Here is a 61,655-nt window from a genome sequence, read left to right as displayed (position 1 = left end):
ACTATGGCACCCCACAGTTTTACAGTGTTCAAACACATTTCTCCAAACACTTTATAGTGTCCTTAAAGCTGCAAAATGCCTCTGTGATAAATGTGCACACTTGTGGGTGTGAATTGCATTTGATGCAATGTTGTAGTGGATGTGTACAGTCAATATCAGCCAAAATGGTACTACTGGTTTCAACTCAGCATGATAACATCATGAATTATTTGCCCTCTATAGGTACAAATCCTGTCTCCAGAATCTCCTCATAGGATAGCATTTTTGTTGTTAAATGTTAAAAAGCCTTGACCTCTCATATTCAACTTTCTGTTGTATAAATGCCTCTGCTGAGTTGTTGACACAGCTTGGAATCTATGCAGTGTTAGGAAAAATGTCGTGTTTGTGGAAGGTTGCCTTTAATTGTTTAATTATCAACCTTAAATTGTTTTCCTGCCATCAGACTCAGTAGCCAGAGGCAGGAACATGTTAGTAAACCAGCCTGATACATTTTCTATTTTGTTCACACCATGCTTCCAAATTCCCCTCCAAGCACAGGATCAAATTCCCCTAGTGTGCCTACATCTGCACTTCAATGAGAAGGTCCTCACTGAAATCTGCTAGCTGCTACAAACAGAACTGCAATCTCTGAGCAATGCAAGAACCCAGTTGCCAGTGACTAGCATGCATGTGGCACTGAGCCTTTATGTGCCTGACTCCTTCTAAGCTGGAAGTATAAATATTTGGAACATCTCACTGAGTGTCAACCAATGCTGCATAAGGGAAACTAATGGCACCCTCTATTCATAAGAAGCTATTAGATTCCATTCGCTCATCTGCGACACCCAGATGGACTGAGCAAATGATTGTACCATGATGACAGAAGTTTAAACTTCAGTCACAGCAAAATGAACTTCCTCTGTAGTATTCTGATGTTGATGGTTATTGGATATGCTGCAATGACATTGCTATATTAGCCATCAAGTTGAGTCAACACGTGTACTACATGAGTTACAGGAGACATCTATTTCATTCCAAAACTGCAGGATCATTGCACAGAGTCTTGATGTGAACGAAAACCCACCAGCTTTGAGGACATCACTTGACTATCATCATAGGCTTTGTTGTTTTTCATCTATTTGATTTCTTGTCCCAAATCTCCCATCAATGGAGGACCACTCATTGATTCTACCACTAGGTATGGGGATGACATGAAAAGTATTAGCTATCACTGTGACTTCAATGTTGAGGAGTTCGTCTAGAATCCCTATAATGTGGAAACAGGCCCTTCAGCTCAACAGGTCCACACCAACCCTCCAAAGAGTAACCCACCCAGACCCATTCCCCCTATATTTATTCCAGACTAATGTACCTAACCTACCCATCCCTGAACACTATGGGCAATTTAGCAGAGCCAATTCACCTGACCTGCACATCTTTGGACTGTGGGAGAAAACTGGAGCGCCCAGAGGAAACCCACACAGGGAGAATGTGAAAACTCCACACTGACAGTCACCCAAAGCTGGAATTGAATTCAGGTTCCTGGCACTGTGAGGTAGCAGTGCTAGCCACTGAGCCACCGTGCCACTGCAATGTTGTTATCCATTCCAACCTTGACAGGTAGTATTGTCATTCTCAAGAAAACACAATCCTGTGAGTGAAGGGGATTTTCATCATTTGACCTTGCTTTGTAGATCACCCTGGTGTTTCAAAAGGACTTCTCAAATCATGATGGGCACCATAGTGTTGGATTTCTTAGGTTTTCTTATTCCACCACTTGTACTTTATGAATCAGATTTGCCTTTGGACATCAGCCCTCATCTGTTCCAATACTACTTTCTTGACTCGCGGCCTTGGGTTGTTCTACAGGCACTAAAGGTTACTTGTTTTCATTCCAGAGAGTTGCATATTTCTGCATCATTTTCACTGAAGCAGACCAAGTGACAATGATGCTCAAACACAATGACCTGTCTATTATATCTCGGCTTTATATAATACCACCATATTGAATCTGTATGTGATATAAGCAGTGGCTATAAGCAGTTTTCCATTTAAATTTCACAATCCTCTCAAAATCTCGATATCTAACTTGACATTTTGTGACATTTTAAAATTGTCTGCAGTCACTAGTTTACACATATCACTTTTATAACTCTTGTCCTTTCCTCTGAGAGATGGCAGATTTTGGCACATTCCAGTAAGTTAACAAGATCAGATATGAAAAATGTACTTGAACATTCTGGTTGAGTGTTAACTTTCCACTGATAATACATTCAATCTAATCTGAAAACACAAGATTGTATTCATATCCTTCATCAGTTTTAGATCTTTCTACTTGCACAAAATGTTACAAATGACAAACAAGGATTTTTTTAACTTGCAAGATAAGCATGTTTTCTCATTAAACTCATAGCAGTGCCTTATCACATACTTCCCAGAAATTACTGCAAGCACTCACACAGCTCTTTGTCACCAACCACAGAAATTCCTGTAAGAATGGTAATTTTCTGAGCTGTCATGAGCTTCCTGTTTTTGCTTTGTCAATGATGACAATTGTTATAACCTGCGTCAAACAATCACATGCATAGACATAGTAAAGGTACAAATTCCAGTCAGTCTTGTAGAATCCTACTCACTCAAGAAGGGATTTGCATCAAAATTCGGAAAATTACCCTACAGGTTAGTCAAACAATAGCCTGATGGAGTCATGCTGAGAATTATACCTTTCAGTCAATATCCCAGACTCCCCCTTTACTCTTCTTATTTTCTGCTTTCAGATGTGTAAGTACAGTCTCTTGCTGCGTAAGGAAGGATGAGAAGGATGTGCCAGGATTCAGAGAGGAAAGTGCTATTTAGTAGAATTACCTTCACAGGGTTTTCTGCAGATCTCAGAGTCCAAGGCGATAGCCTTCATCCTCCCATTGTAACACCATCAGTTGCCTTGCTCAATTGTCCAAAAATGGTCAGTCGGCTCAATGCCATCCCTGCCACTGGTATAGTTGTGATGACAGCAAAGGAAGATGGGTAGATGGCAGGAAGATTGCCAGCTTGATTTAACAAGCACCTTCCATCAAAGAGGAAGTGTAATATCCGCTTTGTGATTTGCTTCCACTTTGAATGGGATTGATTTCCCTTCAATTAACATGTGACCTATTCCAGATCAGGAGGGTTTCCTTTTATACACAAATTACTCAAATCTAACTTTTTCAATCTTCTTTATTTGTGCTGTAGGGCATTCAACACGTTGAGCCAAGTATACCTCTCTCGTGTAAACCATTCTATCCCCCTTCACAGTCTCTTACACATGACTATACATTTCATTGTTACAACATGACACACATCACAATCCCATTACTCAACAAAATGTAGCTCAAATTCTTTTAACTTTGACTTTGTGTTGCTTATGACTCTGCCATGATGCACAGTAACATAACCAAGCATTTGTCCATGAAAGGCAGCTGAGTTGGTGCTTCCCTTCAACAACAGTATATAAATGATTATGTTTAGATTTTCTTTTCACTTTACCAGAATATCTGATTGTTATTCACCAAATTGTGCAAGTTTAAAATAAAAAGGGAAGAGGGCTCTTGTGTAGTGTCCTTACCTGGAGCTAGAAGGCTGAGATTCAAGTTCCATCTACTCCAGACTTCAACATTTCTGAACAGTTGGAAAATATTTTTGATTTGGAAAATATATACAGGTAAACAAAGGTCTGTAATAATATAAAAATGAAAACCCTTGAATAAATCAGCAGTTCTAGCATGTTTTATTTTTTACTTTTAGTTTTATTTATGATTATCAACATCCAAAGTAATTGGTTATTTTGCAATGGTATCCAAATTTAAAGTCTATTTGTTCTTCCATTTTCCAGAATTATCAAGCAAAAATGAAGTAAAGAAAAACAATCTTCTACTGTTACATGTTTCAAATTTTGGTTTTATTAACAGTGCAGAAATAAAATGTTTGATACATTCTACTTGTCCTTGCCAAAAACATTAGCCAACAGTTCTTAAACTTTAATTCAATTATCGCCACACTTTAAATTAAAAAGTGTGTATGGAGTCTTATAGGGCCATGAATGATGTGAAATTTGGTGAGAATCTGGGAGAATTGTGTGAGAGGTCAAGGAAGGGTCTTTTTGAAACTCAGGAGCAATTAGTTGCATTTACCAATAAAATTCTGGATGTAAAGATGAGATCTTCACTACAGAGCAGCAAGATGCCTATTAACACATAACTATATTAATTATTATAATTAATTATTAAAATCATCAATGCTGAGTCTTGCCTCATTTATATGCATCTTCATATTGTACCACAGAATGAGTGGATGCTCAGAATTCCTGCCATAAACATCAGAGAGGGTTCCTGGTGGTTCCAGTTTATTCCTCCAGACTGCCATCTTGGACAGTACCAATGTTTCAATGCACACTGCACACTATGTCCACAAACAGTGGTGTCCAACATATTGTTAACCTTTCAGCGCCATCGTGGTACATCTTTACTCCACTTGCAGAATGTTTCTGGCATGTAATGCTGCCCATAGGGGCACACTGTCAACTGTAATTGCAAAGCAACTGCAAGGGCACCCAGCCTCAAAGACTGGACCAGACTGCTCATGTGCTGTCTCAGTGCTCACTTACTTTGTGCCTACCTGCGTGTTCACATTATCCCTGTTTTGTCTTACCATGTCTTGCTGCGTTATGCCTCTTAGCATATTGATGATAGGCCAGATCTTAACTATAAGTCTGTCTTGACTTGCTGATCAGTGCAGAGGATACAGAGCCAGGCTTCTGGTCATGCTTGACAGTTGTGATCAGAGTGAGGTGGGCATCTTGCTGTAGAGCACTGAGCTACATGAAGCTCACACTTACAGCATTAACAAGCTGCATGTGTGGGAAACATATGCAGGATTCTATCAAAAGGCCAAGTGTGAACGTCCAGAGACAGTAGTCCACAGTCGAGTCAAGTCAGACTGCTGTTAACCAGAGCGTCATGTTATAGTCAAGGGCAGCTACTGCACACAGTCCAGGGGCATGTGAACTGTCAATCAGGTGCTTGGATGGCTCTGGGGTTTCGTCTTACAATAGGCTGAGTAGTGGGACTGGGTCAATACTATAGGTTCAGTGCGGGAGTCAGATAACTTGCAATATGTCAGTGAGGGAGCTGCAAGGAAAGTATTAAGGGGTCTGCTCAGTCATGCAGCGGGGCTGTCCACTGAAGATAGTAAAATTGGAAGTAGTGAGTCCTGGGACTTGCTGGTTGAGTGTTGTGGTAGGGGGAAATGGGGCATTGTAGCAATAAGAAGGTGTTGTTTGGACACCGGGGATAGGAGGCAGAAACCTGGGTTGTGAAGAGGCCAAGGCCTCTGATGGGGAGAAATTTGAAGCACTGGGGGCTGGAGCAGTCGTGAATAGGATGGCAGGAGATGCTGTGGAAGATGTGGGAGGAGGAGTCACTACTACTGTGACCTGTACTGGCAAACAGTAGGACAATAGGCACTTCCAGATTATAGTGGCAGGGCTCAAGGGGTAAGATGAAATGTTGTGGTTGTACAACAATGTGCTGGGTTTCTACAATGTGGAGATTTGGTAGAGATGGACTGTCTAGGGAGAGCAATCTAGAACATGACATGAAGGCTCCGTGAGATTGTGGGGAGGAGAGGGTGGAGATAGGAAGGGCTTTTACCCGAAACGTCAATTTTCCTGCTCCTCGGATGCTGCCTGACCTGCTGTGCTTTTCCAGCACCACTCTAATCTAGATTCTGGTTTCCAGCATCTGCAGTCCTCACTTTTGCCTATAGGAATTTAATGACCAGGTCGAACCTTACCCTGAACAGTGTCCAGCATGATCTATGTTTCCGGTCATGACTTGCTGATTGCTGAAAGAGCTCTGCCATTAGAACATGCCCAGGGTGGATGCAATCCATGTCTGTGTTTGATAAGCAAAAGTGTGAGTTCCATTTCTGTGTGATAGGATGTCATTCAATAGGCAAATACACCAATCATGCAACTGCAAAGTGCATGTTCATATCATTTGTAATCATATCGTGGTGAGTATGAAACGCATGCACACAGGTGGAATGCAAATACTGGTCACAGTCACTAATCTTTGCAAATTGCAGATGGACTTCTCAATGTAGCGGAAGTAACCACAGCTGACATTAAAAGAGGCAGCCATGGGGCCACAATGAACACAGTTGATGTAAGGGTCCAAAGGGGCACTGGACTGAATCTTTCTGCACTTGAACTGTGAGTACAAAGAACAAAGAGTAAAGAACAAAAGGCAAAGAACAGTACAGCACAGGAATAGGTACTTCAGTCTGCCAAGCCTGCACTGACACATGAATATCTTTCTAAACTAAAAGTGTTTTACCTCCACATGGTCCATATCCCTTTATTCCCTGCCTATCAGACCATAGTGGAGAAGATGATAGACCTGCTGGAGGTGTAGTTTCACTCCTTGGACCTGTCTAATGGGCCTTCAATATATTCCAGATAGAATGTGCTGCATCATCCTCGCATACTATGCCCTGCACAACTGGTGCAAGCAACAAAGAGATTTGATAGATGCTGAGGAACTAGGAGAGTGGAAGCGGTGTTTCAAAGATTGAGGGTGTTAAGCAGAAGGCACATCATCTTTTGCATGACTCAGTGCAGCTGCGTCAAATGGTACAAGTCAGATAGGAATTATTGACAAACAGTAACAGTAAATGAAAGCTCAGTGATGACTCACTGACGGTAAAATTGGTGTTGTTCCACATGCAAGTAATCTGTTTGCATTCTAAAAGAGAAATGCAGTTCCTCTTCATTTCCATTCTGTTTGCTTTTGGTGTTACAAGTAAAAGATTGTCATTTGAAGATTTGCCTGTATATGATGGCCCCTCACTGAATAATGATCAGAGACTAGTGTCCAATGGACATTGGAGAAACAATAACAGTGATAGGGTGGTAAGATGCGATTTCTCTAAGGACAGGTGGGATGTGTGGCCTAGTGTTTAAGCAGTGATTGTCAGAGAATGGTATTGCTTATAGAACATAGAACATAGAAGAATACAGCGCAGTACAGGCCCTTTGGCCCTCGATGTTGCGCCGATCCAAGCCCACCTAACCTATACTAACCCACTATCCTCCATATACCTATCCAATGCCCGCTTAAATGCCCATAAAGAGGGAGAGTCCACCACTGATACTGGCAGGGCATTCCATGAACTTACGACTAGCTGAGTGAAGAACCTACCCCTAACTTCAGTCCTATATCTACCCCCCCTTAATTTAAAGCTATGCCCCCTTGTAATACCCGACTCCATACGCGGGAAAAGGTTCACACTGTCAACCCTATCTAACCCCCTAATCATCTTGTACACCTCAATCAAGTCACCCCTAAACCTTCTTTTCTCTAATGAAAGGAAGTGTCATCCATGTTAACTATGTGCCATGAGAGTACTGATTTCTGGCTGTTGTGCCACTGTATTGCTTGGAGAAAGGAGTTTTGAAGTGCCAGTGCATGTCTGAGTACACAGGATGCTGGTCTATTCGAGGATATCACAGCAGGGATGGCTTCTTCTGGGTCTGGTGAGAGTTAGAATCCAGCTAACATCGAACAACAGGGGGTGTGACAGGGTTGGTAGTTAATGAGGCAAGTTCAGGGCAATAGCACAAGAAAACCTATTAGGACTCGCAGTGAGAAACCCTTTGAGAAAATTGATGAAAATGGTACTTTGACAAAATATGGGAAAATTCAGCCTTTTTATTTAACTGCTGCTCACTTGATCAATGTAAATAAAGGAGAATAAACTGAATAAAATCCTCTTTAACAATAAGTGTCTCTGAATGCATTTGTTGTGTTTGGGTGACTAGTGACAATGCAATGATAACAGTTAACCCATTGATAATTAAAATGATTAAAAAAATTTTTGCTTGAGATAATTGATCAATTTAGGCAAAAAGGGTAAATAATTTTTACACTTGAATTCTGTGTTTTGTACGGAGAGTTGAAATCAATTTACTATCAATTAAGATGTTTTTGTTAGCAAATGTATCCATTTTTAATTGTTACCCACTGCTTAAAATGATCAAATATGTAATAATGTCACAGAATCACCAAATTACTGTGGTGCAGAAGGAGGCCATTCACTCTACCATGTCTGCCCTATCTCCCTGCTCATCTTAACTTAGTGCAAATCTCCTGCCTTTTCCCTGAACCCTGCACATCATTTCTATTTAAATAATCATCCAATGCCCTCTGAATGCCTTTTCCACATTACAGACTATGCATTCCAGACTCTAATTACTCACTGGGTGAAAAAAATATTTTCCATCTAACGTCTGCTTCTTTTGCAAAACACTTTGAAACTGTGTTCCTTGGTTCTTGATTCATTTATGAATGGGGTATTTCTCCCTGTCTACTTTCTCCAGAACTCTCACAACGAACAAACCCTTAAAATTAATATTTTATGTTACAGAAAAAAATCACTTTACCCAACAAATAAGTGTGTTTATGGTTGTGGATTTTTATTCATAAGCACGAATCTATATTTTGTAACAGTAATGACAACAAAAACAATCAGTATTTGTCGTAATTATCCCACCAGAATTGACAGCAATTTTTTACATGAACTATTTGCACAATTGCTTTTTGTTATTTACATACTTAATTATGGCATAACTGATGAAATCAATGTGAAAGTGGTTCATAAAAATCAACAATACAGATTTTAATGTTGAGCTGAACCAAATGAGTTGCTGCTTTGCTGTAAGATCTCAAATAATATTGTATGTAAGCGTATACTTTACTAAAATGTTATTTTTCTTCAAGCTTATGTGAGACCTGATAGTATTAAAATGACCTCATAAAATTATTTACAATAATGACACTGCTTAAATAATTGGCTCTTATTGCCAGTTGTGATTTGATTCTATTCTGACAGATAGAAAGTATACAGCCTTAAAAAAAACTTACTTAACATGCAATAACAGAATTTAATGCCAAACAGGGATCTAGCAAGAGACTGTTGGTCTTACTCTAGGCAAACTAAATTTTTAAAAACTAAGTTTGGTAAGATTTTACATTCTTATTAAAAGACTAGATAGAAGCAGAAATGATCCTCACTGATCAAATATGATAGATTGTGTTGAAATATAATGAGTGAGGATGTGAAGTCAAAATAGAATACATAGCACCCAACTTTGGACAGCTTGATGCCACAAATAGCAAAAGAGCTCCAGGAGTTGCTCAGGGTGGTGTCCTAAACCCAACCATCTTCAGGTGCTTCATCAATGACCTTCCCTCCATCATAAAGACAGAAGTGGATATGTTCATTGATGAATTCACGATGTTCAGCACCATTTGTGATTCCTCAGATACTGCAACAGTCTATGTTCAAATGTAACATGATATTGACAACATCCATGCTGCCGTTGACAAGTGGCAAGTAACAGTTGTGCCACACAAATGTCAGGCAATGACCATCACCAATAAGAGACTATCTAACCACCACCCTTTGACATTTAATGGTGTTACCATCACTGAATCCCACTTTATCAACATCCTGGGGGTTACAACTGACCAGAAACTCAATTTGACTTGCCACATAAACACAATGGCTACAAAGCAGGTCAGAGGTTAAGAATACAGCAACAATTAACTCACTTCGTAATTCCCTAAAGCCTGTCAATCATCTACAAGGCACACAAGTCAGGAGTGTAATGGAATACTCCCAACCAGCCTAAATGAGTGCAACTCCAACAACACTCAAAAAACGTAACACCATCCAGGACAAAGCAGCCCGGGTGCTCCGGTTTCCTCCCACAATCCAAAGATGTGTAGGTCAGGTGAATTGGCCATGCTAAATTGCCCGTAGTGTTAGGTAAGGGGTAAATGTAGGGGTATGGGTGGGTTGCGCTTTGGCGGGTCGGTGTGGACTTGTTGGGCCGAAGGGCCTGTTTCCACACTGTAATGTAATCTAATCTAATAACGTGTAATCTAATCTTGATTGGCACAACATGCACAAGCATCCATTCCATCAACCACCAATGCTTGGTAGCAGCAGTGTATACCATCTAAAAGATTTTCCTGCCCCTCGGATGCTGCCTGACCTGCTGTGCTTTTCCAACACCACTCTGATCTAATCTTTGGTTTCCAGCATCAGCAGTCCTCACTTTTGCCATCTAAAAGACGCACTGCCAACATTCACCAGAGAACGTCAGAAAGCACCTTCAAAACCCATGACCAGTTCCATCTAAAAGGATAACAGTTATAGATACACGGGAACATCACTACCTTCAAGTACCCCTCCAAGCCACTCACCATCCTGACTTAGAAATATATCCTTCACTGAGGCTGGGATAAAATTCTGGAATTCCCTCCCTAATGGCATTGTGGGTCAACTCACAGCAGTTCGAGAAGACAGCTCGCCACCACCTTCTCAAAGGCAACATGGGACAGGCAATAAATGCTGGCCCAGCCAGAGATGCCCATATCCCACAAGTGAATAATAAAAGGTAGCTAATTATTTAATCTGTATTTATTCTATCTGTTGGATTAATGTTAACCAGCTCATTTGAAGAACTCTGTACTTCTCCTCAAGTACTGCATGTACTCTTTACAGCCCTGAGAATGGGCAGATGGGGACTTTGTCTAATGCCCCCTCTATGTTCGACACCTCTAATTCAACATTCTCTTGTCCTGAAATGTCATTATTTGTTACATACATTATATGGTGATTTAACCAATAAACTAACTCAGAGGTAAAAGTGATCTTATTGAACTAAGTTGATAGATAACTGGTTGCTGGGAAAGGTCATTTAGGAAATCATTTGTTATTATAATAGAATGGTCAGAATGGTATTCTGGAAACATGAGATTAGCTGGCCTTGTTTCAAGCATCTTGTGCTCTTAGTCCAAAACCAAACTCTGAGTGACATTAGTGTTACAAAACTTAGATTGTGCTTTCTGATCTGGAGTGTGACACATCAAAATGATTGTTATGACCGGCTGTGTTCTTTAGGCTAATTAAAATTCAGCTATCATAATCCTCTGACCAAAGAGACAAGAAAACAAAACATGTGATACGGAAGTTTAAGGCTTTACTGGGGCTTTCCAAAGGGGAGTGTGATATGTTAAACTGATCACCATGAGATCCTACATTGATCAGACAAAATAAAATTTAGTTATCATAATTCCCCAACTAAGGGAATTCATTGTGTCAATTTCTTAACACCGCATCAATTATTACTGTACTTGGAGCAGTACAAGATGCACTAATGGGTTAGGGGAGCAACAATCAGACAAGTTTGAAATTATTGAAATGCAAGAAGGTGAGAAAGGAGTGCTTCATTTGCCAATGAACACAAATGGACCTTTGGGTCAACTAGTTACTATAAATAGAATAAGGTTTACAACAGGCAAAGAAATGTATTATGAATCCATTAAATATAGATATAACCTAATGTTGCAAGTAGTGATTTCTATGTTCTTGAAATTTAATGAAATCTGACAATTACACCTTTCAAATTTTTATATTTTTAAGCATTTCAACATTTTATTTCAATCCAATGTAGAAGTCAGGAGAGGAGAGATTTGGTAAGTAATTTTGAAAATGTCATTATACTTTGAAAATAAGGAATTAAATTAAAATGTAAATTATAAACTGTTTATTCATTTCTTTTAATTTCTTTCTTAAAGAATGGATAGACTAAATTAACTACACAGGAAAACTATAGTTTACAAACATGAAAGTTACTCAAAGAGTTCTAGCGAAATTGAATTCAATGGAAAGCAGGAGGAAAATGCTCCATCATTATACCTAGCACAAAAAAAGATGGTTGTGGTTGTTGGAGGCCAATTATCTCAGCCCCAGGGCATCTCTGCAGGTGTTCCTCAGTGTAGTGCACTAGGCCCAACCATCTTCAGCTGCTTTATAAATGACTTTCCCAACATCATTATGTCTGAAGTGGAAATGTTCACTGATAACTGCACAATTTTCAGTAGTATTCATCACTCCTCAAACAGTGAACCCTTGTCCATATGTAGCATGATCTGGATAGTATCCACTCTCGGGCAGATAAGTGGCAAGTAACATTCACGTCACGCAAGCACCAGACACCTCTGACAAGAGAGAATCTAACCTTCTCCTCTTGATATTCATTGCATTCCTACCTTTGAATCCTCTGCTCCGAACATCCTCTGGCAACCGAACTGAACCAACTATATAAATACTGTCATTATAAGAGCAGGTTGGGATGTGGGAATTCTGTGACAAGTAATTCAACTGCTGTAACCCCAATGGCTGCCCACCTCCACCTAAAAGGTTCAAATCAGGAGAGTAATGGAATTGCCTGGGTGAGTAGAGGTCAAAAAATACTCAAGAAGCTCACAACAATCCAGGACAAAACAGTCTGCCTGACTGGAACCCCATTCACTGCAAAGCACGATGGCATCAATGTGTACCATCTACAACTCACCAAGCCTTCTTCGATGGCTTTGTTCAAACCCATAACCTCTTCCACCATGAAGGAAAAGGGAAGCAGATGCATGGAGCCACCATTAACTGCAAGTTTCACTCTAAGCCACATAGCACCCGGACGTGGAATGCTATCACCATTGCTGTTCTATCACTGGGTCAAAATCCTAGAATACCCTTCCTAACAGCATTGTGGCCATACCTACATTCCTTGAACTGCAGTACCTTACAAAGGCAGCTCACCACCATGCTCCTAAAGGGCAATAAGGATTGGGTAATTAATGCTGCTCCAACCAAAAACTAGTCTTTAGTGCAGATTCCAGGATTCTAGTAAGATCAATGTGAGGGGAGGTAATTTGTAATAGGGCCAATGCATTTAGATCACTGGACTCTTTCTACGTCAGAGCTGGGAACTTCCATACGTGGCAGTCTTTGGGGGCTGCTTAGACTACTCCCCAAGAGATTCTATGTAGATCGCCCCTGATCTGTTTTGAATTGAAATGTACTAATATTTATTTTAAAGGATTCATTATGTATCATGGCTTGGAGAGGGTGGACACTAGGAAATTGTTTCCGTTAGGTGAGGAGACTAGGACCCGTGGACACAGCCTTAGAATTAGAGGGGGTAAATTCAGAACAGAAATGCGGAGACATTTCTTCAGCCAGAGAGTGGTGGGCCTGTGGAATTCATTGCCACAGAGTGCAGTGGAGGCTGGGACGCTAAATGTCTTCAAGGCAAAAATTGATAAATTCTTGATGTCACAAGGAATTAAGGGCTATGGGGAGAATGCGGGTAAGTGGAGTTGAAATGCCCATCAGCCATGATTGAATGGCGGAGTGGACTCGATTGGCCGAATGGCCTTACTTCCGCTCCTATGTCTTATGGTCTTATCTCTAACCTAAATCCCTCTTGATGACATCCACTGCCATCTTTCTGGAGTTAATATATCTCATCTTACTGGCTTACCACCCCCCATTTTACAAAAAAAAAACTTTTGATAGGCCTGAGCCAATCCTATCTGAGAATCCCCAGACTGGCCCCTCATTCATGCATTATTTATTTGTAAGGTTTGGGTTGAGACGTTTCACAAGCAATGATGTTCAAGCTCATCCACAAGACCTTGCACGTACTTTTGAACCTGTGTAGGACAAAATCTGGTCTATAAGAGTCCTGTCAAAAATCCAGGTTCTACTGCAGGTACATTCATCCCATTTACTTTTATGCATTTTTGCCAGAAAATAACTTTATACTTCCTAAAGGAACTGGAAATGATGCAATGGGGAGATAGAGTCATGAAGGAACTAAATATGTCCAAATGTATTAATTAAACATCTATGTATTCCACTTCATGTATTTACCGACATGTATTTGTCGTATTGGAAGTTGTAGATAATTGTTTTTTCAACAACAGGACTGGCATTTTTGTGTATACGGATTTGAAAATTGGGTAAACAGAAGTTTAGAAGCAAAGTTAAGCTCTATTTCCCTCTCTGAATCTAATCTTCTCAGAACAAATCAAAGTTTTGAATGGAGGACATGCCTCTGTAACATGTATAATAATCAAACAAATTCAAATATCATACACTTAAAATTCTCAGTGTTTCATCTTGTTTAGTCTTCATTATTCTTTACACATCTATTGACAGAAATGATAAGTAACAAAACAATAATTTACAAAGTTACAGCTTATATAAATGTTACTTTAGCTCCCCAAGTGGTGAAGCACTCTGGAATATAGTTCACTTATTAGTCCATAATAGCATGTAAAAATGTTTCAGATATTGCTTTATTTAAAGTAAAAGGGAGAACCATGTACTAATAGGGAAGACGAACAGATTGAGTTGACAATGTTGCATTGTAAGATTCGCTCCATGCTTCTCCGGAGTTTATACCTATCTGCAGCATTGGCCTCTGTCAATTTCTTGATACCAACTGAAATAAAGTTCCAGAAGGGTTAATAAATAACAGCAACAGGAAACAGTTTATTGTAGTGACATAGCCACTGTGATTATGGATAGATCAATAATGAGAAGCAGAAAACATCACTCAGGATGTGTACCGTTTTGGATCTCAAAACATCTCCAGTGGCATGTCTCCTAATTATGATAAAATAGATTATTTTTAAAAGATAGTATCAGTTATATATTTAAAATGCTGAGTGATCACAGGATTTCAAAGCTGTTGCACTTGTAAGGACCCATGAATATAACATTATGTGACTGAGACTAATGAGACAACTGTTAAGTTCACATTCCTTACCCACTCTCACACTTCAGTCACTCACTTTCCTGATGTTTAGAGTCATGGTTCTCAAAGTTTTAATGTTAGAGACTGCATTAATTTCTGCATAATCTGTTGAGATTAGATAGGGATAAACCAGAACATCTTAGGATCTCATGGAGTGCAGATGTACATCCACAAGTCTCCTCAGTTGCCCAATAGTTGTCTAATGAACTAATGCAACTTATAACTGATTACCCTCATGTTAAAAAGAAAAGCCATTTTTTCAATCTCAATAGTAGTCATTCCTCCACAACTATAAATCAATTAAGCCAATACCAGTAAAACAAAAGATTGTTGGCAATAACCTTTGATCCACAAATGCTTTTTAATTCCTTTCCTTCCTATCTATTTTCTCCATGCACCTCTATCTTCTCTATTTTCATTCACTATTCTTACTTTTAACCCTTGTCCCATCTTTCCTCCTTCTTTGCTTTGTCCTGCTCTTCTCTGTCTCTTTCAATCCCCTCCTCCTACTTGTATTTATCTTTCACTTCCCTTCTTTCCCTCTCCTCTATTGTCTTCATTTCTCCCTGCTTTCCTCTTCCATTTATCTCCTCCTGCATTTCTCCCTACTATCCATTCAAGTTTTCCTTTTTCTCGTTGCTCCTCCTCTCATTTTTTGCCATCCCTCTCTTGTTCTTGCTCCTTTCCCTCATCTGTTTTCCTCACTTCTTCCCCTCTCCCAGCCATGAAAATTATACTTGGTTGCCAGTTTGATGGGTCCTCTGTTAATTCTGTAAGGAACAATTTATTATCATTTTTCTTCAAAATGAAAAGGCCAAATAACACCTAAGGAATAATTTACTTCCTTAATATTTTATATCATTAGATTTAATACCTCTCTCATATTGACCCAAATCTAGGTAAATGGAGAAGAGTTCTCTAAGGAAAGTGAAGTGATTTCTTTTACAGCCTTTTTTAAAATGAGATAGATTAGCACTAAATTGCAAGAATATGCTATTCTTATTACAGTAGAAGAACAATCATGTGAGATGAGAAGATGAATAGAAAACAATATAGATTTTTCTTCACATGTAGAGAAGGTAAAACAAGTTGAATAATATGCAAGGGAGTCTTTTAATATGCACCTTATCCACAATGCATTTTGCTGTTAAAAAAACACACACCTTTGTATTATTTATTTGTTGGAAGTTTTTATCAGTCTCACCAGCTTCAATGGCATCATTCTGAAGAGACCTCTGCATTAATGGTTCTGGTCCTGCTGAAGTACAGCATAAACATAATCACTGCAGAATCCAATTACAATAGGAACAAAATGTTCTGAATGATGTATTCTGTAATTACGCACCAGTTTCAGTACTTAGAGTTCGCATAGAAACCAGAGTAATGCTCTCTTTTTCTCCATTAGCCTGAGAGCTGAGGGAAAATGCAGTTATATAGATTTTGAAAAACCAATATTATCTGTATCAATTATTACTTCTCAATTTTTAAGGAATTGTGAAATATAATTGAATTGAATTGTCTAAATGTAACTTACTTACCTTTCTGATGGTGCAGCATTTCTCGCCTTCCTTGAATCTAAAGAATTTTTTAAAAAGGTGAATCTATTAAAGAGTCACTAGCAAGATATAGAGTCATGGAGTCATACAGCACAGAAACAGACCCTTCAATCCAACCAATCCACACTGAACATAATCCCAAACTAAACTAGCCCCACCTGTCTGCTTGGTCCATCTCCCTCCACCTGGTCCATCTCCCTCAACTTGGTCCATCTCCCTCCAAATCTTTCTTGTTCACATATGAGCAAAATACTTTGCTGAATAGTTTCTTTTTATCCTTTTTCAGTATCTGCTCATATGTTTTTTTGAAAGATGTAGTAAGTGTAGTAACTGATTGTTTCTAATCATTATATAAATAGTACATTACTCTATGAAACATGTTTTGAAATGGAAATGCTAGAAGATACAGTCATATTTTTTTCATGACACATTTAAGTTTTAAAAAGAGTTTTATCGCTATGTTTGTTAACTTGCAGTAACTTTTGGCTAAAAAGTGTTGTAAATGGGTTGGATACCTATTGATGCATCCTGAACATCACAGCATTTAAACCGCAGGCTGATGACACTGACGAGGATCACCACAACTATTACAAGGATCAGGATCAGGATGATCACCGCTGAAAGCACATCCAAAACATCCAAAAGGTGAAAATGTTACATCTCACAAGGATGAATTTTAAAATGACAACAAAGAAGATAAGGCTAATTTAGTAGGCAAGTAGGTAAGGTTAGAATAAGCATTAAATTAATGGAGTTCCTAACGATGTTTAACACACAACTGACTTTTGAGGAAAGTTATAGACAATGAAATAAAAGAGGTAGTAGTACATGGTTACACAATGGACTGACAGATAAAACACAATGAATGGTTAATGGGCATTTTTTCTTCTGGCTGGAGAAGGATTAGGAGTTGAGTTCTCCTGGGGTCAGTTTTGGGACCCTTGCTTTTCCCATTGTATAGATGATCTATATCTGGACAATTTCAATAACAGGAACAATTTCAAAGTTTGCAGGTGATACAAAACATGGGAGAGTTGTAAACTTTGAGGAGGAGAATGTAGAATATGGAAAGTAAATTAACAAGTTGGTGTGGTGAGAGAATGGGTTGCAGATGAAGTTCAATGCAGGGAAGAGTAAAGTGATGCACTTTGGTACAGTGCATTTGGAGATACAATTATGAGAAAGGGTACTATTCTAAAGATTGTGGAGGAGCAGAAATACTTAGATGTGTACATGCATAAATCATTTGAAGTGGTGGGACCGGTTGAGAGAGCTGTTAATAACATTTATAGTATTCTAGGATTCATTAATAGGGCCATAGAGTATGAGAGCAAGGATTTTTATGCTGAACCTATATAGGACACAAGTTAGACCTCAGCTGTGTGCTATGTATTATGTACTGTTGTGGGTGCCACATGTTAGTAAACATACAAACGCATTACAGAGTGCATATGAAGTTTAGAAAAATGGTTCCACGGATGTGAAATTTCAGTTATGAGGAAAGATTGGAAAAGTTGGGATTATATATTTTGGATAGAAGAAGACTGAGGGGAGATTTATTGGAAGTTTTCAAAATTATGTGGGGTCTGGACAGAGCAGGTAGAGATAAACTATTCCAACTTGTAAAAGGACCCCTCAAAAGGAGAAGGGAGGGGACAGTTTTAAAACATTTTGCAGAAAAAAGAAATAAGAAGTGAAAAAGAACTTTTTCAGACTACAAGAAGTTAGGATAGAATTCATTGCATGGACGTCTGGGGAAGCAGATTCAATTGAGGCATTAAGAGGGCATTATATGATTATTTAAATAGAAGCATTGTGCAAGGATATGGGAAAAGCTAGAGATTGGTGCTAAGGCAAAATGCTCAGAGAACTGATGCATACACAATGGGCTGAATGACTTCCTTTTTCACAATGAGACTTCTGTGTTTCAGTAATTAATCTGCAACAACGTCCTTCATATTAGATTTTCAGTACATTTAAATGTTTGTTTGAAAAATCTGGACTTTTATGTACACATCTCTGGAGACAGTGTTTCATCCAGCGAGAATCAGGACAGACAGACTTTTAAAAATAGTAGGTTGGAGGAAGAACGCCTCATCTTCTGGCTAGGAACCCTCCAACCACAAGGGATGAACTCGGATTTCACCAGTTTCCTCATTTCCCCTCCCCCCAGCCTGTCTCAGTCAAATCCATCAAATTCAGCACCGCCTTCCTAACCTGCAATCTTCTTCCCGACCTCTCCGCCCCCACCCCAGTCTGACCTATCACCCTCACCTTGACCTCTTTCCACCTATCACATTTCCGACGCCCCTCCCCCAAGTCCCTCCTCCCTATCTTTTATCTTAGCCTGCTGGACCAACTTTCCTCATTCCTGAAGAAGGGCTAATGCCCGAAACGTCGATTCTCCTGTTCCCTAGATGCTGCCTGACCTGCTGCGCTTTTCCAGCAACACATTTCCATCTCTGATCTCCAGCATCTGCAGACCTCACTTTCTCCTTTTAAAAATAGTAGCCAGATTCAGTTGCAAAGATTCCATCTCTATTTTGACAGATAAAATTTTTGACAGTAGGGAAAAGGCATGATTAGATTAGATTAGTTACAGTGTGGAAACAGGCCCTTCAGCCCAACAAGTCCACACCGACCCTCTGAAGAGCAACCCATCCAGACCCATTCCTCTACTTTTACCACTTCACCTAACACTATGGGCAATTTAGCATGGCCAATTCACCTGACCAGCACATCTTTGGACTGTGGGAGGAAACCAGAGCGCCTGGAGGAAACCCATGCAGACGGGGAGAATGTGCAAACTCCACACAGAGGTGGGAATTGAACCCAGGTCTTTGGCGCTGTGAGGCAGCAGTGCTAACCACTATGCCACCATGCCACCCACAGAACCATAGATTCACACAGAAAAGAAACCTGAATTCTGTAGGGCCGTTTGTACTTAGTGCTGAATTCAAAAAGACCCCATTTTACTGTTGCAAGGGCTTTAATCCACAATGTGGGAGTCACAAATTCATGGAGTAGACATAAACATACCTGAAGGATAGATAAGATCTATTTAGATTTTAAAAGGCCCACCCTTTAAATATTAAACAAAACTGCAGCTATCACTGAGACATAAGAAGTAAATCTTATGTGGAACTGCTAGGTGTAGGTAAGAAAAAAATAGCATCTGGTCATGTTGATTCAACAGATTTCTTTCGAGAGTGTGGTGCTGGAAAACACCACCGCTCTGGCAGCATCCAAGGAGCAGGAGATTCGATATTTCAGGCAAAAGTCCTTCATTGCCCTGAAATGTTGACTCTCCTGCTCCTTGGATACTGTCTCACCTGCTGTGCTTTTCTAGCACCACACTCTGGACTCTAATCTCCGGCATCTGCAGTCCTCACTTTACCTCAATAGATTTCTTTGTTGACATTTACCTAAGGGCGATTATTATGTCATGAGTGATACTTGGCTGGGTTTCAAAAGCTACAATTATCTCAGCAGGAATTTCACATCTGATTTCACATCTGATTTGCTTGCTGAAAAGGCAGTTCAAGCATTAACTGTCCTTGAACTGGCCTGAATAGAATGTTGGTGGTTTTTTAAGTGGAGACTAGACTAGAGGGCCTAATAGCTGAAAATGTGTTGCTGGAAAAACGCAGCAGGTCAGGCAGCATCCAAGGAACAGGAGAATCGATGTTTCAGGCATAAGCCCTTCTTCAGGAATGAGGAAAGTGTGTCCAGCAGGCTAAGATAAAAGGTAGGGAGGAGGGACTTGGGGGAGGGGCATTGGAATTGCGATAGGTGGAGGGAGGTCAAGGTGAGGGTGATAGGCCGGAGTGGGGTGGGGGCGGAGAGGTCAAGAAGAAGATTGCAGGTTAGGAAGGCGGTGCTGAGTTTGAGGGATTTGACTGAGACAAGGTGGGGGGAGGGGAAATGAGGAAACTGGAGAAATCTGAGTTCATCCCTTGTGGTTGGAGGGTTCCCAGGCAGAAGATGAGGCGCTCTTCCTCCAACCGTCGTGTTGCCATGGTCCTTGTAGAGGGAGGAAGAAAGCTTCTTCAAGGGCCTAATAGGCCCTTCAAGGGCCTTCAAGGCCCAACACTAGAGGGCCTAATAGTTTACTTAAAAAAAACTGGAGTGAAGTCCCAGAGAATGGAGGTTGGCATTCTAACCAGTTCAACTTCACAGTTATCTGCTTTTGGGACTGCTTCCTGGGCTGATACATCCAGTTCATCAACCCTGCTCTCCCTAACCAAAGATTGCACATAGTGGCACATTATTTACTGAAACAGCTTCAGCGAGTCAGGAGATTCCTGACTTGGGCTAATTACTTCAGTACTGATAATTTGCTCCTTTGTGTCAGGAATTGAGCCCAGCAAGATTTACCCCAAGATCTCTAATGCATAAAAAAAAGGTATGATCAAAATTGGGAACCATTGGTATTCTTTGTAAGTCTCCATTTCCATTTTGCCCACCTCCATGTTTTTGCTTTTACCCTACCTTTGACGGCCACCCATGAGAATTGAGCACAAACATAAAAGACAGTGTTAGGTTGACCAAACGAACTGTGTATTCAACAGCATAAAATTACCAAAGGCTAGTACAGACAAAGGACTGGATCCATTTGCAGAAGTAGTTAAAGTTGGCTGTAATGAAGACGCAGGATCTATCAAAAGGAATCAGTACAAAAAAATCAGTAACATATTGATTATTGAATGTGCAATTAAAATAAAAACCATAGGACTAAGATACTTTGATTTGAGCTAAGTTTATCAAATTTTGGGATGTTACTACAAACATACAATTGCATTGAATTATGATGCTTAGAAACATTTGTAAACTATTTTAATAGAAATGAGGATTTCACTGTCACAGTTAAGTATGAAAACCTGTTACTCAAAATACTGTATTAAATCCACTTGACTATATTTAAACACTAGAAATACTGATAAAAAGAATGAAACTGGACACTGTCTGGCATTGACCAACAGACCAGAAATAACTACAACACACATATACCTATCAACACTGAAAAGTTTCCCTTATTAATGTCAAGGGACTTGTTCCAAAATTAGGAGAGGTATCCTACAGAATAATCAAGCAACAGCCTGACACAATCTTCTCATGGAATCATACCTTGCAGACAATGTTTCAGACAGCACCATCACCATCTCATCCCTAGGTGGATTATTTTTCACTGACAGGACAGACCCACGAGAGGTGGTGGGACAATATATACAGTGGGGGTTGCCCCGATAATCCTCCATTATTAGCATGCTGGGGTTACCATTGCTAATTACTATAAGCTGAAATGGACGAGCCATATGATTATGTGATTACAAAAGCAAATCAGAGTCTGGAAATTATGTCACAATTAAACTCCTAACTCCTGCAAGGCTATCTACCATCTACAAGGTATAAGTCAAGAGTGTGATTGAATACACTCCAAATGCTTGGATGCAACTGCACTGATGAAGTTTCACACCATCCAAGACAAAGCTGTCTGCTTGATTTGCACCTCAGTTAACGTCTTCAGCATTCATTCTGTCACTGATGCACAGTGCCAGCAGCAGACCATACTGACCTTGAGCTATATTGCTATTCCTTCACTATTGCTGTGTCAAAATCCTACACTCCTTCCCTATCAGTATTATGTATGTAGTAGTTCAAGGAGGTGCCTCACCATAACATTCTCAAGGGCAACTAGCAATGGACAATAAATGCTGGCCCAGCCAACGATGCTTACAATAAATTAACTTTTTAAAAAATAGTCACACTTGCAAATTGCATTGACAACAACTGATTGGATTCTGAGGCAGATTTTTTTCACAATGGAATCTGTATAGGTTTCTCTGCATGTAAATCTACCCACCTCTGATTCCTTAAGATATATTAATAATGCCTTTTGAGCGTTGTGTGAATGAGTAAACACAGAAAGTGAGGGAGATTGCATTACCAGTGTTGTGTCCAATCAACTGCATTATCAACAAAGTATTCAGCCAGGCACTATAAATCTGATACCAGTTCCCTCAATACAATACATAGGTTTACCATCAATTCTGAGAGCTGTGCCTTTGTGACACAATATAATTAGCATTAGGATGAGAATTTTCTGAAGCACAGGAACCATAACCAATTTGATATTCTGACTGCAATTTAATAAGTTGATGAGGAAATTCAATAGGAAAGTTGTTGGCCCAGGCTGGGAGGAGAGAAGTCACGTTTACGTTTCCAGAGATAAAAGTGAGGTGACCTGGAGGTGCTTTAGTATGTAAACCTCAAGACCGTTTTTCCTTTCAGGAGACCTGTTCTTTAATTTTGTTTAGTAAACTGAGATGATCTCCTTGTCCTCTATTTGTCAAATCTATACATCTGATCTTACCAGACGTTTGAGCTTTTATGTTAATATTTGGACAAGGTCAAGGTAGGGGAATTAAAGATAAAACTATGAGACACTAATCATCCACATATATGCCAGCTGTCTAGATTAGATTCCCTACAGTATGGAGGCAGGCCCTTTGGCCCACCAAGTCCATACTGATCTTCCAAAGGGTAACTCACCCAGACCCATGCAACTAACACTATAAGCAACTTAGAATGGCCAATTTACCTGACCAGCACATTGCTGGATTGTGGAGAGGAAAATGGAGCATACCCATGCAGACCATGCAAACTTCACACAGGCAGTTGCCTGAGGTGGGAATTGAACCCCGGTCCCTGGCACAGTGAGGCAGCAGTGCTAGCCACTGTGCCTTCCTTTTTAAAATGACCTGTTTCATGTCATTAGAGCCCCCTACGATGGAAAGGTGGGGCATTTAATTTATTTACTTAAATTAAACTTTTACATTGCAATTGCCAGCCCAGTTTAAACCTCATTGGTATTTTGCCAGGGTTGGTAACCCGAGAAATAAAAACAAGATAGAATCAGTTATTCCACACAGATATGTGCTATTTACAGAAGTTCTGCTAGGCCAGGAGGAGCAGTAGAACTTGGACTTCTCATGAAAGCCCTCCACGTTCCCTTTGCTGATCATGATCACGTCTTTCTCAAATCGACTGAGGGAAATCTGATCCCTCATTGCCTGCCCTCAGACTCATTTAGCAAGCAACCTTCCCCTTGCTAAGATGGCCTCCTCTTCTGACCATTGGTCCCTGAACATTGACATCTCCCCTCCCATAACAGCCTCTCTCCTGGTTCACAAAGCACCAATCTGCAACTTCCTAAATTGACAAAGACCTTCCTGGCAATGGTAACTTGAAAGGTGAATGATAGAAAGCAAAAGGAAAGAGTACTATTTCGGCTGTGCCTTTAAGGTTCACAGAAATTGATGTGCCCTGCTTGATGAGGTTGCCCATGTGTTCCCCTCCTCCTATTAAATATCAGCATCATTGCGTCACTCTGGTTTATGTTAGGCATTTTAGAACTGGAACAATGATATTCCTTATACAATAACTCCTTACCCTTGACAATGCTTATTGTAGCCATTTTAGGTATAGGCTTTGGCTGACAAGACATTAGGCAGATCATTTATTATCTTTATTCACAGAACTATGGTAGATGTTTATTAAATAAATAGACATGTTGGAAAAATATATTTTCATAAAGTGTTTGTTAAACTTAGTTCCTGAGACTGAAAGGATGTTGCTGCAACCCACACTTAAGTTGAGTCAGTGTAGTTGAGATTTTTCAGTAAGGATAAAAGGTTTCATCATTTCCATGGTCATTTCTAAACATATTTCACCATCTGCCATGGTGGAATTTGAATCCTGATCCCCAGACCATTAGTCTGGCTTTACTGGGTTACATATTACTTTAATTGGCCACTTGCCAAATATAGAGTTAATTTAATACGAGAATAAAACCAGTGACAGTCTTTACCTGTTAATTCAGCCTTGCTGATTGACATCATAGAGAATGTAGCCAGTCTAGTAGTTGCCACAGAGATAAATGTTGACTGAGTAGCAGTGGTTGTGTTAACTATAAGGGAAAATCAAGAAAATACAGGTGCGATGTAATTAATAATTGTAAATATTAACAAATAAGAATGGCGACAAAGGACTTGAACAAGGATCCATATTACCACAAATCCCCTGAATTCTATTAATTGAATCTTTTAGGCGATGTTCTAAATTGGAGCTCCAGAACAGATAACACCTTCTTCTTTAACTTTCCAGCTCCTCCTTCTTTCCACAAAAAGCGCCAGTGCTAGATTTTGTCTGTATCTTCTCCCTTTGTCATCTAATTTTACCAACTCTGTCCTCTTTAATAGTCTCCATTTATTTTTTTCACCGTAATAAATTCCACCCTTAGCCCCCAAATCCCAATTTGATTACATTCTGTTCTAATGTATGTTTCGTCAACACAAATTTGCTGCAACACGATTGGCGAATTGAGGACACTGTTTCTAAAGCATAAACTTTTAAAATGTGTTTTGGCTGTAACACGATTACATCACCTACACTCTAAGTGCTCTTTCTAAAGCGCGATTTTTCTTTTACGCAGGGTTGCACAAGAACACAACCATCGTATTGTAGAAAACTGCTGAGCGTCTTTCGCTTTAAGAACAAAGCGCAACAAAGTACAATACAGGAGCAGGCTTTTTGGCTCTTCAAGCCTGCGCTGACACATTTTGCCCTTCCATAATAAAACTGTCTTCACTTACAGGATCTGTATCTCTCTGTTCCCTTCCTATTCATGTATTTATCCAGGTGCTTCCTGAATGCTGCTATTGTGTCTGCTTCCACCACCTTCTCTGGCAGCATGTTCCCACTCACCACCCTTTATGTGTAAAACTTGCCTCACACATCTCTTTTAAACATTCCCCCCTCCGCCTTGAACCTGTGTTCCCTAGTAATTGACCCCTCCACTCTGGGAAAAAATCTCATACTTTCCCCTCTGTCTATGCCATTCATAATCTTATAAACTTTTGTCAGGTCACCCATCAACCTCCTGTGTTCCAGTGAAAACAAACCCAGTCTAGCCAACCTTTCTTCATAACTAAAATTCCTGATAGCAGACAACATCCTTGTAAACCTTTTCTGTATCCTATCCAAAGCATCCACATCCTTCTGGTAATGTGGTGACTAGAACTGTATACAATATTCCAAGCGTCATCTAACTAAAGTTCTGTAAAGCAGCAGCATAACTTGCCTATCCTTATATTCAATGCCCCTTCCAATAAAGGCAAGCATGCCATAGGCCTTTTTTACTATCTTATCCACCTGTGCTGCACCTTCAGTCATTCTGTAGACCTGCACACACAGATCCCTCTGCATATCAATACACCTAAGGATTCTGCTATTGATTATATAATTCCCACTTGTACTTGAACACTAAAACGCATCACCTCATTAGCCCAGATTAAACTTGATCTGCCATTTTTCTTCCCATACCTCCAACCTTCTTTTACTATTTTCCATGTTCCTTCTGGCTAACAGGCTTGCTCCCTTTCAGGGGCATCAATGCCCCACTCTATTTCATTATTAGATGTTTCATTTTGAGTAGTGCCATTATTTCTTTTCATGTCTTGCGCAAAGCAAACTTCTATGGGTGAAGTACTGGGAAGATCCCTTACAGTGGAGGATTAAGAAGCTCAGATTCAGGTGAACTTATGTTGTGAACTAGCATGTATCACTGGAAGAAGTTGAAGATGTAGGATGGAGAGAAAAGTTGAGACTAATTTTGTAATTGAGAAATTTAATATCAATTTATTGTGAATCAAGTATTGAATTCTAATTTGTACCAATGTTGTTAGCACATTTTCAGCAATAATTTCTGCCGCATGCAGCAAAACCCCATTAACCCTTTCCTGTTCATTAACCAGATACTACCTTTCAAACCCATCTCTTCATGTTTTCTCACTATATCAAGAACTGGGACCATTTTATGAATTTTCTGTCCTAATTTATAACAATGTTTATTTGATGAGATAGTTACTTAATAAAAATATGCACAAATACATATACAAATTATGTTGATTGTTTTGTTAGTGACACCTGTCCCTTAATTCAGTAATGATGTCCCCTCAGAGGTGTAAATTTCAATCATCGATCATTGATGTTTGTATAGTTATAAGAGATGTTTGAGTTAGATCTGCTGTAGGGAGCTTGCAACGAGTTGCATAATGTTGGCGCTATGAACTTGGAATGAATAAGCCAGTTCTCGAACTGTATATCTTTGGGCACAAAAATCAGGATGCCCCATGAGATAGTGGAATCCAGAGTACAGAATTTGCTTATTCTTCTTTCCTCCTGGTCTTACTATTAAGACAGTGTGCCTTAAAGTGTGATGCAGCTTGATGGGCATGTTGTTGTCATTCTGACCAATAGGTAAAAATTCCTTCCAATAATTATTATCAATACTACCCTGTTTCAAGGAGAGTTTGAGTACCTTGGAAAAGTTTTCTTTGCCCTCCCCTGGAATATTGACCATTTGAGAGTTGAGAAAACAGGATCTGATGAAATTTTGACCATTCAGACATAGTGTCCAGTTTTCTGAAGTTGCAAGAGTTTCACCTCACTGCTCGTGGAGCTGGCTTCAAAGAGGGCACCCAAATGTGTGTTTGATGTTCCTTACAATAAATCTGGAGGATATGGAAGAGCTTTGCTAATGAACCTTCTGTGGTTCTCTTACACATCACTGATGCACAGTCTAAATTGGCCACCATAGTAGTAAGGAGATGACAACTGCTTTCTATACTAAGACTTTGTTGTTTTTTTTATTGTAGTAGTTTGAAGAAAGCTAAACTGGGGCAACTAATTCAAGTGTTGGATCTTCTCACTTTTCAGAAAAGTGGCAACTGAGGTCTGGGAAATGCTTAACATATTCCAGAGTTTCTCCTTCAACATATGTGAGAGGTAAAATATTAGGCTGACTATGTGTGGGTTGATATATGAGTTTTGTTTTAGCAACATTCAGGGTCAGGCTGGGTTTTGTGTGCAGAATTGGAGAGAGTGAGAGTGACTTTCAAGTCTGGTGCAGAGTGCAAAACACCACGATCATCTGCAAACTGTTGATCGCAAATATCTGTTCTATAGTGCATTCCCTAAGACTGAAAAAATCCTGCCTGAGGCATATTGTGACTTTAGACATTCCATAAGAAGGTGCAACAGCTCACCTCTTGAAGCATCAACTGTCCTCTTGTGTCACTGTTAAGAACAGTCACATGGAGAAATCTTTAATCTATGTCAAACCCTGTCAAGCCTAAAATGACCAGTATAGATGGATTGTTTACACCACATTGAAGTACCAACATTTTAATGGAGTGACAGGTTTTACCTGTTGTTTCATTCTTCTGAGAGGTTACTGTTTCAAATGTTGTGTTTTTGCTTCCTGTAGATGGTACAATGGTGAAAGTGTCTGTCACTGAAGGAATACTTGACACTATAAAATGAGAAGTATTGCTGATTATGATACAAATATTCACAACAGTTCAAAGCAATTGTTTACAACACCGTGTCAGAATCCCAAAACACTATGGTGTTTTTAACTCTTAATTCCAAAATATTTTTTCAATAGGAAAAAGAGGAATGCAATAGAAAAAATACCCACAGGTATAAATTCAGTGGCTGGCTACCAAAAGAACTTCTGTGTGGAATCAATAGTATTTAACACATAAAGGTGTCAAAGAAAGTTCACACAGAAAGCAACTTGAGATAACGAAGGTAATGATCATCACTCCACCACTTTTCACCCCTTGGCAGTGACCCATCTCTTGCAGGTACTTTTTGTGGTTTCCTCTTCCAGGAATATGCAAAAAAGGGGCTGAGTCAATGACTGAGTGTATCGCTGGACTTCTAATCTGGAACCCTAAGTAAGGTTCTAGGGACCTGGGTTCAAATCCCATCATGGCAGAGACTGGAGTTTGAATTCAATAATAAAAATTGTGGAGTTAAAAGTATAATGATAACCACAAATCCATTGACAATTTTTGGAAAAACCCACTTGCTTCCCTAATGCCCTTGAGGGAAGGAAACTGCCATCCTTACCTTACTGGCCTACATGTGACTCCAGACACACACCAATGTGATTGACTCTTAACTACCCTCTGGGCAATTACAGATGGGTAATAAATGCTGGCCTGTCCAGTGACAACCTCATTCTATGAATATTTTTTTTTTAAAAGCCTTAAAAGAAATTGACCACTAGTTAACAGTATTATTAAGCTGCTGTGGACTAGTGCATGCCTATTATGCTCTGGAAATCCCTGCACACAGTTAAAGAAATGAAGGACATATGTCTGTCTCTGACCGCCCACAAGCAATTATTTTTTAAAAAAGGAATCAGGAGAAAAGCATTTTAATCAACCTACAAAGCTTAGGATCTCAAAAATCAACTGTTCAACTGTCAACGTCAACTTCACAGGAGTAACCAAATATTCCTACAATATAGAACAATTCAAATACAACCAAATAACCTGGCTTTTATTCTTTTTTGGAGTAACCTCCTATTTCTAATCCAAGTGCAATTGGCCTGAACCTTACTAAAATTGTCATTTTCATTGAGCTCCATGGAGGAGTAAGTTTTCTCACAGGATTGTCCCTAAACCACCTCATTAACTATATCCCATGAATCCATGCACCCCAGTCACCTGATGCTATATCAAATCTCCTAGTCATCGTAGGTAAAATAGTCATTGCTGCCAGGATATCCTGAGATCCCAGTGCCATGACCATTTTTGAAAGGCCCTTGCACAACCAATCGAAAATTGGCAGTGCAGAGCCAGTCTGTACAATTTGCGACATTTACCCCAAACATGATAGACAAAGGGAAATTGTCACACTATAAATTCTGCACGTCCCCTGCGCTGTTAACTCACTTACTTGGGACAGCTTTATCCAACCTGCATGAGCATCAATAGCTGTGCCACCTACTTTCATCGTAATCCCTTCCTTTGTGTCATTCCTGCTAATGAGAGAAAGTGAGGACTGCAGATGCTGGAGAGTCAGAGTCAAAACGTGAGGCACTGGAAAAGCACAGCAGGTCAGGCAGCATCTGAGGAGCAGGGGAGTTTGACATTTCAGGCATAAGATCTTCATCAGAACTGTGGAAGGGGAAGAGGGCTGAGAGATAAACAAGATGGTGGGGGTGAGGCGGGAGGGAGGTAGCTAGAAAAGCAATAGGTGGATACAGGTGGGTGCTGATGGTGATAGGTCAGAACAGAGGTTAGAGAAAAGAGGTGGGAAGGAAGATGGACAGGTAGGACAGTTCAAGAGGGTGATGCCGAGTTGGCGGATTGGATGTGGGAGGAGGGGAGATGAGGAAACTGGTGAAATCAATGTTGATGCCATGTGGTTGAAGGGCCCCAAGGTGGAAGATGAGGCATTCTTCATCCAGTTGTCCAGTGCCTTAGATCTGGTAGTGGAGAAGGCCCAGGATTTTCATATCCTTGGTGGAGTGGGAGGAGGTGTTGAACATGCAGCCAGTGATTCATTTATGAACAAATTTTAAAAAAGTAAAAATAATAAGAATGATAATCTCAGTAATAGCCTTTCACTGTTCACTAGCAAGAATCTCATCTGGACGGCCAGGATTTAGTTTGAAAATATGACTTTTCAGTGTTAATGTAGAGAAGGGCCCCACTGGACATCTCATCCAATTTTTTTACACATAGCCCATTTCATTCATGCTCTGGGAAAATTCTGGTGTGTGTGTGTGTTGTGGTAGTATTTCTTCTCATACCTAGTAAAAAATAAGTTCACTCCTTTTGTTAATCCAAAAAAGCCTTGTTAAATTGGCTCCTTTTTAAAGTTTAGGTCTTGGAGAAGGTATGCAGAAGTGAAGGAATCCTTTCTAACTTAATCTTTTTGTAACCAATAAAGGGAATAAGTGAATTAAGGAAAGGAACAAGTTTTTCCTTGTCACCTGGGAGCTTAACTGTATGTGATATCCCTCTTGGAACCATACGAATGAGCAACCTTGCCAGCATCTAGTTGCAACATACTTATTAGCAAACAATAAAGTAATAGTTTTTACTGTTTCAATTTATGAGACAAAGATGCCTGCATTCTCAGTTGAGAAATGGAAATTATTTCAATTGATATGCATTCTTATTATCCAGTTGTACCCTGCATTATGATTAAAGGGGTCATTCTATGATCCTATTTTTCCAGCAGGGAGTATGCTTGCAGTGAGTGGCAGTCAGTGACAGGCCTGAAAATTAAACTTGAACCTCTGACAACTGGGGAACTGCAAAATTACGGTTTTGTTGCGAGTCCCTTGTCATTTGCCTTGACAAAATCCTTCATGTTCTGTCAAATCTTTTATTTTTTACACCAGCCATCATCTGACTGCCTAAGGTAATAAAAATCTGTACTTTGAAACATTTGTTACATGAACTTATTTTTTGTGTAATTATGATGTCTATTGTACTGTTTAATGCACTGGGAGGCTCCTTAAAATTAATTATTATTGATCAGGAAAGGAATTTACACTCAGAGGAGCATACCTTTTGTCTCCAAAACATGGCTGCAGTATGGTTGCCTCTGGCTTTCTGGCTGCCAGACAGTAAGCCAAGGCACACCTGCAAAAAAAGCACAGAATCTGCTCACTCTCCTAATTACTAGCTGTACCTACATGCTGACTTCCTGTAATACATATAGAAGAACCCCAGAACCCTCTGTACTGCAGCAGTTTGTTGCCTCTCTGCTTCAAATAAGGTTCTGCTTTATTATTCTTGCTGCTGAAGTGCACATTGCTAGAATGCATACAACCCTTTCTTTGGAGTCTTACTGGCCTTAAAGTTAATGACTTGTATTATTCCAAATTCATAAACCTTTGTGTTGAAAGCTGAAACATTAAAACACTTACCTGGGATTCTCGTAGTTTGCTGGCTACCTGCATCTTGTGAACTTGTGTTGCCCCATGTCACTGATGGTTCCGATGTATTTGTTTTAACAGTTGTAGTCTCTCCTCTGGTTGTTATTCCTAGGGCATAACATTCATAGAATAGTTTTCTATTTTCTGTTAATAAAAGATTAATGACCAGAGTCAATGGTAACACACTCAGTTCTTAAAGCTGAGGATGATCAGAGATAGGTACCATTAGCCTATGAAGTTTTTTTTTGCTTATCAACATTACACTGGATGATTGTTAATGTCAGGTGTTGATGCAATGAAAATTGTGGGTACCTGGAGAGGAGGTGCACGAGAAAATGGGCAAGGGCACTGATCGGGCATAAGGCACAGGTAATTTATTTTCCTTAAAGTTTTACTGGTAAATTCTCTGATCAAATGTTCCACCAGAATGTGGGGTAGTTGTCTAATTTGCATTGAAGGCAGGGTCTTAATTAGCTCTGTGTACACATATCATCATCCTTTTGTTCCAATCATTTCCCATTAGGTTTCACTATATCCCTGGGACACATTGTGGCCTTCATTATTGAGCAAGAAAAGGGATAGGCACTTCATCAGAAGTAGCAAACTAATAAACTGTCCATCCTAAAGCGTCACCTCTTCTTTCTCCTTTAGATGGTTATAGAACTGGAATATTTTACAAACTTTTTTTAATCAAAATACTTAACAAAGTTGTTTCAATGTATTCATGGTGCAATCTTTATTGTTCACTGAAAATTGAATTAAATTGAATTGAATTTATTGTCATGTGTACTGAGGCACAGTGACCGTGGCAGTCTTTTTATGGTAATTGATCATACTTTCATAAAGGAAGTGCTCAAGTATAAATGAGACCAATTATAGGGATGTGCTAGTTTACATCCAGAAGCCTAAGGCAAGTAGGAAAGCAATAAATGGAGGTAAGGCTATAATTTTCCAAAATTCAGTAGATGTTGCACCATTACTAAACCCAAAAAATGTGACTTATTTAAAATAGAAGATAGATATAAGTTAGGAAAATATTTAATAATTAACTTTGCTCAGAATATTTTGTAAGTTATTAGAGTTAATAAAATAGAATCATTAAAAACAATTTTTAAAAATTGATAGAATTAAGCACGGTTAAACAGTGTGATTTTTCTAAATGACAGGCATGCTGAATCAACCTTTAAGAATTCCTTGTAATGACAATTAAGGATAGTTTCAAATTAAAAGGCTGATATTTAGGCAATACTCCCTTTAAGTCCATGTAGAAAAAAAACTTCAGAAATGAATTTGAATATCTGTGCAAATATCATCCTTTAATTTCAAATCTATCCTAAAATGTTCTTACAAAGAATTCTACTCAGATGAGTAGATTGATGAATATCAAAAGGCAAATTAAAATGATAAGAGGAAATCTATAGGACTAAAAATCCAGAAAGTTGTAGACTGTGGTATTTCACAATGGTTTCTGTTAGGTTTGCTGTATATAAATAGTTGGATATAATGTTGGCTCTGAGGGAACAATATTGGAATGATTTAGTGTCACTCAATTAGTACAGAGGTAAGAAAAATTTGATTACTATTTTGGATAAAAATACTGCAGGAAGACATAGGTGAAGCTTGAATGGATGAAGAAGTGGCAGATAGGGTGCAAAGTATGGACAACGTAGAAACAAGAGTATACAGTATGTGGCAACTATACCTTACCTCATATGGTTTTAAATTTATGAGAAGAACATGATAAAAATGATATGTAAGAATATGCAGAAACAGATACAAGCACACAATAAGTCCATGATCCACGTGTAATTTATTCTTGTATCAATCACGTTGAATCATGCAACCAGGCTTTTATTTTTTTATTTATTATTAATGAATGTTAGCTTGTTGTGGTGAAATTCTCTGAGCTAGATTTGTCTTATGGTGGTGGAGGAAGTAATTGGTAACCTGGATGTAGAATGCAATTATGGGCATGAGGATGCAAAAATATTGGTCAAACCACCAATTTTTGTTGACTGTCTCTAGTAATTTTCTAGGGTGTGTAAGCTGTGAAGGACATTTTTTTTCTGTGATTGGAAAACTGTAACCTACACTCAATCATTGAGACATATTAAGGATACTATCTTAAACAATTGCTTGCATTTAGTCAAGCATTGCCTTGAAGAAAGGGTCCAGAGAAAATACAGGCTTCAAACACAATAGCAACATCATTGAAAATCACTTGGATGGGATAAAGACAATTGTTACCTTATGTGGCATGGTCGGAGCAAGGAAAGGGGAATAAAGAAACAACTTTGTGAACAGTTCGGTTACCTACTTCAGAAGACATGCCAGGACAACTGTTGATGGGCTGACCACTTGAGACATACCATAGTTTGTAAGATGTCTCAGAAATCAGTGTTGTTGTGAGTAAGTAGTATTACTTAGAAATTTAGTAACAGGTAACTCGTTAAGTGGAATGAAGTCTGAGTTGTTGTGTGCCATTAATATTTGGATCAGAAAATTTAGACCCAATGAGGAGATTTTACAGGTACAACACAAATTATCAAAGGTGGCAGCACACTTTGGTATATAAGATCATTCAAAGGATATGGGAAACACCAGCTTTGTATCTGGAGGCATATAATCCAAAGGTGGAGACAAATATTCAGCCTGGCTCAGATTTTAATTAAACCGCAGCTACACTGTGTTGTATGTAATTTTGAGCAGTATTATTTGAAGTATCAAAAAGAGAGAAAATGTTGTTTATGTTCACTCAGATATTATTAGGAATACTTATACTAAGATATTTCATGTTAAATTGTTTCTACTTGTATGTGATATACAATAAGGGGACAAATACTTAAGTGTATTAAAGAATTAAGGGTGATGCAGAAAAAATATCACTTATTAGAATTTGGAACTCTTTGTCACAAAGCTTTCTAATCATGTTGTGATTGTTAACACTCATTTTGTTTTATAATCTAAACTGGAAGTAACCACAAAACAAAATAATTGTAAGTCTGTATCTTAGGGGAATGAGGGATCAAGTCAATGCAATTTTGTTAATGCCAAAGTATTTGACTGTCTAGTGTAAACAGTGTTAAAAACAAACATAAAAACAAATGATTTAGGAGCAGGAGTGGCTCATTCAGGCCCTCATGCCTGCTCCAACATTTGATAAGATCATGGCTGATATAAGTATGGCCACAATTTTGACCTAACCCCAATAACCTTTGACTCCTTATAACAAATATCTGTTGAGGTTGTTGGATTTATTTCGGTAGATGTCACAGAAGTTGTGGAATTATTTTTGGTATTACTTGAAAGAGGAATTGAAGAAAAATGTAATGAGATATTTTTAATAAAATTTAATAAAAGCTGCCCGGGATTCTGTTAATAATTTATCACAAACATTCTGTTAATTTCATAATTTAAAATTGCTTGCATTTACAGTCAGTTTTAACAGAGTTTCCAAAAAATGCCATAAACTAACAGTGTTTTTGATGCAAAAATATATTTGAAGTATTTAGATAATAATGAGATAAAATAATTTCAGTGTACTTCAAGCGATTGTGTTGAAAGCTTCATAAAACAGAAAGGGTCAGTAGAGGATGTTTAGAAAAAGCTTTGTTCTGCAAATAGACTCTGGCTGGCTCAGCCAACAGGAACCAAACCCTGTTTCCTTGGGCATAGAGGAAGTTGTATCACCAGCCAGTAGATTGAATCTTATTCAAAGCTTTGATGAAATTATATTCATCTTCCAAAAGATGTTTTGGAAGATGAATATAATTTCATCAAAGCTTTGCATCTTTACAGAAACTCTGGTGAACAAACATTAGTAGGCAATGTGCCAACAGGTTTTGGTTCTGGCCAATAACAGCTTTGGCATGATCATTTTTATTTTGAAATATGAAAGATGTTGGGCAATTTGAATATAAGGGCATAGAGACAAGGCCACAACGAACAAAATCTTGACTCTTCAACAATTAGTTGCAAAGCATTTTTGCATTTTGGTTTCTAACTTGTTTATTTGCAGCAATGCAGCAACCCCAAAGGAATCGGACCCATGTATTTAGTTTGCATGCATTACTTTAACTTTAAAGTATTGACCAAAGTAACTGCTATATTTCTTCATTCATTGTTCTGCTTTACACACAGCATTGTATTTGCATTGGCATGAAGACTCAATCCCAATAATTCCACATAAAGATGTTTGAAGGAATTAAGGAAGTTAAAAATTCACCTATGTCACCCAAATGACAATGCAAAAAAATCAGTCCTTGCCATGGTCACTGGGTGTCTGTCCGGGTCTCTAGTTTGGATCGGTATTGGTCCTTGGCTGTCTTAATGGTTCTGCGAAGGTCATACTTGGATTCCTTAAATTTGAGTAGTTCTCCTGATCTGAAGGCCTCACACCTGGTTTTTAACAGGTTCTTTATGTCCTGATTCATCCAGGATTTCCTGTTGGGAAACACCCGGATTGACCTCCTCAGTATGCAGTCCCCCACACACTTGCTGATAAAGTCTGTGACGGTGGTGGCATACCCGTCCAAGGTACCTGCAGACTGTTTGAACATGGCTCAATAAGCCGATTCCAGACAGCACCGGAGTTGATCCTCTGCCTCCTCCGACCAGCACTGGACCTGTATCCATGAGTTTCACCAGTTTTCTCATTTCCCCTCCCTCCACCTTCTCCCAGATCCAACCTTCCAGCTCAGCAATGCCCCCATGACCTATCCTACCTGTCCATCTTCCTTCCCACCTGTCCATCTTCCTTCCCACCTATCCACTCCACCCTCCCCCCCCGACCTATCAAAAATACCCCCACCTTCATCTACCTATTGCACTGTCAGCTACCTTCTCTCTAAGCGAAAGTGAGGACTGCAGATGCTGGAGATTAGAGTTGAGATTAGAGTGGTGCTGGGCATGCACAGCAGGTCAGACAGCACCTGAGGAACAGGAAAGGGAACCCATTCAATACAGTAGGGTGCAGGGATGTGATACTTATTGTTCCCCGGTAATGATGCATGAGGCATTAAATAAATGTTATAGAAATATATAATTGGATCCTATGCTTAATGTAGGATAGTCATGAAAGTTTGCTCCTTGATTGAAATAAATGCATTTGCAGATTAGGAAAATACTTAGCCTAAAAGGGGCGACTGTACATTGTTAAAATCCCCAACTTCACCCACACCATCATCCTGCATTCACCCCTCCCCGCCTCCTCCACTCACAAGCAAAGAAGAAATATTACAACACAGATATAGCAAGCCAACCAAATTAGCATCACTATCATTGGATTCGTAACACAGTGAAATTAAGACATTCAATAACTCTAAACATTTCACATTTCTTCCTAACCAGACTTTACAAATAAAAGAACATCAAGTTTATAACTTAAAAAATCAATTTATTATTAACAATGTAACTTTATCAGAACAAAGATAAAACAAGTGATTGAAGCAATATTTGCAATCTTTGATCATAACTTTCAATCACACATAGACAGACACAGTTAAAGAATATGTTAAAGAGAAAATAAAGGAATTATAGCTTGCCACTCAATGAAACAGTTTCAAATGATGAATGCCAGGTCTTCATGAAACCTTTGGACAATGAGATGTTCACAGGCACATAGAACTGGATAACTTGCTTGATTCTAAAGTCACAGATTAGTGCAAACAATTTCAGCAGATTCCTAGGAATATTTACTTTTTTTAGCCAATGGGCTGAGACGTGGCAGATGGAGTTTAATTTAGATAAATGCGAGCTGCTGCATTTTGGGAAAGCAAATCTTAGCAGGACTTATACACTTAATGGTAAGGTCCTAGGGAGTGTTGCTGAACAAAGAGACCTTGGAGTGAAGGTTCATAGCTCCTTGAAAGTGGAGTCGCAGGTAGATAGGATAGTGAAGAAGGTATTTGGAATGCTTTCCTTTATGGGTCAGAGTATTGAATACAGGAGTTGAGAGGTCATGTTATGGCTGTACAGGACATTAGTTAGGCCACTTTTGAAATATTGCATGCAATTCTAGTCTCCTTCCTATCAGAAAGATATTGTGAAACTTGAATGGGTTCAGAAAAGATTTACAAGGATGTTGCCAGGGTTGGAGGGTTTGAGCTATAGGGAGAGGTTGAATAGGCTGGGGCTGTTTTCCCTGGAATGTCGGAGGATGAGGGATGACCTTATAGAGGTTTATAAAATCATGAGGGGCATGGATAGGATAAATAGACATAGTCTTTTCTCTGAGGTGGGGGAGTCTAGAACTAGAGGGCATAGGTTTAGGGTGAGAGGGGAAAGATATAAAAGAGACCTAAGGGACAACTTTTTCACTCGAAAGGTGGTACGTGTATAGAATGAGCTGCTAGAGGAAGTGGTGGAGGCGAGTACAATTGCACCATTTAAAAGGCATCTGGATGGGTATATGAATAGGAAGTGTTTGTATGGTCCAGGTGCTGGCTGATGGGATTAGATTGAGTTGGGTATCTGGTTGGCATGGATGAGTTGGGTCTGCTTCCATGCCATACATCTCTATGACTCTATGACTCTATGACTAGGATCCTTTACTTAGATCACTCAAAAAATTGATAACTGGAGAATAAACTAGAGGGAAAAGCAGAACAGCAAGTTTAGAAATGTTTTCTCCACATACAGTTATAGAATCATTGGGTCATATAGCACGGAAACATGTTCTTCAGACCAACTCATACATGCTAACCTGGCTTCCTAAACTAAACTATTCTCATTTGCCTACATTTGGCTGAAATCCCTCTAATCCTTTCCTGTCCACGTATCTATCCAAATGTATTTTAAATGTTATAATTGCACTCAACCCTTTCACTCCTCTAGCAGTTGTTCCATATATGCACCACCCTCTGTGTGAAATAGATGTCCCTAAAGTCCCTTTTAAACCTTTCCCCTCTCGGCTTAAACCTATGTCCTTTGTTTTAGACTCCTCTATACTGAGGAGAAAATTTGGCTATTCACTTTATATATGCCCCTTAGGATTTTATAACCTTCTTAAAGGTCACTCCCCTCAGTCTCCCATGCTCCAGGGAAAGAAAGTCCCAGCCTATCCAACCTTTCCTTGTCAATCTTTTATTCACCCTTTCCAGTTTAATAACATCCTTCTAATAGCAGGGCAACCACTATGTAGTACTCCAAATGTGGCCTTACCAACATCTTATACAACTTTAACATGAACGTCCCAACTCATGTGTTCAATGCTCTGACTGATGAAGGCAAGCGTGCCAAATTCCTTTTCCACCAGCCTATCTATCACCGATTCCACTTTCAAGGAGCTATCTACCGTCACCCCTAGGTCTGTCTGTTCAGGAACACTCCCCTGGGACCTACAATTAACTGTGTAAGTCTGACCTTGGACATCTACAGAGAGATAAAGAGTTAATATTTTGAGTCTTGTGTGACTCTCCTTCACATCTGTTTCTCTCTCCACAGATGCTGCCAGATTTCAGTTCCTCCAGTAATTTTTCTGTTTGTTTGACATTTCCAGCATCCAAACTATTTTGTTTTTATTCTTAACACCAGCTCTGTCAAGCCCCTTCAGAATCATATATTTGTTGATAAGATTACCTTCATCTTTCTAAACTCTAATGAGTAGAGGCCTTAACTAGTTTAGCCATTCTTGATAAGTGAATCCTTTCATCCCAGGGATCAGCCGAGTGAATCCCTTTGGATAGTTTCAAATACCAATGTATGATTTCTTTAAAACAGTGACCAAAACTGTACAGAGTCTCACCTCTGTGGCCTCACCTACACCTTGTAGACATGTAACAAGACTGTCTATTTTTAAACACTTTTAAACAGAGCTTTGATGGGTGGCACGGTGGCACAGTGGTTAGCACTGCTGTCTCACAGCGCCAGAGACCCGGGTTCAATTCCCGCCTCAGGCGACTGACTGTGTGGAGTTTGCACGTTCTCCCCATGTCTGCGTGGGTTTCCTCCGGGTGCTCCGTTTCCTCCCACAGTCCAAAGATGTGCAGGTAAGGTGAATTGGCCATGCTAAATTGCCCGTAGTGTTAGGTAAGGGGTAAATGTAGGGGTATGGGTGGGTTGCGCTTCGGCGGGTCGGTGTGGACTTGTTGGGCCGAAGGGCCTGTTTCCACATTGTAATGTAATCTAATCTAATTGAAAAAAAACTCCAGCCTGAAAGCAATAAAGGATAAACTTCTTTTTTATATGCTGCACCTGCAAGCTAACATTACATGCTTCATGTATAAGAACACCCAAATCCCTCCTCTGTGCTATGCTTTGTTGGAGGTTCTTTGAATTTAAATAATAGTTCTGTCTTTAATCCTTTTTACAAAAGTGCATAACATCACTGTCTCCTACATTAAGCTCCAAATGTCAAGTTTTTGCCAGTCACTCAACTGGCATGTATCCCCTTGCAGATTCCTTATGTCCTTATTACAACATGCCCTCCCATCTATTTTTGTATCATCAGCAAATTTCGACACATTACATTCTGCTCCCTCCTCCAAGTTACTAATGTAAATGGTAAATAATTGAGGCCCTTAGGCTAATTATTATGGCACTCATTAGTTATAGATTTCCATCCTAAAAAAGACCCATTAATCCCAAATCTCTATCTAATGTTTGTGTAATCAATTACAATTCATGCTAATACATTACCATCAACACTGTGTGGTCCTATCTTGACCAATAATTTTCTTTTTGGCACCTTATACAAAGACGTATGAAAATCCAAATCTGCTACATCTGCTGGTTCTTCTTTATCAATACTGCTTGTTATATCCACAAAGAACAATCGGAAAATTGTTTTCAATTTTGAAATAACTCGACAGAGGCTGGTGTCCTATCACCTAGTCACACTTTATTTGTATATGGAAAATTCTGATAGCTGCCTCAGAGCCAACCTTTGGAGTAAACAGTGCCTCTGACATTCCTGTTTATATCTATCAGCCAGGAATCCCTGAAGGACAAACTGCACCTGAATTGGAATAGAACCAAAATACTGGCAGGGAAATTTGCTAGAGCTGCTCGGGAGGACTTCAACTAGTAATTTGGTGGGGAGGGTTGGGGTTCACAAGGCAATAGTGAGGAAAGGGTTCAATATGAGACTGGTACAATTGAGAAAAGAAATGAGTCAAACAGTCAGGACAGGCAGGGACAAAGCAGAGAACAAGGTAGGACTGATAAATTAAACTGCATTTATTTCAATGCAAGAGGCCTAACAGGGAAGGCAATAAACTCAGGGCATAGTTAGGAACATGGGACTGGGGTATCATAGCAATTACAGAAATGTGACTCAGAGATGGACAGGACAGGGAGCTTAATGTTTCAGGATACAAATGTGACAGGAAGGACAGAAAGGGAGGTAAGAGAGGAGGGGAAGTGGCATTTTGATAAGGGATAGCATTACAGCTGTGCTGAGGAAGGATATTCCTAGAAATACATCAGGGAGGTTATTTGGTTGGAATTGAGAATTAAGAAAGGGATCATCACCTTATTGCGATTGTGTTATAGACTCCTAACAGTCAGCGGGAGATTGAGAAACAAATTTGTAAGGAAATTTCAGTTATCTGTAAGAATAATAGGGTGGTTATGGTTGGGGATTTTAACTTTCCATACATAGACTGGAACTGCCATAGTGTTAAGGATTTAAATGGAGAGGAATATCTTAAGTGTATACAAGAAAATTTTCTGATTTAGTATGTGGATGTCCCGATGAAAGAAGGTGGAAAACTTGACCTTCTCTTGGGAAATAAGGCAGGGCTGGTGACTGAGGTGTCAGTGGGGGAGCACTTCGGGGCCAGTGACCTTAATTCTGTTAGTTTTAAAATAGTGATGGAAAAGAATAGACCAGATCTAAAAGTTGAAGTTCTAAATTTGAGGAAGACTAATTTTGATGGTATTAGGCAAGAACATTCAAAAGTGATTGGGGGCAGATGTTTGCAGGTAAAAGGATGGCTGGAAAATGGAAAGCCTTCAGAAATGAGATAACAAGAGTCCAGAGACAGTACATTATTGAAAGGGTGAAAGAAAGGCTAGTAGGTATACGGATTGTTGGACAATTAAAGAATTTGAGGGTTTAATTAAGAAAAAGAAGGAAGCATATGTCAGGTATAGACAGGATAGATCGAGTGAATACTTCTAAGAGTATAAAGACAGTAGGAGTATACTTAGGAGGGAAATCAGCAGGACAAACAGGGGACATGAGATGGTTTTGGCAAATAGAGTTAAGGAGAATCCAAAGGGTATTTAAAAATACATTAAGGACAAAAGGGTAACTAGGGAGCGAATAGAACCCCTCAAAGATCAGCAAGGTGGCCTTTGTGTGGAGCTGCAGGAAATGGGGAGATACTAAATGAGTAATTTGGATCAGTGTTTACTGTGGAAAAGGACATGAGAGTTATAGAATGTCAGGAAATAGATGGTGACATTTTGAAAAATGTTCATATTACAGAGGAGGAATTGCTGGATGTCTTGAAACACATAAAGTGGATAAAATCCCAGCACCCAATGAGGTGTACCCTAGAATTCTGTGGGAAGCTAGGGAAGTGATTGCTGGGTCCCTTGCTGAGATATTTGTATCATCGATAGTCACAGGTGAGGAGCCCGAAGACTAACAGAGATTGGCTAATGTGGTTCCACTGTTTAAGAAGGGTGGTAAGGACAAGCCAGGAAACTATAGACCTGTGAGCCTGACGTTGGTGGTGGGCAAATTTTTGGAGGGAATCCTGAGGGACAGGATGTACATGTATTTGGAAAGGCAAGGACTGATTAGGGATAGTCAGTATGGTTTTGTGCGTGGGAAATCATGTCTCACAAACTTGATTGAGTTTTTTGAGGAAGTAACAAAGAGGGGGGATTGATGAAGGCAGAATGGTAGGCATGATCTATGTGGACTTCAGTAAGGCATTTGACAAGGTTCCCCATAGGAGACTCATTAGTAAGGTTAGATGTCATGGAATATAGGGAGAACTAGCCGTTTTAATACAGAACTGGCTCAAAGGTAGAAGACAGAGGATGGTGGTGGCGGGTTGCTTTTCAGTCTGGAGACCTGTGACCAGTGGAGTGCCACAAGGATCGGTACTGGGTCCACTACTTTTCACCATTTATATAAATGATTTAGATGTGAGCATAAGAGGTACAGTTAGTAAGTTTGCAGATAACACCAAAATTGGAGGTGTAATCGACAGCGAAGAAGGTTACCTCAGATTACAACAAGACCTTGATCGAATGGGCCAATGGGCTGAGGAGTGGCAGGTTGAGTTTAATTTAGATAAATGGGAGGTGTTGCATTTTGGGAAAGCAAATCTTAGCAGGATTTATATACTTAAAGGTAAGGTCCTAGGGAGTGTTACTAAACAAAGAGACCTTGGAGTGCAGGTTCATAGCTCCTTGACAGTGGAGTCACAGGTAGATAGGATAGTGAAGAAGGCATTTGGTATGCTTTCCTTTATTGATACAGGAGTTGGAAGGTCATATTGCAGTTGTACAGGACATTGATTGGGCCACTTTTGGAATATTGTGTGCAGTTCTGGTCTCTTTCCTATCGAAAGATGTTGTGAAACTTGAAAGAGTTCAGAAAAGATTTACAAGGATGTGGCCAGGTTTGGAGGATGTGTGCAATAGGGAGAGGTTGAGTAGTCTGGGGCTGTTTTCCCTGGTGCATCGGAGGCTGAGGGGTGTCCTCAGTGAGGTTTATAAAATCATGAGGCGTATGGATAGGATAAATAGACAAAGTATTTTCCCTGGTATAAGGGAATCCAAAACTAGAGGGCATAGGTTTAGGGTGAAAGGGGAAAGATATAAAAGGGACCTAAGGGGCAACTTTTTCACGCAGAGGGTGGTACGTGTATGGAATGAGCCACCACAGGAAGTGGTGGAGGCTAGTACAATTTCAACATTTAAAAGGCATCTGGATAGGTATATGAATAGGAAGGGTTTGGAGGGATATGGGCCGGTTGCTGGCAGGTGGGACTGGATTGGGTTAGGGTATCTGGTTGGCATGGATGAGTTGGACCGAAGGGTCTGTTTCCCTGCTGTACATCTCTATGACTCTCTGATTCTGTGGACCAGATTAACAAGCCTATTCCGGGAGCTCATATTCCATGGAGTCCACTTGGCTTATCTCATTACATCACTACATCTTTCGCCCAATCATGTGGACTCTATCTGGTTGTGTTAAGCTTTTCTCAATGTTCTGCTATTTCGAGATTTTTTTTCCAGTGATGGGTGTTAGGCTAACTGGCCAGGACTTACTTGCTTGTGGGTGATCAGTTTACACTAAACGGCCAGGCATTTTATGCGCCTATAGAGGATGTTTATTTCTGACATGGAACCAGGTATCTTCTGCCTCCTAGCCTGTTTTGTAGCACACAAGGTCTTTTGGAGACAGGCAGCTTCTCTCTTTTAGGCTGTTTTATAAGCAGGTACCCTCAATGTTTTAGTTTGCTTTTTACCACAGAAGGAATGGTAAGGTGGTGGGGAACATTGAAGAGTAAATCTTTCAGTCAAAGAGGGTGTGGAAATGTGTTACACAAAGTTACGTCAGCATCAGAGCTGCAGCATGTGCCAATAGCTGATTCAGGAAACAGTTTATGCGCTGGAAGGAAATGGTGATGCGTTAAAGCTGAAGGAGATGAATGCTTAGTGAGTGCGGATGAGCTTTAGCCAGTAAGTGGATACTGCCACAATTTGTTAGATATTGGTCCAGGGGTTCAGCCAGAGTCAGTCAGACACTTGGAGTTAGCTGAGTCTAGGAATCTATATCTTTGCAATCCAGTAATTGGGCCACGTGGTCAAGTGTAAGCAGTCTAATGATTTACAGGGAGGTCAGTCAGCATCACTAATAGTCTGGGAGCCTATCAGGGCAATGCATGACATCTTGGAGAAAGTGGGTAGATCAAGTCTGGGGATGAGCTTCGCTGTACTGGCTCACTGAGAGAAAGGTGATGATGAAAGGTGGATTGTAGATATTAGAGTGGGATATCTTAGTGAATGGGACGGGGCTGGGACCTTTCGAAGGAAAATTCATGTAGGTCATGGTTACTCAGGCTTCTACGCATGGAGGTTGTGGGGCCAACAAGAACCTCCTGCATCATGGTTTCTGTGGGTAAAACATTCACGTTAAGTGATGTACAGAAGATCAACTGAAACTGTGGGAAGGCTGAAAGTTCATCAGGGCCACAAAAACAACATAAAATAGAATTTGAAGAATAGGGGAATGCATGGGTCATAGGTAGTGTCTGCAATTTACATTCACAAACATAAGTTGGAACCTCACAACATTGGACTGAAAGTCAACTGTGCAATAGGTTTACAAAATGATGGGACCACACATAAAGTAAAAGGAGCAAGTTACTGTTTCCATCCACAGGGTGAAGTTTGGAATATTTGTTTTGTGGCCCTGCAAGAGGCAATTGTAGTTATCATGTCTTCATTGATTAAACAATATTATCTATCTGCCTTCAAATCGCCATTCCTTTTGAGGTCAATAATTGTCAAAGATTAGATTAGATTCCCTACAGTATGAAAACATGCCCTTCAGCCCAACAAGTCCATACAGTAACCTACCCAGACCCATTCCCCTACATTTACCCCTGATTAATGCACCTAACAGTATGGGGCAATTTAGCATAGCCAATTCACCTGACCTGCACATCTTTAGATTGTGGGAGGAAACCAGAGTGCCCAGAGGAAACCCACGCAGACGCAGGGAGAGCGTGCAAACTCCACACAGTCAGTTATCCGAGGCTGGAATTAAACCCGGGTCCTTGGTACTGTGAGGCAGCAGTGCTAACCACTGAGTCACCATGCCACCCTTGCAGCTTATGATTATGGCTTCAAGCAGTCATGAGCGTAAAATTATTCCCATTGACTGCTTCCTTGTTGTGTAAGTTCAATAAGTTCTATTGTAAGAAGGAGCTTAAAAGTTAAATCTGACATTCCCATTTGATAGATGGGATTTGTCCCATTGACAATCTATAGCAAGAACTGGAAGATAACTTGTAGCAGCTTCCATAGCCCTACGCAGAAAAGTCACCAAGTCTATTGTGATGTGAAAGGTACGGTTGCAAGTGAGGTGCATTTCAAGGTGTCTTCCTAGCAGAAGTCTGGAGGCATTGGTTGACAACTGTGCATTTGGAAAAGTCACACATCTTGGAGTTCCTTGTCACAGATTGATAGTTTATATGCCTTAATATGTGAGACGATAATAGTCAACATGATTATGATGTGAGGGGTCAGGCATCCCTTCAATAACACTGTGCGATTCCTCTGACTTTCCTTACAGATTATTTGCTAATGGATCTGAAATGTCTGAAGTCCATCCTGCTATGGTGGTCTTGCAACTACTGACAATTAATATGAGTAGAATGTAGTGTCCTTTAGAAAGCCCAGCAAGACCAGCAATATCCAAAGAGAGAAGCAGCAGGACAGAATCCATTCAGAATGCACGCAGGAATGCTAAGAACTAGGGCTTATTGGCTTCACTCCAGATATGGACAAATGTTAAAATTGCAATACTGCAGATTAAGGAGATATGGAGGCTCTGGGGAAGGGGATGGTACCTGGTAACTAGACAGAATCTAGTACTGACCATGTCTACTGCCATTACTGTCACTTGCTGTTCTCTAGATATGAAATGCAACTGGAAAACACTGGGGACAATAAAATTGCATGATAAAAATACTGTTTCTTCCAGAGGTCCTCAGTCCATACAGAGATGGCTGTTGGGAGCAAATTATTCAGGACAGTAGGGTACATCAGGACCCATGGCTCTAGATGGTCTGTACTGTTCACATCAAGGACAGAACCACCGCACTCACATCGGGGTCAGCTAACTGTGCTGAGCTCAGGTTGGGCCCCTGTGCTCCAGTCAGGGGTGAGAGCAGCACTCAGGCTTGTTATTTCTGACTAGCAGACAGATGGTAACCTCTCTGAGACCAGATCATGGCAACTGTAGGAAAGGCACAGATTGTTGCAGTACTATGGGACAGTGCTGCTCCTGCTTCTTGTAGTACCATAGTTGAACAAGCCATAAACCATCTGATGATAAAGTTTTGATGCCTGGTCCACTCCAACATGGCTTTATAGTATATCACAGATGTCATTGCAATATGCTGTGCCCTTTCCAATTTGTACAGACAATGGAGGATGTCTTGGATGCAAATTAAATTGAGGAACAAGAAAAATCGGTTCAATTCCAGCCTCGGGTGACTGTCTGTGTGAAGTTTGCATATTCTCCCCGTGTCTGCGTGGGTTTTCTCCGGGTGCACTGATTTTCTCCCACAGTCCAAAGGTGTGCAGGTTAGGTGAATTGGCCATGCTAAATTGCCCATAGTGTTAGGTGCATTAGTCAGAGTGAAATGGGTCTGGGTGGGTTATTCTTCGGAGGGTTGGTGTGGACTGGTTGGGCCGAAGGGCCTGTTTCCACACTGTAGAGAATCTAATCTAATTTTAAAAAATCCTCTGAGGCTGAGGCTGAAGATGAAGCTCAGCATCAGGACATTAACCAAGAGGGCTGTCCATGAGAGAAGGACACAGCAATGATTCAGAGAGGTTGAGTGGCCAGATTGTATTTATTGTCTGCTACTTCCTGGATGACTTTTTTGGGTTCAGATTTTGATTATTTTCATATCAGAGTGCTTATCTGAACAGCCAGCCCCTACTTAGTATAAAGGACATGGCTAACTTGTAAGTTTGCTGTTCTTCATTTTTCCTGCTGCATATTAAATGTTATGTGATCCATGTTCATATGGAAATTATTTCTTCAGTCTAGCCAAAGACAAACTAACAATGCAGAAACTGCTTTATATCTTCATTAGGGAAAAGACAACAGTGAAACAGACAGTGGAGTTACATCTCAGTACACTAATGTGATTTAGCTCTGAAAGATATGTGCTGGCCTGACCTTGGAACATTCCCTGGATTTTGTCTTTAATCTCCATGTCCTTCAGATTAACAAGTAACACCTTGACTGTAGTCCTTAAATTCAATGCTCAAGGATTCTTGCGGCTATCTGCAGTCAATGAGTCTGTTGCTTTGAGAGATGAACAATGCGAGGTGATTGCAATTTATTACATCTTTGGAACTTACTAAGATGTTCCTCATCATTCACAGGAGTGTAACCTAACCAGGTCCTAAAATGAAAATAATAGTACAGCAAAAATTGTAACAATGCAAGTGAAAACATATTGACAAAAATAATGGTGCATATACATTGATGTAGCACTGATGCCACCTACGTTTCCTCAGTTTGTTTTCGTTTTCCTCTTCTTCCCAGCACATCTGAGTGCATTTATGAATTCTGCAGCCAGGGTACTTTGTGATTGACCCTGTTGACTTGGAAGACGTGGGTATTTGTCCTTTAATGTCTTTGGGTCTTTCTCAGAAGATTATGTGGCTTGGCAGGAAGGGCTGAGGGAGGGGGTGGTGGTGATGTGAAGTGAACTGAAAGTGACACTTGGTTGGTTGGTTGGTGGACATATTCAATAACTCTGGTGCCTATAAGTATTGAATCATTTCTTTGTTCAAGCTATTTTTGTTAATCTGGCTCATTGCAATCTACAAAGTTGACTGTTATTCTGTGGGAGAAACCTCCATCTAGTGGAACTTTAAGAGCCATTGCATTTCTGATATATTTCTAAGTTACTTACTTCTGTAAGCAAGTTTCTGGATCATATTTCACCATGATTTGTCATAAACCTATTCCTTGTCTTCTTCCCTTTATGAAGAGACCCCTTTGTGAGTACCATGGGGATGATATAGTATTATAGGACCACACTGTACCCCTTGTCTATAATACAGCTAATGTAAAGCAGCATGACAGGGAACACATTATTATGTACTCTATCACAAACATACAACTGGAATCCTTAGCATGTCTCATTGGTAAGCATTTATTCTTCCCAGTTCTCCACTTTAAAAGTCATCACAAGGCTGTGGTTTCCCCGAAAGAATGCTAATATTAGGCGCTGTAAAACTTAATGGTTGTTAGTGGCAGGCAAATGTGAATAAAATCTAACCTCTGAATATACATGTCAACTTATTAAAAATTGTGCTATGCTGTTTTGTTTCATTGTTCATTGCAAAATTTAGCATACTATCCTCTATGTAGGACTTGTATAGGATTAAGAATTAGTGCATTGTAAATATAAAAACCAATTACGAAGCAGATTCAAGTGTTGCTTTTTAACTGAAATACAATAACCAGTCTTTTTCTTCATTGTTGAAAATTTCCGACAAAAATACTTTAATAGTACGGTTCTAATGCTTCAAAGGTATGTAAAATAAATGTTGAAGTAAATATATACTGAAGTTGCTTAGGACAAACAGTATCTCAGGACATGATCCATGGGCACCAACCATGCTCATCCTTTGACCATTACATTGATACTTAATTTCTCCTCCCTTTCAGACACCTAGTCACATTTTAATTGACCAAGTGGCTCAGGATACCTAGCAAAAGGTGATAACATAATATTACTGCCATATGCACTAATCAGCCATTAATGAGTTTTGAGAAGATTTGTAGCTCAGGTTGAGGTTCTGGAAGGTTCCAGCTCAGCGAGCAAACTACATCCAGAACTATTCAGCCATCTTTGGCTACAATGCTGCAAAATATTTAAGGATCTTGCACATTGTACTGGACAGGAAACTCCATCATAACTTCATATTAATAATGCATTCCTTCATATGAGTAATATATATTACACCAGAATATTATGTGGCTACTTTTTATTTACATCGTCAAGGAATATTTTGAATGTTTTGAAAAGAAGCACAGTACATTGTATCCGTTTCCTCAAAACTAGGTATTCGTTCCTTTATGTTTCTAATTATTAATCGCTGATACACTTTTCCATCTACTGTACCTATACTAGAGACTTGCACACCCTTTACATGTATTTCTATGTGTTCTGTCATTATAGGAGAGTACTATGAAAATATAATGCTAGAGATCCACAACAAAGAAGAAGTAGGACACTTGAGTTCAGTAGCCAAATCTCCAGTTCTCTTTTAATCCGAAGAAAGCAGAGCTAAGGTCACCATAGATCAGTTGTGATCTTATTGAATTACTGAGTGGGCTCAATGGGCTCAATGATCTATCCCTGCTCCTACTTCTTTTGGAATAAAACATACTTTGATGTCAGATATTTCCCCTTTCCCATTATCAGTTTGAATCTGGACAGACATCCAGTATTGAGATATCAACAAACATAGATGAATAGCTAATTACATTTATGTATATTCTCCTCAGACAGCATCTTCTAAACCCACAACAACAACCCTCTAGAAGGACAAGGACAGGAAATACTTGGGAACACCACAACCTACAAGTTCCCCTGCAAGCTTTTTACCAACCTAATTTGGCGTCACTCGGTCAAAATCTCAGAACACCCTTCCTAATGGCATTGTGAGTTGATTTACACCAAATGGATTGCTGCGATTCAAGAAGACGGCTCACCATTCCCTTCTCAAGTGCAACCTGAGTGGGCAATGAATGCTAGCCCAGCCAGTGATGCCCATATCCCATGACTGAATTGAAAACAAAAGCAAGTGAACAACTAAATGGCATTGATGTTTTTTTCACCATTATCAAAATAACTCATTGGAAGACAATCATGGGTTTAAGGTAAAAGCTGCTATACTGCAAAGGTTTTTAATTTTTTAAAAAATCATTAGTAAAAGTTTTTCAAATCATAATGATGAAATATGGCATTCCACAAAAGAAAATTACTGTTTCAGGACCATAAGCATGTTCAATACTTATTAACTTAAAGGTATACCTCAAACAAAAATGTATAAGTTTTGTAAGGGTGTTAAAGCAAGACAAATAATGTGAAAGTGGGAGTTCTTGCCAACTCAGTAATTTCCATTTGAGGTTAGTCTGGAGCTGAGGTAAGTGAAGGTTTGGTGAAATGATTAAAATCAGGGATGATAGAGAGGTTAGCATTAGTTAAGATTTGATATTTCAGAGACCTGAGCTGTTGGAGGAGGTTACAGCAACAAAGGAAAGCCAAGCATGTGGAAATTATTCAAATGTCAAAATCAAAGTGCTGCCTAATCAGGAACCAATGTGAGTCGGCAAGCATTGAGGTGGTAGATTGAACTTGTCTTGGTATAAGGGAAACTGGGAAAGGCAATAAAAAGCTTATTGTCAGTCTTGGCTACACTTAGAGTCATAGAGTCATAGAGATGTACAGCATGGAAACAGACTTTTCAGTCCAACCTGTCCATGCCAACCAGATATCCCAACCCAATCTCGTCCCACCTACCAGCACCCGGCCCATATCCCTCCAAATCCCTCCTGTTCATGCACCCATCCAAATGCCTCTTAAATGTTGCAATTGTACCAGCCTCCACCACTTCCTCTGGCAGCTCATTCCATACTTCAACCACTCTCTGTGTGAAAAAGTTGCCCCTTAGGTCTCTTTCATATCTTTCCCCTCTCACCCTAAATCTATACCTCAAGAACAAATACAAAAAGGAAAGTGCATTTTACTGGCCTCTGACAGTCAATCTAGTCAATATGGGAAGGGAAATGTGTTATGGCAAGTCACAAAGGTGTCCAGAAGATTGCCTACATAAAAATGGCTTTCAAGGTATGTGTATTTCAATCTTTGCTGGTATGATCAATGCATAGACATTCTCTGAAAGAACTTGCAGAGGTGCTTTCTATCCTTTTGGGCTTGGTGTCCCTTCAACACGAAAGCACCCAACAGTAAGAGTTCTCAGCGTGAATAGCAAGGAATAAGGCACTGAACTGCATGCAGACACATTTATGCTGTTGAAATTTCCCTTCATGAGACATAAGTATCGGGAATAGTATTTAGCATATTTCCAGTCTGTCTGATATAGATTGGCAGAGAGCTCAAGGACATGAAGCCAATCAGCAGAGATTGTCATTAGTCAGATAATGTATTGGCACAAGGCTCCAAGTCTTTAAAAGTTCTTGTAAGAAGGGAAGTGAATTTTCCTGTTATCTAGCCATTATTGTTTCTTCAACCAGAATCATAAAATATGACAACTGGTTATTCTTCTCACTTGCTATTTTTGGAAACATCCCAAATGCCACTGGCTGCTAGAACAAGTAACCATTTGTCAAAAAACAACTAATTGCAACGAGAGCAATTTAGGATCTCCTAAGGATATGATAAAATACATTACAGTCAAGACTTCTTTCCTCTGTCTTCAAAGGTCATTTGTTCCCCTTTATAATCCCTACAATAAGGTGTTTTTTATTGTTGAGTAGTTAACGGGAGGTCATTTCAATGATCAATTTTCCAGCTTATATATCTGTAACTTCGATAGCCACAAATTCTCAACAATTCTAAAATGGTAGGTACTTTGTAAAATTTGCCTGCTCAAGCACAACGACAAAACAATTAATATTCATAATCACAATGTTCAGAGTATGAATATAGAGAAACAGTAGCATATTATTGCAGCTATATTGAGTGGCAGAAAACATCATTTTTAAATATCTGAGTAATAGTACAAAAATACACGAACAATAAACAGAAAATTACAATTATCTGAGGGAAACTTAAGAAAAAGTTCAGTTTTCTGATGAATGTTTTTGAAGGAACAAACTTAAAATTAATTTTCTCTGACCTTGGTTTGAAAGCAAGAAATATTAAACATGTTATAAGGATTTGTGGGGGGAAAAAAGTAATGCTGTTGGGAAGGCTGAACACCTTCTTTTGTTTTTTGTGAATACTTTACTAAGCTGTGGTCTGTAGACCTTTGGTAGTATGTGGATTAACACCAAAACCAGTGTTGTCTCTAATTGAAATAGATTCTCATTAAACTAGCTATTTTAACCTAAAGTAGGACCAAAAGAAGCTAGACATAAGGCATTCCTACCTTTTTGAACCTGAAACAAGAAGAAAATCAGGAAGATGATGACTCTTAAATTTGCCATTTTTCTGTTGCTTTAATGCAGAAAGTAGGACTGAAATATATTTTCCCAACCTTGCTCTGCCTTGGAAGTGGAAAAGGTGTATAAGTGCTTGGGTCTGTACTGATTATTCATGGTGTTTCCTTTAAAAGAATAGGAGGAAGTAGCATGAGATCACATGGGAATGAAGACCATAGACTGTTTGCTTTTGTAATGCTCTAATCTGATTCAGAGGGTGTGAGAATCTGCATTTAAAAATTCACAAATAATTGACATCAATTTTATTTTAGTTGAAGCCCAGCTCCTAAAACATTTTTAAAATTATCTATTATCATATAATTAAAATATCAATTCCAATTTTTAAGTGTATTTTTTCTTAAGTCTATTCTACAACAGAATACACACTATCACAAAGGAGCCAGTTTCTAAATTTGGACAATATTGTTACATATGTTATAAATGACTTAAGTTCCTAACCCTTTGTTGGATGTTAGGCTTTTCTCTTTGTTCTTTCTCTTGCTGAAAGCTACTCTATTCCAAGGCACTATCTGATGTTGATTTCACTACTTTTCAAGACTTGTCCTTGTCAGCGTCTCTCTTCTAATGCTCACTTTACTTCTGTTTTCCATTTCCTAATGTGTTCAGATCAAAAGTGACCCACGCCTTCAGCTAAATTGCATTTTTCGGCAGTCTTGGCGAACAATTAAGAGATGGAGATAGGTTATGTGAGTAGTAAACATTTCGGAGCTGGAATATCGTATGGGAAAATTATCTATAAATGAGAACTTGTCCATTTTGGTGGGGAGAACAGTTTATTATTTAAATGGACAGAGATTGCAAATAGAAGGGTGTCTGGGTGTCCATCTATATGGATCACAAAATGTTAGCTTTCTAGTATAGCAATTGACTCGGAAACCAAATGGAATGTGCTGCAAGGGGAATAGAATGTAAGGGAAAGGAAATTGCTCTGCAGCTGTACAAGGCTTTGGTGAGACCACACCTGGTGTGTTATGGATAATCTTAGTCTCCTTACTTGAAAACAGATATAAATGCATTGCATGCAGTTCAGAAAAGACTCACTAACTCATTCTTTGGATGAAAATCTTATTTTACGAAGAAAGGTTGAACTGGTTGAGCCTTTACCCATCGGAGTTTAGACAATAGAAATAGACAATAGGTGCAGGAATAGGCCATTCTGCCCTTCGAGCCTGCACCACTTATTAGTAGGCTTATTAGTGATAGGCAACATGGTTTTATGCAGGGGAGATCGTGAAAGAGGCGATATTACGGAAATTTGTAAGATGTCGAGAGGTCTAGACAGAATGGATTCTAAACTGTGGATGGCATGAGAAATTGTACGACTAGCCAAGAGGAAAAGAGAAGTGTACTTAAAGTCTAGGCAGCTAAGAACAGAATGGACCCTGGCGGAATATCAAAAGAGTAGGACAAGTCTTAAACGAGCGATCAAGAGGGCTAAAAAGGGTCATGAAATAGCTTTAGCGAGCAGAATTAAGGAGATTCCCAAAGCATTTTATTCCTATATAAGAAGCAAGCGGGTAACTAGAGAAAGGATTGGTCCACTAAAGGATAACGAAGTAAGGCTGTGTGTCGAACCTGAGCGAATGGCTGAGATTCTGAATGATTACTTTGCATCAGTGTTCACTGAGGAGAGGAACATGATGAATGTTGTGATTGGAGATAGAAGTTTGATTAGTCTGGATCACGTTGATAGAAGTAGGGAAGATGTGTTGGGTAGGCTAGAGGTTATTAAGGTGAACAAATCCCCAGAACTGGATGAGATCTATCCCAGGTTACTGAGGGAGGCGAGAGAGGAAATGGCTGGGGCCTGACAGATATCTTTGTGGCATCCTTAAATACAGGTGAGGTGCCGGAGGACTGGAGGATTGCTCATGTTGTCCCCCTATACAAGAAGGGAAGGAGGGATATTCTGGGTAACTACAGACCAGTGAGCCTGATGTCAGTGATGGGGAAGCTGCTGGAGAAGGTACTGAGGGATAGGATCTATTTATATTTAGAAAAGAATGGGCTTATTAGTGATAGGCAACATGGTTTTGTGTGGGGGAGATTGTGCCTTACCAAATCAATAGAGTTCTTCGAGGAAGTGACCAAGTTGAAAGATGAAGGAAGGGCTGTTGATGTCATATACATCGACTTTAGTAAGGCATTTTATAAGGTTCTCCATGGTAATCTAATGGAGAAAGTGAAGTAACATGGTGTGCAGGATATTCTAGCTAGGTGGATAAAGAACTGGTTGAGCAACAGGAGACAGAGAGTAATGGTTGAAGGGAGTTTCTTGAAATAGAGAAAGGTAACCACTGGTGTTCCACAGGGGTCAGTGTTGGGGCCACTGTTGTTTGTAATATACATAAATGATCTGGAAGAGGGCACCGTTGGTATGATCAGCAAGTTTGCAAATGACACGAAGATTGGTGGAATAGCAGAAAGCATAAGGGACTGTCAGAGAATACAGGAGGATATAGATAGACTGGAGAGTTGGGTGGAAAAGTGGCAGATGGTTTTCAGTTCAGACAAATGTGAGGTGATGCATTTAGGCAAGACTAATTCTAGAGCGAATTATTAAATGAATGGAAGAGCCTTGGGAAAAGTTGATGGGCAGAGAGATCTGGGAGTGCAGGTCAATTGTACCCTGAAGTTTGCTGCATAGCTGGATAGAGTGGTCAAGAAGGCATATAGTATGCTTGCCTTCATTGGACGGGGTATTGAGTATAAGAGCTGGCATGTCATGTTAAAATTGTACAAGACATTGGTTCGGCCACATTTAGAATACTGTGTACAGTTCTGGTCGCCACATTACCAAAAGGATGTGGAAGCTTTGGAGAAGGTGCAGAGAAGGTTTACGAAAGGAAGGTGCCATGGAAGGTGCTAGATATGAAGAGAGGTTGAGTAGGTTGGGTTTATTTTCATTAGAAAAAAGGACCTGATTGAGGTTTACAAAATCATGAAGGGTAAAGACAGGCGAGAGAGGAAATGGCTGGGGGCCTGACAGATATCTTTGTGGCATCCTTAAGTACAGGTGAGGTGCTGGAGGACTGGACGGTTGCTCATGTTGTCCCCCTATACAAGAAGGGAAGTAGGGATATTCCAGGTAACTACAGACCAGTGAGCCTGATGTCAGTGGTGGGAAAGTTGCTGGAGAAGGTACTGAGGGATAGGATCTATTTATATTTAGAAAAGAATGGGCTTATTAGTGATAGGCAACATAATTTTGTGCAGGGGAGATCATGCCTTACCAAATCAATAGAGTTCTTCGAGGAAGTAACCAAGTTGATAGAAGAAGGAAGGGCTGTTAATGTCATATACATGGATTTAGTAAGCTTTTCTCAGGGTGAAGGATTCAAAATCAAGGGGTCACGCTTTCAAGATGAGGGGGAAAGTTTAAGGGGGATACACGCGGCAAGTACTTCCCACAAAGGGTGGTGGGTGTTTGGAACGCGTTGCCAGCAGACGTGGTAGAGGCAGGCACAGTAGATTCATTTAAGATGCGTCTGGACAGATGCATGAATAGATGGGGAGTGTAGGGACACAGATGCTTAGGAATTGACCGACAGGTTTAGACAGTACATTTGGATCGGCTCAGGTTTGGAAGGTCAAACTGCCTGTTCCTGGGCTATAAATTTTCTTTGTTTTTTGTTCTTTGTTCTAAGGGATGTTTCCCTGTAGGAGAGATTAGAACTAAGGATACATTTTACAAATAAGAGGTCTCACTTTTAAGATTAATAACAAGGAGAATACTTTTTTCCCCAAGAAGTTTGTTTGTATCTATATTTCTCTTCTCCCAGAAAATAGTGGGTGTTGGGTCATTGAATTTATTCAAAGCTGAGTTATAGATTTTTGATAAACATGGGAGTCAAAGGTGATGATGGGCACAAAGTGGAATTGAGACCATAACAACGTGAACCACGAGGTTATTGAATGGCAGAGCAGGCTCAATGGGATGATACTCCCACCTCCTTCATCCCAAGTTCCTATATTTCTGCATCACAAAAAAAATTTAATTCGATCATTGTTCCAAAACTCAGTGTAACTGTATGAATTTTATTTATTTTTTGCCGAAGTCTGAATTGTCTCAAGTTCTTGTTGCCTAGTAAGTTTCATCAACTTAGCTTACCAAACTTGCCTCATTAATTGCCTAACACATCCTATGGCATCTCTTATGTTTGATTTCCATCTCATCCTATCACCTGCCACTCAGTGAATATCTGGAATTCACTGGCATCACTTGTACTCATACCATCTTTAAAAGCTGGTAATGTACCTGAACAAACATTGCCAGTCCAAAGCTACCCTGCATGACTCTAGACAATTGTCTTGAACATGACAGGCAGGGGGGGTTTGGTGCCCTACCCTACAGCAGGATCCTGGAGACCCAAGGGAAGGTGGTATGGGGAGGGCTGACATCACACAATTTCGTCTCCCCCCAGGACAGGCAGTAGGCCATGCCATTCTGATCTGATGCTGCCAACCACAATATAGCACTCTTACTAACTGGAGGAATGCTGAACAATGCAAGAAGTAGGTCAGTATCCTTATCCTCTCTGTCACTATAAGTGGCAACATCTTCTCTCCAATACCTTTCACCCCATCAATCTCTGCTAACGTACCCACCTTCCATCGAGGCTCATGCTCCATCACTCTCATTACGGCCTGCAATAACTCTGTCAATCACTGTCACCCATCCCAATTGCCAACATCATTATCCTTGCATGTCCTCTGTGCCCCATTAAAAGTATTAATACTTTTGCAGATAAGTGATTTACTTGGATTTGGGTTTTATCTGCACATTTCCTTACAAAACAGATAGACATTTACACCTAGGAAGCAATTTTGAGACAAGCAGAAAAAGAAATCAGTTAGCAGCTGTAGACGAGAAGGAACAGCTGTCAAAAACTGAGTGTTGCCTGATTTTGGAGTTACTAAATAAGAGTGAATCCAATGCTTGAGCTATAGTGTCTATGACATTAAGGTGCTTAAGGCAATTTGGACAACTACCAAATCTGGAGAATGCATCTTTTTATTGGCTTTACTTTTTATTGGGGTCTAAAATGGGAAAAGGATTATTTTAAAACCAGAGACTAAGGAAGGATATCTGCACTTGTTAAAAAGAATGCTAGAACTCATTCTGAGTTACGTTTTCATTGTTGCTTTGCATACTGTGGTGGAGGAGAGATAAAACAGCAAAGCACTAGGGTGTATGCGCAGATTCGGCACTGGAAAAGCACAGTAGGTCAGGCAGCATCCAAGGAGCAGGAGAATCAACGTTTTGGACATAAGTCCTTCATCAGGACATTCTTTGACTTTTTGACTCTGATCTCCATCATCTGCAGTCCTCACTTTTTCCTGTATGTGCTCAGTGAGAGTTGTGGGTGTCATAGAATCAGTGTCAGGTGTCATCAGCTTGTCAACAACTCACTGATTGGTTCTTGGGCAGCTAAAGACCTTATGTCACTTTTGCCTTTTATTACTTTAATCAGTTTAATACCATTTCTTTAGGTTAATAACCTTTTACTCAATGGAAAGAGATTCTCTACCACGGTGGCTCAGTGGTTAGCACTGCTGCCTCACAGCAATAGGGCCCCAGGTTTGATTCCAGACTTGGATGACTAACTGTGTGGAGTTTGCACATTCTCCCCGTGTCTGCGTGGGTTTTCTCTGGTTTCCTCCCACAGTCCAAAGATGTGCAGATCAGGTGAATTGGCCATGCTAAATTGCTCATAGTGCTAGGTGCATTAGTCAGAGGGAAATAGGTCTGGGTGGGTTACTCTTCGGAGAGTCAGTGTGGACTGGTTGGGCTGAAGGGCCTGTTTCCACACTGTAGGGAATCTAACCTAATTTTAAACACATCTGTTATACCTCACTGGATTAATGCTGGAAATCATGCCAGTCATTCAACCTTTAGCCCAGAGAATATTTCCAGTGGGAAGCAACATTGCCTAAGTCATACCCTGCTTTTCTTTGGTAAGGACAGAGCACATGTCGACATTTCTACTTCATTCTTCCATTTATCATAAGGTTCAGCTGGGTAAAACACTGATGGGAAATTGTAAGTTAACAGTTAGTTTCAGCCATTTTTCTCTAATGTAACTTCAGTTATAATCTTCTGTCTGAAAAAAACTCAGGTTTGAATCTTCACTTTGGGGAATTATCATTTGCTCCCAATGTCAGTTCAGATTCAAGCCATTTGGTAAATCAGAAATCAAAATGAAAATACCATCTATCCAGTTTCACAGCTCCTTCCACACACCAGTCCTGCCTGTATCCCTGTTATATGTACACAGTCAATTGATTGATCAATTATATATGGAATGAGCTGCCAGAGGAAGTAGTGGAGGCTGGTACAATTACAACATTTAAAAGGCATCTGGATAGGTAAATGAATAGGAAGGGTTTAGAGGGATATGGGCCAAGTGCTGGCAAATGGGACTAGATTATGATATCTGGTCGGCATGGATGAGTTGGACCGAAGGGCCTGTTTCTGTGCTGTACATTTTTTTAACTCTTATGTGTTATTGTTGATTTGTATTCACCTTACTATTTGCCACACTTGGGAGATTTGTATCATCACTTTACAGCATATTTCAAAATATGTGTGATTTATATAATTTAGAAGAAGTAGTGGTCCCTGCTCTATTCCTTGGGGGAGATCGCTGTCTACCATCCTCCAATCTGGAAAACAAACTTATCACAAATTTGTTATTTTCTGTCCTTAAGGTAGTTTTTATGCAAGCTAAAACAAATTTTCTATTCTATGAGCCTTAGTTGTGTTAACCAGCATCTTACGTGGTGCTTTATCAAATGACTTTTCTCAAATTCAGATAGACATTGCATTCCCTTCCATCAGCACGCTTTGCTACTTCATTGAAAAATTCACTTCGATTAATCAAGCATATTCTGCCTTTTAGAAACCTGTTCTGGCTCTGTTTAATTAACTTTAACGTCTATAGGCACTGATGATTTTTTTTTCTAATTATTACTTCTAAAACCTCACCCATTACTGCTGACAGTAAATGACTTTATACCTTCTGCGATTATATTACCACCCCTACTTCCTTTAACAATTGTCCACACCAGGCAATGTATCCACTCTAAGAATAATCAGTCTTTCCAGTACATCCTGCATATCAATTTTCACTCCATTCATCATATTCACCACCATTGTTCCTATCAATGTTCGTCAGTATTCTCTTCCTTAGTAAGCATTGTTACAACATACTCATTAGGTTTCCAAGCCTTCTCATGCACTTTCATAATCATTTTATCCTTTTTAACCAGATTAACTCCATTTCTTACTACCCACTTACTCTTCACATGCTGGTAGTTGATTTTTTGGGGGTTCACTTTTATATAATAAGCTTTCTATTCTCATATTCTTTCTTTTGCAACTTTATTTTCTTCTTCATTTCCCATCCTGACCTATTGTATTTGACTTGGTTCTCAGCTGATATTCCTCACATTATCTCTTTGATTGTTTTGTCATTAACACAAAATGCATGAAATGCTGAGAATGCCAGAACTTTTTTTACGAAGTGATCGAGCCAAAAGCATTTTTATTTAAATGACGTGATCATTTAGTGCTGTTTTGTTTTAGAAAGGGATGTACCACTTCTATTGCCTAAATGAGATTAGTGACTACACCTTGTAAAATAGCACATTTTGGACAAAGTCCTTTTCCTTTACTACAAGCTTTATGGATAATCACAAAAGAACATGAAAGTGGGATAATGGAACTTCTCAGGCTGTTAAGGTCAACATCAAAAGCTAGTCCAGGAAACATTTTGTACAAGGTCAGTTCATTTGGTCAAAAACACCAGGTCAATACTTCAGAACCAGTGGTCGCAGACAGTCTGAACCTAAAATGTATTATCGATCTGCATATTGGAGACAATGCATAGAATTAAAATATGTTTAATCTGTGACTGTAATGAGTACAATGAGTATAATGAGATCATGCTGAGTTTGTTGAAAGAGTTGGGTCTGTCCTCATATTGACGAACAACAATCTATGTATAAAATGTAAATAAATGAGGAGGGGAGAGCATTTTTAGAACATTGCAGGCTTAATCCTAGTTCCAAGAGTGTCGATATGTCAGCAGGCATCATTGATTGCATATATTATTCATTAGCATAATGGAAACTACTAATTATCCAAAAATGAGCTCCCAGTTTGACTCATGCTGTTATAGATTGGAGTAGAATACGTTGCCACAGAATTAAAATTTTATTGGTAGAATGTTCTTATAGTACAATAGACGGAGTGGTTTATGTATCATAAATAACAAATTGAAACCCAATACTTGCAAGTTTATTAACTTGTAATGAACATAAAATCATGCCCAGCACTGGGATTACAAGGTAATACATAAGCAATTTACTGCAAATGTTGGAAATCTGACAGAGAAACAGGAAATGCTGGAATAACTCAGCAGTTCTAACAGCATCTTGGAGAGAGAGAGTTAACATTTCATGCCTATGATCTTTTGTCAGAACAATCTGATGGTTATGATTGTACCCCACTTGTATATTTTTCCAAGCGTCAATCCCTATGCATCCTTCATGACCCTTACACACACTGTACCAATCTTTATCAAGATGTTCCAGACTATATAAATATTATCTCTATCTGATGTCATATAGTACTAAACGTTAGCAGGAAATATTGCTATTTATGATTAGAGTTAACAAGACTGGCTTGATGAAGGAAAAACAAAGCAGACTGCTATTTTTCACTGACAGCCACATTGGCAGGTTTCTTATTTTAAACCTGTAAATATTCAGCTTAGTATAAAATGGATTCTTTCACAAACTAGATTCCTGTACTGTCTTTTTTATCTTGAGCTATAATTGCATGGGTTGTCTCCATTTATCCACCTTCAAGCTGTTTCATGAGTATCCATAAAGTATGTAATAACAAAAAAGGACTTCCTGTACTATACTTTATAAATGTAGTCGGTAATCTTACTCCTACAATCAAAATGGTACATGTTACATAAAATGTACTAAAATTAAGTTGTTAAGCAAGAACAGTCTGGCTAATTTTGGCTCACATTTCTTTTTTACATTACTATCAAGATAAAATGTAATCTTCCTACCAGATGACAGTGAGACACAATATGCTATCTGAAATAATAACTCACAAGAAACTGAAAAAAGATCTGTTTAATGTTAATCAATTTCCTTTCTCAATGCACCATCATATCAGTATTCAGTAATATGAACTACGGAACAAGGAAATAAAAGATAGTCAAGTAATATTACAAATATGGTGGGTGGAATACCATATTTGGTAATCAAGTCACACTTCACCAACAGTTGCACCATTAGTATAAATGTTTTCATTCTATCATCAAATGGCCAAATAGAGTCATAACATCATAGACTCATATAGCATGGGAACAGAATGTTTGGTCCGACCCCTCCCACCTGCCTACCCCTGGCCCATTTCAATCCAAACGTCTCCTATTCCAATACCTATCCAAATGTTTTTTAAACATTGTAATTGTATCCACATTCACCACTTGCTCAGGAAGTTCATTTCATGAGCGAACCACACTCTGTGTAAACAAAAATTGTATCTTATGTCTTTTTTACATTTCTCTCCTCTCACTTTAAAAATGTACCCCCGGTCTTGAAATCCTCCGTCCTAGGGAAAACACCACTACTATTAATTCTATATATACCTCTCAT

At 39.5% G+C, this 61,655-nt stretch overlaps 1 protein-coding gene across 5 annotated transcripts; it reads right to left on the bottom strand.

Annotated features, from left to right (window-relative positions):
• Positions 1-9,973: 9,973 nt before the first annotated feature.
• LOC122556676 (uncharacterized) lies at positions 9,974-52,035 on the bottom strand. 5 transcript variants are annotated; one of them, XM_043703700.2, is made up of 10 exons: positions 51,899-52,035; positions 31,046-31,162; positions 27,515-27,619; positions 24,116-24,214; positions 20,828-20,902; positions 16,761-16,862; positions 16,228-16,264; positions 16,035-16,102; positions 15,853-15,947; positions 9,974-14,374 (listed from the first exon to the last, which is right to left on the bottom strand). In XM_043703700.2, the coding sequence occupies exons 1-10, from the start codon at positions 51,954-51,956 to the stop codon at positions 14,357-14,359; spliced, it is 774 nt and encodes a 257-aa protein (XP_043559635.2). In that variant the 5' UTR covers positions 51,957-52,035; the 3' UTR covers positions 9,974-14,356. The 5 variants fall into 5 exon arrangements, with proteins under 5 accessions (XP_043559635.2, XP_043559636.2, XP_087851490.1 ...); XM_043703701.2 differs by having other exon boundaries at positions 27,515-27,568; XM_087995364.1 differs by having other exon boundaries at positions 31,046-31,198; positions 51,899-51,991.
• Positions 52,036-61,655: the final 9,620 nt, after the last annotated feature.

The sequence above is a fragment of the Chiloscyllium plagiosum genome, unplaced genomic scaffold (assembly GCF_037043375.1).
Source record: "Chiloscyllium plagiosum isolate Xiang-an unplaced genomic scaffold, Cpla_swu_hap1 HiC_scaffold_16, whole genome shotgun sequence".
NCBI lineage: Eukaryota > Metazoa > Chordata > Chondrichthyes > Orectolobiformes > Hemiscylliidae > Chiloscyllium > Chiloscyllium plagiosum.
This window is presented reverse-complemented; position numbering and strand designations above follow the sequence as displayed.

Bases quoted from the DNA above. Each gene is read 5' to 3' on its own strand.
- LOC122556676 (XM_087995364.1), bottom strand. From the start codon at position 51,956: ATGGCAAATTTAAGAGTCATCATCTTCCTGATTTTCTTCTTGTTTCAG. The intron at 20,903-24,115 runs GTAAAGACTGTC...TCCTTTTGATAG, and splicing joins CAGCAAGGCTGAATTAACAG to ATCCTGCGTCTTCATTACAG. The intron at 15,948-16,034 runs GTGCGTAATTAC...GCTGTACTTCAG, and splicing joins AACTCTAAGTACTGAAACTG to CAGGACCAGAACCATTAATG.